The sequence below is a fragment of the Tachyglossus aculeatus genome, chromosome 3 (assembly GCF_015852505.1).
Source record: "Tachyglossus aculeatus isolate mTacAcu1 chromosome 3, mTacAcu1.pri, whole genome shotgun sequence".
Lineage (NCBI taxonomy): Eukaryota > Metazoa > Chordata > Mammalia > Monotremata > Tachyglossidae > Tachyglossus > Tachyglossus aculeatus.
Genome location: NC_052068.1, coordinates 70,841,910 through 70,913,998, shown reverse-complemented (window position 1 = coordinate 70,913,998; position 72,089 = coordinate 70,841,910). Strand labels below are relative to the sequence as shown.

Below are 72,089 nucleotides of genomic sequence, written 5' to 3'. Positions count from 1 at the left end.
GATACACAAGCAAGAAGCCCTTTCCCAAGTCGTCATCACCTGTATGATCCTTTCCAATTCCCACTCCTGATAGGCTAAGGTTGAGCTGTTGCTTTGAAGGTTGGAATTTCATGGTGCCCTTTTGGAAAGGTAGTTACCGAGATGATTTTGGCATCGAGGGCCAGATTTAATTGTGATTTCAATGCAATATATGGTGCTTCAAGCACTACAACAATTGGCAGGTGCTCCAGGGTGGTGGGAAAAAGCCTCAGAGTGCCACGTTCTCCCAACCTAGCCAACTCTACCTGAACAAAGCCTCAAAACTGTGGGTGTGCTAGATTGTATGGGGTAGTGAGTTAATGAGAAGGCAGTTCATGAAAGGGCTACCAAATGGACAAATCAACAGGTGACATCCTGGAAGGCCACATTTTAAGCATTTTCTTTCGCATTTGCAGACTTTCAGAAAAATGCTTGGTTTAAAAAAACTAAAAAAAATCAACATTCAATTCGCTTAAGAACAATTGTGGCATTTGTTAATTACTATATGCCAGGCACTGTGCTAGACACTGGGGTAGATACAGTATAAGCAGATGGGACACAGTCCCCATCTCACAACGGGTACACAGCGTAAGAAGGAAGAATAACAGACATTTCATCCCCATTTCACAGATGTGAAAACAAATGCATAGAAAAGTTAAGTGACTTGCCAAGTGTGACCCTTTGAAAGTGCAGCGTGGCTCAGTGGGAAGAGCATGGGCTTTGGAGTCAGAGGTCATGGGTTCAAACCCCGGCTCTGCCAATTGTCAGCTGTGTGACTCTGGGCAAGTCACAACTTCTCTGTGCCTCAGGTACATCTGTAAAATGGGGATTAAGACTGTGAGCCCCCTGAGGGATAAGCTGATCACCTTGTAACCTCTCCAGTGCTTAGAATAGTGCTTTGCACATAGTAAGCACTTAATAAATGCCATTATTATTATTATTAGTTATTAATCTGAATCAGAGATCTAGACTGGGTAGTCCCCTCCCCCACAACTACCCCATGGTAAAGTAATGACCTGGTTCCTTTCTGAGTGATGAGCATTTTCCAAGCACTAGGGCTCTAAAAACTTCTTTTCCCTTTTCATTCTTTTTTTTTAAATGGTATTTGTTAAGCTCTTACCATGTGCCCAGCACTGTTCTAAGTGCAGGGGTAGATAAAAGGTTATCATTTCAGACACGGTCCCTGCCTCTCACGGGGCTCACAGTGTAACAAGGAGGGAGTAGGGTTTAAACTCCATTTTATAGGAGGAATGAGAGGCATTCATTCATTATTCCTGCCACTTTTCTTCAGCTGTTCATTAGCCCTCTCTCAACTAAGTCATCATCACCTGTATCATTCCCTCCAATTCCCACTCCCTAAGGTTGGTCTTTTGCTTTGAAGGTTGGAATTTTATAAGGCCCCCCTTGGGACTATAGTTACTAAGATGATTTTGGAATTGAGGGCCAAATCTAAATTGTCTTTGAAGGGTGAGCCTAATCAATCGGTCATATTTATTGAGCCTTTTCTGTGTGCAGAGCACTATACAAAGTGCTTGATGTCAAACAGGTCAATTATTCTCCAGCACCATTGCTATGCTATCTTGTATACCCATCCAGTCTCCTTTTGATTTGGTCTCCCTGGAGAATATGACTGAATGGATGAAATGAATTTACAGGTCTGTCTGGAAGTCAGTAAGTCACTGAACAACACTCTATTAATGCTGATGGTGACAGAAGCAAGGCGAAAAAATAAAAGATAATTTTCGTCACTTGAGAACTACTGACAGTGAGGTGAAGCCTTCCCTATTGTTTTACGGGTACAAGCTGTCCTTTACTGATCTTAGGATAGTGGCTGAATCAGCGTTCTGACCAGTTTTCCTCATTCAAGGGCAGCGTGGCTCAGTGGAAAGAGCACGGGCTTTGGAGTCAGAGGTCATGGGTTCAAATCCTGACTGTGTGACTTTGGGCAAGTCATTTAACTTCTCTGTGCCTCAGTTCCCTCATCTGTAAAATGAGGATTAAAACTGTGAGTCCCCCGTGGGACAACCTGATCAACTTGTAACCTCCCCAGCACTTAGAACAGTGCTTTGCACATAGTAAGCGCTTAACAAATACCATTATTATTATTATTATTATTGAAAATTGCCTGACTGACAGCATGCCCAGACACCTTCCCTACTGTGTGTTGTCCGTGTCTCCCCCTCTAGACTGTAAGTTCGTTGTGGGTTGGGAATGTGTCTGTTTATTGTTGTACAGTGCTCTGCACACAGTAAGCACTCAATCAATATGAATGACTGAATGACCGAATGAATGAATGAATACCTTCCTCAGTCAATGAGCTCTCTCCACAGAACCCCCTTCTAGACTGTAAACTCGGTGTGGGCAGGGAACAGGTCTTCCAACTCTGTTGTATTGGACTCTCCCAAGTGCTTGGTACAGTGCTTTGCACACAGTAAGCCCTCAAAAAATACTATTGATCGATTAATTGATGGATGGGTGATGTAGTTTTCCACGGAAAACAATGGATGGGCCTTGATCCTGTCATTTCCAGAGCGTTTTGAAGTGTTTGTGGAGGCTGGTGGGGATGAGGGGGCAGACAGCAGGTCAACCACAGACTGGGAATATGAAAGTCTGCATTAGTTATTCTGTAGCTCCTGAAACCACCTTTGATCTCCATGTACTCTGTTGCTCCAGCATTGTGTTTGTCCTAAAAGACTGAATAGCCGAATAGCAGCTCCAGTGTCAGTCCCAGGCCCCGAGCTGCTCTGGTATCAAGAGCTTAGTACAGTGCTCTGCACATAGTAAGCACTCAATAAATGCGATTGATGATGGTATCAGGGAGCATGCCCTGAGGGTGGCCTTCCCTGCATCCTGCTGCCTCTTCCTCCGGCCACCTCTAGACTGTAAGCTCCTTGTGGGCAGGGAATGTGTCTGTTTATTGTTGTACAGTGCTCTGTACACAGTAAGAACTCAATAAATTTGATTGAATGAATGAATAACTTCCTCAGTCAACGAGCCCCCTTTGCAGAACGCCCGCTCTCAATCAATCAATCGTATTTATTGAGCACTTACTGTGTGCAGAGCACTGTACTAAGTGCTTAACTAAGCTCAACTGTTAACTCCTTGTGGGCAGGGAACAGGTCTTCCAATTCTGTTGTATTGGACACTCCCAAGCTCTTGGTATAGTGCTCTGAACACAGTAAGCACTTAAAAAATATCACAATGATTGATGGATGATGGAGTTTTCCATTGAAAACAATGGATGGACCTTGGTCCTGTCATTTCCAGAGTGTTTTGAAGTATGTGTTGTACTCTCCCAAGAGCTTAGTACAGTGCTCTGCACATAGTAAGCTCTCAGTAAATACAATTGAATTGAGTGAATAGGGCACACATCTACCAACTCTATTATGTTGTACTCTTTCCAGCTCTTAGTATGGTGCTCAGCACAGAGTAAGGACTCAAGGAAAATGACTGATTGATTGATTGGAGTGTCCTCCACTGCTGAGCTCTACACAAGAATCATCTTGGGAATCATTTTATCATCCACTCATGTCAGATGACCACACCATCTCTTGACCTGCTCCACACTCTCTTTTCCAAGAACTCACAGGTAAAGAACAGTATGTCATTAAGCAGACTCGATTTGCAGCAGACCTGACTTGGAAATGAATAATTTTTTTGTTACTCGTAAAAAGCCCATCACAAAACAGCAAGGGGCTCTGGTATTTGCAATCTGGTTTAAAGAACATAAGAATAACCTAACCTTATCGAGATTTAGGTTCAACCAGTTACTACTTCCCCATTGTTCTGCCCCACCCCACCTCAACCCCGGACAGAGACAGCTGTCCTAAAGACGAGGTGTTCTTACTGAGCCATAAAGGGCTCTTAGCTCAGAGCATATTGAGGGCTTCTCCCCTTCCTCCCCTCTTCCTCCTCCTTCTCCCCCGCCTCTCTCTCTTCCTCCCTCTTCTCCTCTCTTCCACTTTCCTCTCCAAAGATTCCCTGGATGGGACCAGTAGACTTTCAGGGCCTGGGGCACAAGCCTGCAAGTCAGAGAATGTGGGTTCTAATCCTGCCACCACCACACAGGTCTGCTGTTTGACCTTGGACAAGTCACTTAACTTCCGTGTGCCTCAGTTACCTCATCTGTGAAATTAAGATGATGAGCCCCATGTGGGACAGGGACTGTATCTGACGTGATTATCTTGTAGTGCTTAGAACAGTGTTTGGCACAGTGTTGTCTTGTGCTGTCGAGTTATGTCTGACCAGTAGCGATGCCATAGATACATCCCACTTCCATCTGCAATCGTTCTGGTTGTGTATCCACAGAGTTTTCAAGCGCTTAACAAATATCATTATCATTATTATTGTTTCTTCTACCTCCCTCAGTATGCTCTGAGCTATGAGCCCTTTCTGGCTGGGTGAGAATGCCTGGACTTTCGGACAGCTGTTTCTGCCCGGGGTTGGGGTGAGGAACAGAACAATAGGGGGGCAACTGGTTGAACCTAAACCTTGATAAGCTTAGGTTATTCTTATGTTCTTTAATCCAGATTGCAAACACCAGAACCCCTTGCTGTTTTATGGTGAGGGTTTTTGAGCAATAAAATAATTATTCATTTCCAAGTCAGGTCTGTTGCAAATTGAGTGTGCTTAATGACACAATAATAATAACAATAATAATAGTGGTATTTGTTAAGCACTAACTATGTGAAAAGCACTTTTCTAAGTGCTGGGGAGGTTACAAGGTAATCAGGTTGTCCCAAGGGGGGCTCACAGTTTTAATCCCCATTTTACAGATGAGGTACCTGAGGCACAGAGAAGTGAAGTGACTTGCCCAAAGTCACAGAGCTGACAGTTGGCAGAGCCGGGATTTGAACCCATGACCTCTGACTCCAAAGCCCGGGCTCTTTCCACTGAGCCACACTGCTTCTCTATTGTACCTTACCTGTGAGTTCTTGGAAAAGAGAGTATAGAGCAGGTCAAGGCTAGTGATGATGTCAAGTTTATTTTCATTAAGTCAAGTCCAAAATATTTTGCTCTGGGGCCCGTCGCCCAAGGTTCCAAAGTCAAAGGTTGCTTCATATTAATCAAACTGGCTGCAGAGCATTGACATCAGTTTGCAAATAGGTAAACACTGAGGGGAAATAGTATAGTACAGGCATTAAAGGGAATTGTATAAAGAGAACCCAGAGGATCTGGTTCTCCTCTTATCTCTCCGGTCGTTCATTCTCAGTCTCTTTTGCAGGCTCCTCCTCCCCCTCCCATCCTCTTACTGTGGGGGTTCCCCAAGGTTCAGTTCTTGGTCCCCTTCTGTTCTCTATCTACACTCACTCCCTTGGTGACCTCATTCGCTCCCACGGCTTCAACTATCATCTCTACGCTGATGGCACCCAGATCTACACCTCTGCCCCTGCTCTCTCTCCCTCCCCCCAGGCTCGCATCTCCTCCTGCCTTCAGGACATCTCCATCTGGATGTCTGCCCGCCACCTAAAACTCAACATGTCCAAGACTGAACTCCTTGTCTTCCCTCCCAAACCCTGCCCTCTCCCTGACTTTCCCATCTCTGTTTGACGGCACTACCATTCTTCCCGTCTCACAAGCCCGCAACCTTGGTGTCATCCTCGACTCCGCTCTCTCATTCACCCCTCACATCCAAGCCGTCACCAAAACCTGCCGGTCTCAGCTCCACAACATTGCCAAGATCCGCCCTTTCCTCTCCATCCCAACCGCTACCCTGCTCATTCAAGCTCTCATCCTATCCCATCTGGACTACTGCATCAGCCTTCTCTCTGATCTCCCATCCTCGTGTCTCTCCCCACTTCAATCCATACTTCATGCTGCTGCCCGGATTGTCTTTGTCCAGAAATGCTCTGGGCATGTTACTCCCCTTCTCAAAAATCTCCAGTTGCTACCAATCAATCTGTGCATCAGGCAGAAACTCCTCACCCTGGGCTTCAAGGCTGTCCATCCCCTCGCCCCCTCCTACCTCACCTCCCTTCTCTCCTTCTACTGCCCAGCCCGCACCCTCCGCTCCTCTGCTGCTAATCTCCTCACCGTACTTCGTTCTCGCCTGTCCCGCCATCGACCCCCGGCCCACGTCATCCCCCGGGCCTGGAATGCCCTCCCTCTGCCCATCCGCCAAGCTAGCTCTCTTCCTCCCTTTAAGGCCCTGCTGAGAGCTCACCTCCTCCAAGAGGCCTTCCCAGACTGAGCCCCTTCCTTCCTCTCCCCGTCCCCCTCTCCATCCCCCTCATCTTACCTCCTTCCCTTGCCCACAGCACCTGTATATATGTATATATGTTTGTACATATTTAATACTCTATTTATTTATGTATTTATTTTACTTGTACATATCTATTCTATTTATTTTATTTTGTTAGTAAGTTTGGTTTTGTTCTCTGTCTCCCCCTTTCTGACTGTGAGCCCACTGTTGGGTAGGGACTGTCTCTATATGTTGCCAACTTGTACTTCCCAAGCGCTTAGTACAGTGCTCTGCACACAGTAAGTGCTCAATAAATACGATTGATTGATTGATTGATTCTAATCACCATTCCACCACTTGCCTGCTGGGTGACCTTGGGTGAGCTACTTCACTTCTCTGTGCCTCATATCTCATCTATAAAATGGGGATTAAGACTGGGAGTCCCATATGGGACATGGACTGCATCCAAACTGATTAGCTTGTATATATCCCAGCTATATATACTGGGATATATATACTGGGATATATATATATATATATATATATATATATATATATATATATCCCACTTAGTACAGTGCCTGGCACATAGCGCTTAACAAATATCATAAAAAAATTTACCTGTGTGTATTTACTATTACAAAATGGGGGATGAAATATTCTTGGCCACCACTCACTTCCTTAAGAAATAACCTCCTGGCTGAGAAGCTGCAGTGTGTTTTTCAAGGCATCAGCATGTTAATTTTTCTCCTTTACTAGGCTCGGCAACAAAATAACAGTTGCCAGAATTCAAATTCCTTTAGTCAGGCTATGTTTGACTAAAGTATGATATTTTGTCTACTGAAGAAACACATCCTGTCCCATCTGATTTTCTTTAATCTACCAAGTGCTTAACACATGGTAACCATTTAGCAAATACCATAATTATTATCATTAATAATAATAATCACTCCAAACTTTGACCTCTGCATATGAGAGGAATACAAATCAGCATAACAGAAAACAAGCAAAAACCGTGGGGAAAATAGTCAACTGTGTGATTGTTTATTTGTATTGTATTATTTAGATTGTTCACTCTTTGAGGATAGTTGGCATAACTTTTTAGCTTGATCACCTTTATCGCATAGTGAGTTTGAGAAACAATGCTCTTCGATTGATCACAGTTCACTCTCGTGTACGTGTTAGCCTCTTGTCGCTAGAGAATAGAGACCAGTCCCTGGTGGGTGGATTCTAGACTGTAAGCTCCTTGAGAGCAGGGAACCTATCAACTCTATTAGACTGTCCTGTTCCGAGCACTTAGTACAGTGCTCTGCACCGAGAAAGTGCTCAAAAAACCACCACTGACTGATTGACTGACTGATGGATTGCAGGAACCCAGCCAGACATATTCGCTAGATGTTCACTGTTTAGTGTGGGGAAAATCTGTCATTCGGGTAAAGCAATTAAAATGATTTTTGTTCTCTACTAGCCCAAAAGGGAGGCCCGAAAGGAAACATTTCCCCCTTCCTCCAAACACTTCCCTAGTCCCGCTCCTGCTACCCCACAATTTTGGGGGACCAGGGTGGCCTGAACTGGATGGACATTGTGTTTTTGTTTATTGTTTCATGGTATTTGTTAAGTGCTTACTATGTAATAATAATAATGATAGCATTTATTAAGCACTTACTGTGTCTAAAGCACTGTTCAAAGTGCTAGGGAGGTTACAAGGTGATCAGATTGTCCCACGGGGGGCTCACAGTCTTCATCCCCATTTTACAGATGAGGTAACTGAGGCCCAGAGAAGTGAAGTGACTTGCCCAAAGTCACACAGCTGACAAGTGGTGGAGCCGGGATTTGAACCCATGACCTCTGATTCCAAAGCCCGTGCTCTTTCCACTGAGCCACGCTGCTTCTATGTGTCAAAACTGTTCTAAGCACTGGGGTAGATACCAGTTTGTCAGGTTGGAAACAATCCTTATCTCTCATTGGGCTCACAGTCTAAGTAGGAGGGCGCAAGATTTAATCCCCATTTTACAGTTGAGGAAACTGAGGCACAGAAGCAGTAAGCGACTTGCCCAAGGTCACACAGCAAGCAATTGGCAGAGCCAGAATTAGAACCCAGGTCCTCTGAGTCCCAGGTCTGTGCTATTTCCACTTCAGCGCTTAGAACAGTGCTTTGCACATAGTAAGCGCTTAATAAATGCCATCATCATCACTAGGCCATGCTATTGAAAGCTCACCTCCTCCAGGAGGCCTTCCGGGATTAAACCACCCATTCCTTCTGCTCCCCCTCCCCTCCCCATCGCCCCCACTCCCTCCCTCTGCTCTACCCCCCACCCACAGCACTTGTGTGTATATATGTACATATTTATAATTCTATTTATTTTATTAATGATGTATATATATCTACAATTCTATTTATTTATATTGATGCTATTGATGCCTGTTTACTTGTTTTGATGTCTGTCTCTCCCCTTTTAGACTGTGAGCCCGCTGTGGGCAGGGATTGTCTCTATTTGTTGCTGAATTGTACTTCCCAAGCACTTAGGACAGTGCCCTGCACACAGTAAGCGCTCAATAAATACGACGGGATGAATGACAGAGAAAGGGTCAAAGCGGAGAAGGGAGTCATGGTTTTTTTAAAAAAACAACAAACTGTGTAGGAAGGGTTTGGGTTTGGGGATTGAGGGCCTGTGGAGTCAGAGGCGGGGGCAGAGTGAGGGTGAGGGCAGATCTGGCGTTTTGAAGGTCCACGGCATCAGAAGTGAGTGACTGTGGGGTTACCAACGGGACACTAGTTTAAAAGAGTTCAGTGTTACTGGGAGCGGGTGTGGGAGAAGGGCAGATTAAGTAAAGAAACATTTTGAACGATTTATACTCGGTGCCAGTTGGCTGTGACAAAATGATTCCCATTTTGCTGGCCAAAAACATACCTCCACCTGGGATGAAATCCACACTCCCCAAACTAGTGGCCCACCCTCTGTCCCCTAGAGGTTCTGTAAACTCACTGTGGGCAGGGGATATGTCTGTTTATTCTTATATTGTATTCTCCCAAGTGCTTAGTATAGTGCTCTGCACACAGTAAGCGATCAATAAATGAATTCATTCATCCATTCGATAGTATTTATTGTGCGCTTACTGTGTGCAAAGCACTGTCTGAACAAACACACGCATGTGTTTAGAATGTGATGGACTGTGAGCCCACTGTTGGGTAGGGACTGTCTCTATATGTTGCCAACTTGTACTTCCCAAGCGCTTAGTACAGTGCTCTGCACACAGTAAGCGCTCAATAAATACGATTGATTGATTGATTGATTGATTGATGGATCGCCATCAGAATTTACTTAATCTCATAGCCCACTGTTGGGTAGGGACCGTCTCTATATGTTGCCAACTTGTACTTCCCAAGTGCTTAGTACAGTGCTCTGCACGCAGTAAGTGCTCAATAAATATGATTGATTGATTGATTGATTGATTGATGGATCACCATCAGAATTTACTTAATCTCATAGCCCACTGTTGGGTAGGGACTGTCTCTATATGTTGCCAACCTGTACTTCCCAAGCCCTTAGTACAGTGCTCTGCACACAGTAAGCGCTCAATAAATGCGATTGAATATACTAAGAATAATTAAATTAAAGATGTGCTTCCTGACTTCAAGGAGTTTAGAGTCAAATTACATTTATTAAACTGTTACTCTGTGCTAAGCACTGTGATAGATATTAGAGAAGCCAATTGGTCCCTGTCTCATAGGCGGCTCACAAACTAAAAGATAAGGAGTGAAGAGACGTATTTATAAAGGGCCTTTTCACAGGTGTTGCTACAGATGGGGAGAGCTCTGCGAACAGAGCACTTTTTGTAAACGTGACTGGCTGAAGACTAATGGGGGACAATTGCTCCATCCCATGTTGTTCTTGGTTAAGGGTACATCCTTGTCGTGTCAAACGTTACTCGTGGTACCTTGATCTTCACGGAGGAGAGCGACGCTTGGCACAATTGTTGCCTGCCGGACCGGGCTGCCTGCTGCAATGGTCTCCCACCTGGCCACTACTCTGTGGCATCATTTGAGACGGTTTCACTTATTCTGCCCACCAGGACCTTGCTGTGGATACAAACTAATGCAACACAAACACACGACTGGATTTTTCACCCACACGAATAGGAAGAAAGACACTTATTGATGCAACAATTTTTACCCTTTTCTTTTACTGTAAGATTTGGGAGAGTCACGCCAAATAAAGCAGGCACTAAGGAAAGGATCAGAGTAGGAGACCGTTTGCCCTACATGGGCTGGCTAAAAGAGTTGTTCATCTTAGTAATACTGTAATATGTTGCCAACTTGTACTTCCCAAGCACTTAGTACAGTGGTCTGCACACAGTAAGCGCTCAATAAATACGATTGATTGATGATGCAAGCTAAAGATCATTTTCACATGAATTTAGAAACTTCCTTGCATTTCCTTTACATTTAAAAAGATTAAAAAAGTAAAAATGAACCAGGGGTTTGGATAAATGCACTGTCCAGAGATCCATAATGAATGGCTCTGGTTTATAAGCTCATTGTGGAAAGGGAAACCTGTTAAATTGTTATAGTGTACTCTCCCAAGCATTTAGTACAATGCTCTGCACACAGTAAGTGCTCAATAAGTATGACTGACTGACTGGCCAGCGCTTAGAACAGTGCTTGGCACATAGTAAGCACTTAACAAATACCACTGAGTGTGGCTCAGTGGAAAGAGCACAGGCTTTGGAGTTAGAGGTCCGAGGCTCAAATCCCGGCTCCACCAATTGTCAGCTGTGTCACTTTGGACATGTCACAACTTCTCTGTGCCTCAGTTACCTCATCTGTAAAATGGGGATTAAGACTTGAGCCTCCCATGGGACAACCTGATCACCTTGTAACCTCCCCAGAGCTTAGAACAGTGCTTTGCACATAGTAAGTGCTTAATAAATGCTATCATTAAATACCATCATTATTGTCATTATTATTAGACGGTAGTAGGAGAAAAGGTTAGGAGTACAAATGGACTTACCTATGAGGAATAACGTCAGAGAGAATAATAATAATGGCATTTGTTCAGTGTTTAGTATGTGCAAAGCACTGTTCTAAGCGCTGGGCACTGTGAGAACAAGAAGCTCTCGGCCTGCCCAAAAATCCTGTTGCCAGTGTCAACAGACCTTTGGTCTGATCAAGTAATTGCATTGCGTATGTTCTTATGTGTTTAATGTCATTATCCCTGGATCTCTTCAGTTTTGGCATCCCACCAATCGATCAGTAGTATTTATTGCACACCTCCCGTGGGCAGAACAATTTACTTAGGACCATGAAACTCTCACCTCTATATTCTTTCCCAGTGCTTAGTCCAGTGCTCTGCACACAGGATGCACTTAATAAATATCACGACTACTACTGTAAATGGGAGAGTGGGAGAGTACAGAAGAATGAATAGAAGGCTTAGTGGAAAGAGCGCGGTCATGGGAATCAGAAGGACCTAGGGTCTAATCCCAGCTCCACCACATTGCTGCTGTGTAATCTTGCATCCTTGTTTACCCTTGCATGCTTTACCTCTGCCCTTTTCTCTGCCCGGCAAAACTATTTCTCCACCCTCATTGACACCCATGCCCATTGCCCTCTCCAGTTGTTTCAGACATTTAACTCCCTCCTCAAGCCCCCTGTCCCCACACTTCCCCATCCCTTGCCCCAGTGACCTGGCATTTTATTTCATCAACAAAATTGACACTATCAGACATGGTCTCCCCAAAATCTCTCTTGCCCCTCTCTGGTCCTACTCCTCTCCTGCCCCTCATTCAACCCTCCCATCTTTCTCAGTACTATCTCTAGAGGAAATCTCCTGCCTTCTTCCAAAATCCACCCCCTCCACCTGTGTATACGATGTCATTCCTTCGCACCTCATCAAAACACTTGCCCCCTCCCTTCTTCCCTCCCTAACAGCCATCTTCAACTGTTCACTCTCCAATGGCTTCTTCCCCATCGTTTTTAAGCATGCCCATATCTCCCCACCCTAAAAAAAAAAACCCTACCTTGACCCCACGGCTCCCTCCAGTTATCGCCCCTCTCCTTCCTACCATTCCTCTCCAAAATCCTTGAGCAAGCTGTCTACCCCCACTGCCTCAAGTTCCTCTTTTCCAATTCTCTCCTTGGACCCCTCTGACCTGGCTTCTGTCCTCTTCACTCCACTGAAACCACCCTCTCAAAGGTCACCAATGATCTCCTCTTCCTCAAATCCAACAGCCTCTACTTCATCCTAATCCTTCTCGACCGCTCAGCTGCCTTTGACACTGTCAACCACTCCCTTCTCCTGGAAACATCCAATCTCGGTTTAACTGACACTGCTCTCTCCTGGTTTTCCTCCTTTATCTCTGACTGCTCAATCTCAGTTTCTTTCACATGCTCCTCCTCTGCCTCCCATCCCCTAACTTTGGGTGTCCCTCAAGGTTCAGTTCTGGGTCCCCTTCTTTTCTCCCTCTACACCCATTGCCTTGGAAAACTCATTTGCTCACATGGCTTCAACTATCACCTCTATGCTGATGACACCAAATCTACATCTCCAGCCCTGATCTCTTTCCCTCTCTGCAGACTCACATTTCCTCCTGCCTTCAAGACATCTCTATTTGGATGTCCTCCTGTCACCTCAAATCTGGCTAAAACTGAAATTCTTATTTTCCCACTCAAACCCCGTCCTCCAACTCACTTTCCCATCACTGTTGATAGCACCACCTTCCTTTTGGTCTCACAAGCCCATAACCTTGGCTTTATCCTTGGCTCCTCTTTCTTGTTCCACCCACATATTCAAGCCCTCACTAGATCCTGTCGGTTCCACCTTCATCACATTGCCAAAATCTGCCTCTTCCTCTCCTTCCAAACTGCTATCACATTAATGCAAGCACTTATCCTATCCCACCTTGATTATTGTATCAGCCTCCTAGCTGACCTCTCTGCCTCCTGTCTCTCCCCACTTCAGTCAATACTCCATTCAGCTGCACAAATCATCTTCCTTCAAAAACGTTCTGACCATGTTTCCCCACTCAAGAAACTCCAGTGGTTGCCCATCCACCACTGCATCAAGCAAAACTCCTTACCACTGGCTTTAAAGCACTTAGTTACATTGCCCCCTCCTACCTCACCTCACTACTCTCCTACTACAGCCCAATGCACACACTTCATTTCTCTAATGCTAACTTTCTCACTGTACCTCGTCTATCTCACCGCCAATGTCTCACCCACATCCTACCTCTGGCTTGGAATGTCCTCCTTCCTTATATCAGACAGATAATTGCTCTTCCCCGCTTCAAAAGCTTATTGAAGCTTATGATTCAAAAGCAACCTTATTATTCAAAAGCACATCTCCAAGAAGCCTTCCCTGACCAAGCCCTCCTCTTCTCTTCTTCCACTCCCTTCTGCACCGCTCTTACTTGCTCCTTTGTTCATCTTCCCTCCCATCCCCACAGCACTTATATATATTTGTAATTTTTTATCCATTTACCTACTTATTTAATTATATTAATGTCTGTCTCCCCCCTCTAGATTGTGAGCTGGTTGTGGGCAGGGATGTGTGTGTTGTTATACTGTACTCTTCCAAGCACTTAGGAAAGTGCTTTGCACACAGTAAGTACTCAATAAATACGATTGAATGAATGATTGACCTTGTTTGCAATCACTTCACTTCTCTGGGCTTAAATTACTTCATCTGTAAAATGGGGATTAAGATTGTGAGTCCCACGTGGGACAGGAAAGGTGTCCAACTTGATTAGCTTGTATCAACCCCAGCACTTAGAACAGTGATTGGCAAGTTCACTTGTCTTCTGTGAGACCTTGGGCAAGTCGTTTCACTTCTCTGTGCCTCAGTTACCTCATCTGGAAAATGGGGATTAAAAGTGTGAGCCCCACGTGGGACAACCTGATTACCCTATATGTACCCCAGCACTTAGAACAGTGCTTGGCAGCATATAGTAAGTGCTTAACAAATACCATCATTACCATTATAATTATTATTATTTTTACATAGTAAGTGCTTAACCAATACTATTAAAAAGAAGGAGACAAGCTCCCAGGCTTCAGTGAGTTTACAATCTAGTGAGGAAAACATGATAAAATGAATTACAGATAAGAGGAATTAGTAGGGTACAAAGATATGCGCAAGTACAAGTGGTTAATTAACTCTAACTAACTCTTGGTTAGTACCACTTAACCAAGTGGTTCACTAGTGCAGAAGTTCTGAAGTAGGAATTAGGGGGATTTAGGGTGGAAAGATGGGAGATTAATCAGGGAAGGCTTCCTGGAGGAGATATGATTTCAGAAGCAGCATGACATAATGGATAGATCACAGGCCTGGGAGGCAGAAGGACCTGGGTTCTAATCCCGGCTTTGCCACTTCTCTGCTGTGTGGCCTTGGGCAAGTCACTTCACTTCTCTGGGCCTCAGTTACCTCATCTATAAAATGGGGTTAAGATGGTGAGAACCACGTGGGACAGGGACTGTGTCCAACATGAGAAACTTATACGTACCCCAGCGCTTAGAACGGCGCTTGGCACATATTAAGTGCTTAGCAAATACCATCGCCATCATCATCATCAACATCAGAAGGGCTTTGGAGTTGGGGAAAGCAACAGTCTGTTGGATGTGAAGGGAGAGAGAGTTCCACACAAAAGGGAGGGTCTGAACAAGAGGTCCAGGAGTGGGAGAGATGAGAGCAAAGTACAGTGAGTAGTTTGGTTTAAGGGTTTTGAAGTGTATAAACTAGGATGTAGTGGGAGGAAAGAGGGGTTAAGTAGGAATGAGAGAGCTGACTGAGAACCTTAAAGCCAGTGGTCAGGATTTGCAGCTCAATATGGAGAGGAGTGGGAGAATGTAAGCATAATAAAAGTGACCTGGTCAGCAGAATGAAATATGGACCGGAGGTAGGAAAGGTAATAAAGTGACTGATGCAATAGTCAAGTTAGGCTTTGGCAAGTATCTGGAGCAGCTTGGTGGCAGTTTGCACAAAGAGGAAAGGGTAGGATTCTGGAAACGTTGTTGAGGAAGAACAGATGGGATTTGGTGACCGTCTGAACATAGCTGTTGAAAGAGAGGGAAAAATCCATGATAATAACGGAAGTGAAGGACCTGAGAAATGAGATGGATGGTGGTGTTGCCAACTGTGATGGGAGTGTTAGGTAGAGGAGAGGATTTGGGAAAGAATATGAAGAGTTGAGCTTGAGTTACTGGTGGTATATCCTTATAAAGATATCCTGGAAGCTGGAGACCCAGCCCTCCTCCAAGAAAGATAAATGCCCATCCGGAATCCAAAAAAAACCCAAACAGATTAACATCATCATCCTCATCATCAGTTACGTGGATGTTTACGCTGTTAATTTTAGGTGGAATTTCTTGCTCTTGCAGACCCTGCATTTTACAGAAGACATATTTAGCAGTGCGGCCTAGCACTTAGAACAGGAAGAGCAAGGGCCTGGGGGACAGAAAACCTGGATTCTAGTCCCAGCTTCACCACTTGCTAGATGGGTTATCATGGGCAAGTCGTTTTCCTCATCTGTAGGCAGAGAACACATCTAACAACTCTCTAATATTGTACGCTCCCAAGTGATTACTACAGTGCTCTGCACACAATAAGAGCTCAATAAATATGATTGATTGATTGACTGGGGATTCAATACATGTTCTTTCCCTCCTTAGACTGTAGCCCCTTATGGGTTAAGGACTGTGTCCAACCTGATTATCTTGATTCTGCAGTGCTAGTTCAATGTTTGTCAGATAGTCCTGAAGGACTGAGTTTCCAGAAGAATTTTTATTGTGCAGGTTGTATTGAAAATTCAAATTTCAAATGTGAGCAAGTGGTCAGTACAACACTCTGCTCTGTATACATCCGCAGAGAACCATATAACTCTCGAGACTTCCCAATAAATGATGATACAAATCTAAGTTCCCATTAGAATGTGCCTGGTGAGCACGGAATATTTCAATTCTCTATTTTGCACTTCCCAAGTGCTTGGGGAAACATTGTGACTCAGTGGAAAGAACACGGGCTTGGGAGTCAGAGGTCATGGGTTCTAATCCCTGCACCGCCGCTTGTTAGCTATGTGATTTTGGGCAAGTCACTTAACTTCTCTGTGCCTCAGTTACCTCATCTGTAAAATGGGAATTATGATTGTGATCCCCACGTGGGACAACCTGATCACCTTGTATCCTCCCCAGTGCTTAGAACAGTGCTTTGCACATAGTAAGCGCTTAACAAATGCTATCATTATTATTATTATTTGCACGATGCATCACACCCAGTGGAGGTTCAATAAATACCATTATTATTAATGATACTATAGAAAATACCATTATTTAGATCTTGAGCTCATTGTTTTTCATAGTATTTGTTAAGCACTTACTATGTGCCAGGCACTGTAGTAAGCACTGGGGTAGATAAAAGGTTATCAGGTTGGACACAGTCCCTGTCACACATGGGCCTCACATTTTCACATGAGGCACAGAGAAGTTAAGTGACTTAATAATAACAATTACCATATTTGTTAAGCACTTACTATGTGCCAAGCACTGTTCTAAGCACTGGGGTAGATACAAGATAATCAGGTTGTCCCACATGATGCTCACAGTCTTAATGCCCATTTTACAGATGAGGGGACTGAGGCACAGAGAAATTAAGTGGCTTGCCCAAGGTCACACAGCAGACAGTGGCAGAGGCGGGATTAGAACCCATGACCTCTGACTCCCAAACCCATGCTCTTTCCACTAAGCCATGCGGCTTCTCTACTTGTGATTTGCCCAAAGTGACACAGCAGACCAAGTGGAGGAACCGGGATTGGAACTCAGCCCTCTGAGTCCCAGGCCCAAGCTCTTTCCACTACGCCATCCTGCTTCTCAGCCTTGAGGTTTTTCTCTTATTTAGAAGGCAGAAGATGATGTTGAGGTGAGGCTAGCACAATCACTGAACAGAAGTAGATCATTACTATTTAGGTTCTCAATCTCATCAAGACCCAAGGCTCTTTTCCAGTGTTTTGATGTTCCTGGCCACCTGGGCATAGGCATCTTGAATGGACAAGCATTTTGGGGTTTTTTAATGGAATCCATTAAGCACTTACTATGTACCAGGCACTGTACTAAGCACCAAAGTAGAGACAAGATCTCCTTTGTGGACTCCTCCTCTGCTTCCTATCCCCTAACTGTGGGAGTCCCTCAAGGTTTAGTTCTGGGCCCCCTTCTATTCCCCATCTATACCCACTCCATTGGAGATCTCATTCACTCCCATGGCCTCAACTACCACCTGTATTCAGACCAATCAATCAATCGTATTTATTGAGCGCTTACTGTGTGCAGAGCACTGAACTAAGCACTCTAAGGACTAAGGACCACCATCCTTCCTGTCTCACAAGCCCATACCCCTGGTGTTATTCTTGACTCCTCTCTGTCATTCAACCCACATATTCAATCTAACACTAAATCCTGTGGGTCCCACCTTCACAACATAGTTAAAATCCACCCTTTCCTCTCCATCCAAACTGCTACCATTTAAATACAATCACTCATCCTATCCTGCCTGGATTACTGCATCAGCCTCCTTGTTGACCACCCAGCCTCCTGTCTCGCCCCACTCCAGTTCGTACTTCACTCTGCTGCTCGGATCATTTTCCTATAAAAACATTCAGGACATGTCACCCTGCTCCTCCAAAACACCAGTGGTTTCCCATCCACCTCCACATCCAACAAAAACTCCTCACCATTGGCTTTAAAGCACTCCACCACCTTGCCCCCTCCTACCTCACCTCACTTCTCTCCTTCTACAACCCAGCCCACACACTCTTCCCTCCTCTAGTGCTAACCTTCTCAATGTGCCTCAATCTCACCTGCCTGTAACTTGGCATTATCATCAACTCATCTCTCTCATTCAACCCACAAATTCAGTCTGTCACCCTTCTCAATGTGCCTCAATCTCACCTGCCTGTAACTTGGCATTATCATCAACTCATCTCTCTCATTCAACCCACAAATTCAGCCTGTCACCAAAGCCTGCCAGTTCAGCCATCACAACATTGCTAAAATCCTCCTCTCCATCCAAACTGCTACCGTGTTAATGCAAGCACCTATCCTATCCTGTCTTGATTACTGCATCAGCCTCCTTGCTAACCTCCCTGACTTCTGTATCTCCCCACTACAGTCCATACATCACTCTGCTGCCCAGATTATTTTTCTCTAAAAGCATTCAGGCCATGATTCTCCACTCATCAAGAACCTCCAGGGGTTGCCCATCCACCTCCACATCAAACAGAAACTTCTTACAATAGGCTTTAGAGTACTCAATCACCTGGCCTCCTCCTACTTTGTTGTTGTTATTGTCTTATGCTGTTGGGTCTTATCTGATCCAATGGACACCTCTCTCCCAGAAGGTCTCACCTCCATCTGCAATCATTCTGGTAGTGTATCCATAGAGTTTTCTTGATAAAAATATGGAAGTGGTTTACCATTGTTTCCTTCCACGCAGTAAACTCAAGTCTCCGCCCTCGACTCTCCCATGCTGCTGCTGCCCGGCACAGGTGAGTTTTGACTTGTAAGCAGATTGCCTTCCACTTGCTAGCTGCTGCTCAAGCTAGGAATGGAATGGATATGCCTCTGCTTGGCTCTCCCTCCCGTCGTCGGGACTGGTACAGTTCCGGAAACTCCAGGGGTTGCCCTGAGATGGGCCTCCTACCATATCTCCCTGATATAAATAAATAATAATAATGATGGCATTTGTTAAGTGCTATGTGCAAAGCACCGTTCTAAGCACTGGGGAGGTTACCAGGTGATCAGGTTGTCCCACAGGGGGCTCCCAGTCTTCATCCCCATTTTACAGATGAGGTAACTGAGGCACAGAGAAGTGAAGTGACTAGCCCAATGTCACACAGCTGACAAGTGGCGGAGCCAGGATTTGAACCCATGACCCGTGACTCCAAAGCCCATGCTCTTTCCACTGAGCCACGCTGCTTCTCTATCCTCCTACAACCCAGCCTGCACATTTTGCTCCTCTAAGGCCAACCTGCTCACTGTACCTCGATCTTGTCTATTTTGCCACTGATTTCTTGTCCACATCCCCATGTTCAACAGAGAATAACTCTCCTGAACTTCAAAGCCTTATTGAGGCACATCTCCTCCAAGAGGCCTTCCCTGACTAGGCCCTTACTTCCTCTTCTCCCACTCCCTTCTATGTTGCCCTTGCACTTGGATTTTCACCCTTTATTCACTCCTCCCTCAGTCCCACAGCACTTTTGTACATAATGGTAATTTACTTATTTATATCAACATAAATAATATATCAGTATCGTCTCCCCCTTAGATGGTAAGCTTGCTGTGAGTGGGAAACGTGCCTACCAATTCTGTTATATTGTACTCTCCCAAGTGCTCAGCACAATGTTCTGCACACAGGGAGCACTCAATAAATACAAGTGACTGATTGACATTATGTAATCCATACCTACAGGGAAATAGTGATAAGGGACAGTTTTCTTCTATTTATTCATTCATTCAATCACATTTATTGAGCGCTTTCTGTGTGCAGAGCACTGTACTAAGCGCTTGGAAAGGACAATTCAGCAACAAAGAGAGACAATCCCTACCCAACAACAGGCTCACAGTCTAGAAGCAGGGAGACAGACAACAAAACAAAACAAAAGATAGCACGGTTACGGTTTGGATGCCAAACAACCTGATACATATTTCCGAAGCTATTTATACGCACTTTCTTCAGACCCTCAAGATAGTTGGATTTTAAACAATTCTAAAATATCGATTCACCTACAACTATCTAAGCCATTATTAGAGTACAGAGATAATTGGGGTTCTTTTCCTGAACTTGGATTTCACGTTTTGATAACTGGTTAATTCTTTATAACAACAATAACAATTGTGACATTTCTTAAGTGCTTTCTAGGTGCCAAATACAGCAGCTTGGCTTAGTGGACAGAGAACGGGATTGGGTGTCAGAAGGTCATGGGTTCTAATCCCAGCTCCACCATTTGTCTACTGTGTTACCTTGGGCAAGTCACTTCACTTCTCTGAGCCTCAGTTACCTCATCTGTAAAATGCAGATTAAGAGTGTGAGTCCTATGTGGGACAGGGACTGTGTCCAACATGACTACCTTATATCCACCCCAATGCTTAGAACAATGTTTGATACATAGGAAGCACTTATCAAGTAATCAAGTACCATAATTCTTATTCTTATTACTAAGCACTGGGGCAGACAAAAGATAATCAGGTCAAACACAACCCCTGTCCCACATGGGACTCACAGTCCAGGACATGGGGCTCATGGTCTCAATTTCATATTTTTCCATATTGTTTTTAGGACTTGCACTATTTAACAAATTTTAAAATATTAACCAATAGAGCAACCCAGGTCAGCAGTCCAGATTAAATATTATCTTATGTTACCATTCCTCATGGCTTGTTACAAATGTACCTAGAATAAATTTACGAAAGCATGAAGATGATGAAACCGTTTAGGAGCAATATGTGTTTTGTGTTGAAAATAGCAAAAGTTGTGTTGAGAAGTAGTCCAAATGAAAAGTCTCCAGTAGTTTATATGAGTTATAGCTTTTCTAAGCCACTAATTGCATTTATTCCTCCCCATTGTGTAAGTCGCTCTTTACTTGTAAGTTAGATATTTAAGAAGAGTGCTGTTTAGCATGCTTCCACATTAGTAATAATGATAATAGTAATAATATGTGCTAAGTGCCTACTCTAAGCCATGCAATGTGGTAAGTGCTTGGGCAGACCAGATCAGATATAGTTTCTTTCTAACCTAGGGCTTACAGTCTAAGAAAGAGGGAGAACAGGTTTTTTAACCCCATATTTCAGATTTCTCTGAGGGACAGAGAAATTATGTGACTTCAGGTGAGTCATGGAACAGGGGCTAGAATCCAGGACTCCTGACTTTCAGTCCTGTGCTTTTTCCATTAGGTCATGCTGCAATACTGGAAGAAATAATATGGCTCTTCACCAGCATAGCTTACTATGGTGAAATGAGAGTTATCAAGATGTAAATCACCTGGGGCCGATCCATTAGTTGAGCCAAAGAAAAGGGGTTCTAAATTATCATCGTCAATCGTATTTATTGAGTGCTTACTATGTGCAGAGCACTGTACTAAGCGCTTGGGAAGTACAAATTGGCAACATATAGAGACAGTCCCTACCCAACAGTGGGCTCACAGTCTAAAAGGGGGAGACAGAGAACAAAACCAAACATACTAACAAAATAAAATAAATAGAAAAGATGTGTACAAGTAAAATAAATAAATAAATAGAGTAATAAATATGTACAACCATATATACATATATACAGGTGCTGCGGGGAAGGGAAGGAGGTAAGATGGGGGGCTGGAGAGGGGGACGAGGGGGAGAGGAAGGAAGGGGCTCAGTCTGGGAAGGCCTCCTGGAGGAGGTGAGCTCTCAGTAAATTGTTTTATAAGTTCCTTTTGGTCAGGGATAGAGTACACCAACTCTGTTATATTGAACACTCTCAGGTGCTTAGAACAGTGCTCTGCACATGGTAAGTGCTCAATAAATATAATTGATTAATTGATACCAACTCTGTTGTGCCCTCCCAAGAGCTCAGTACAGTTCTCTTCACACATTAAACACTCAATAACTACCATCTACTGATCAGCAAGGCACCAAGAGGACCTGCTGGGGTGGGAGTGACTGCCTGCTTGTTGCGGGCAAGGAATGTGGCTGTTTATTGTTATACTGTACTCTCCCAAGTGCTTAGTACAGTGCTCTGCACATGGTAAGTGCTCAATAAATACGAATGAATGAATGAACTGCCTCACTTTGCAAGGAGTTTGTTTGCACGTAAAAGGGAAAACGCTTCGAACCCTCCACTGTCCCAGGTTCTGAAGACACATGATTTTTGTGAGTTTCTGTGCTTTGGCCCCTGCATATTTTTACGTACTCAAACAATTTAAAATGATATTGTAGGTGATTCTTAAAACACAGTATCAAGGCATTTTTCAAAAGAGATGAGTTTTTCAAAGTGAAGCCAGCTCAGATTGCCAAAGAACTGAGGTGCAGTCTCTCTGAATGTACTGAATCCAGTAGAATTGTCTTTCAGTCATATGTATTGAGCACTTACTGTGTGCAGAGCACTGTACTAAGCACTTGGGAGAGTACAATATAACAATAAACAGCCACATTCCTTGCCCACAACGAGCAGGCAGTCACTCCCACCCCAGCAGGTCCTCTTTGTGCCTTGCTGATCAGTAGAAGGTAGTTATGGAGTGTTTACTGTGTGAAGAGAACTGTACTGAGCTCTTGGGAGGGCACAACAGAGTTGGTATCAATTAATCAATTGTACAGTAAAACAGAGTTGGTAGATACATTCCCTGCCCACAGTGAGCTTACAGTCTAGAGACTTGAAGATGACAGTGCTGATGGTGAGATTTTATCCACCTGGAAAGCCTCATTGAGAGAGAAATCCCTTTTCACTTGGCCCTTTTGTCCGTGATAATGATGATATTTGTTAAGCGCTTACTGTGTGCCAGGCATTGTTCTAAGCACTGGGGTGGATACAAATAAATCAGGTCAGACACAATCCCTTCCCCTTGTGGGGCTCACAGTCTCAATCCCCATTTTACAGATGAGGTAACTGAGGCACAGAGAAGTAAAGTGACTTGCCCAAGGTCACATAGCAGATAAGTGGCAGAGCTAGGACTAGAACCATCATCATCATCATCATCATCAATCGTATTTATTGAGCGCTCACTGTGTGCAGAGCACTGTACTAAGCGCTTGGGAAGTACAAATTGGCAACATATAGAGACAGTCCCTACCCAACAGTGGGCTCACAGTCTAAAAGGGGGAACCAATGACCTTGAAGTCCATGACCACGTCCATGAAATAGAGAAGCAGCATGGCCTAGTGGGAATCAGTAGACCTGAGTTTTAATCCCCACTCCACGGCATGTCTGCTACATGACCTTGGGCAAGTCACTTAACTTCTCTGTGCCTCAGTTCCCTCATTTGTAAAATGGGGATTAGTACTGTGAGCCCCGTGTGGTACGCGGACTGTGTCTAACCTGATTGTACCTTAGTGCTTAATATAGTGCCTGGCACATAGTAAGCGCTTCGCAAATACCATAAAAAAAATTAAGCAGTACAACTTTTCAGATCCTCTTGCCACTTGGTGAGAGGACTGCTTAGATGTCATCATCATCATCATCAATCGTATTTATTGAGCGCTTACTGTGTGCAGAGCACTGTACTAAGCTTTTGGGAAGTACAAGTTGGTAACATATAGAGACAGTCCCTACCCAGCAGTGGGCTCACAGTCTAAAAGGGGGAGACAGAGAACAAAACCAAACATACTAACAAAATAAAATAAATATAAAATAATAAATAAAGATGTCATTGGCTAAGAGGGGAATGGTGGGTATGTTCTCTCTTCAGTGGGCAGGACATTTGACTTGCTTTTGCAGTAGTGATGATAGTTTGCGCTGAACCATTCACAAAGTCAAATCCAATTTTTTCTGTGTTTGTACTGGCCTGAAGTTCTAATCATTTGGACAAATGATTTTCTACTGTGCTGAATTTTTTAAAAAATTCAATCTGGTGGCAATTATTTTCAAAATTCTGTTTCCAACATTCACCATTACATCAATTAGTCAGTGGTATTTATTGAGTGCTTACTGTGTGCAGAGGACTGTACTAAGCACTTACACGAACAAGGCTTGCTTGCAATTCATTCTGTGCATTTTCTGCATTGTCTGTTATCAGGGAGAGATTAGTCTAAGGATTGAGAATATTACATTCCAGAGACAAGTAGTTCCTTTCTATATAGTTTGGTTTTTGCTGAATTTAAACTGCTGACCGTGCTTCATTTGATACTCTGCACGCAGTAAGCACTCAATCAATACTATTGACCTATGAATTGATAATGGGCATGGGTAAGAAAGGTCTTTAGTTATACAGATGTGTCAACTGTGTCTCATATTCTGCCTTCGGTTTCTCTTGGGCACTATACTCAGCAAAGTTTGACAATGACACCTATTCCCTCCACTCCCATTCCAACTTGATGTAGGAATCAATTCTCCGGTTCACAATTTTCCTGACACACAATTTTTCTGAGGTCCGAGTTGCAGAATGGCAATCCATGGAATGAAGTGACAAATTGGAGGGCCATGCTGTCACTTAGTGCATGATCTTGTTACTTGTATAATATATTAGTTGGATATCTTGGCTGAGGTATGAGGTTGTGGAAGCCAGAATGAAAAGAGCAATTTGTAACTCGAGTAATGTTACTGTACATAAATATCCTATATCACCTTTGAGGGCACTAGATAGTTGCATTCCATCACAGTCCAAATGTCACTGTCAAGTTTCTTATTCTTGAAAAATGTTTCTGAAAAGTCACTGCTTTATCGCTACTATTTAGGAAGTCTGTTTTTAGCAAAGGTCTAGCAGGGATTTCTTGAGCCTTAGAGAAGCTTGGCTAGGTTTCCATGAGTTGGCAAAGTTGCAAGGCCAAGAAAAGGGGAGCTTTTCTTCAAAATGAAAATTTTCTAATACCTCACAGCCGACACAACATTTGGGGTTGGGGTTACTTGCGTCTGGACGAATTCCTGATAATAAATAAACCCATGACAATATAGAAGAAATCCAATCCCGTCAAAGACAATGAAAAAATATTGATTATTTTGTGTCCTCTAAGTTAAATTGATAGTTCAGTATTTCTTTCGGGGAGTGGTGGGACGGGACCCTTACCTTCTTATTCTCAAGTGTATCTACAATAAGCACATTTGAGCATACCATTCTTAAAAGTGGGAGGATTTAGTAATTGGAGCACTGGTAACCAAGTAACTAAATCGATCCATAAATTGACAGGAACTTGAGTTTTGCAAGAGTCTGTGGTTTCCCAGCACACGTGGACTAAGATTTTAAGGTTTTAGAATGAGGGTTAATGATTGAAATATCCCAAAGTGAGTTTGCTCCCTTCCCAGGAAATGGACTCCTCCAATTTCCTCACATGATTGTCCAGGCACTTTCACTTTTCCATATATAGGAGCAACTCAGACTCACAGCTTCAATGAGGCAGAGGTACTGCACGGGAGAGACGCATGTGGGCTCAGGGCATTCACTTGCACACACTGCTATATCTCGTACCATTCCCAGGTTCCTGAGAAGAAAAAGTCCCCCTTTCTGTTGGGAGAGGAAATCTAAAGGAAAACCAGGGTGAAGTCAGGTCCCTCACACCGTTACTTCAAAACATGAATGGACCAGTGGATGGCTTGTGTGACCACACGCTGAGTGACGATGGAGATTTCATGTTCACCTCAGAATCTGTAGGGGAAGGGCATCCCGGTAAGTGATATGGCAAGTGATCGGCTCTGGGCGGATGGCACAATATTAACTGTGAACAGTTCAGTGCAGGAACGATTTCCATCGGAGAATGGGATAGTACTGCGGCAGAGAAATGGCATTTGCAATGGGGTTTCCCTTAATTGTTTTCTCGCTGCCGTGAATTATTGTCAGAATTGTCACATCTGTGAAAACTACTGCCAGGCAACAAGAAATTACTTGTTGAGTCCTCTTTCCTTGAAGCCCTGCGAAAAGCCTTTCCCTAAATACACTCGGCCACTAAACTATCAGTTACCATAATGGGACTATTCCTTACGCATGCAGCTGAAGCAAATTCAAAGACTGAGCAGCAGCTGAGGAAAGTAATAACCTCACTAGCTTTTCCTGAGATTTCTTTTTAGACCGCTATCTGGAATTGTTTGACCAAGCAATAGGCGATTGATTGCCTGAACATTCATCTATGGTCAGCAGATTTAAAATTCTCGTGTTGTTTTTTTATGTAAAACTATCATCTGTCATCTGTCAACCAATGTGCAGCTTGAATCGACAGAAAAAGTTCTCTCGGAAAAGGACAGGGGTCACTGCGCTTTCCCTGTAATTTTCTGTGCATTTTAAAAGGATGACCAACATAAGCAAAAAAGAAAAAAAACCACAGCTATATGTACTGGTCTTTTATTTGTGATACAGGCAGAGAACCTAAATGACTTCTGAAGTAAAAGAAATGATTGGCTGTCTAAAGTTCCTGAGAAGCTCATTCCCTTTATCTCCTAATCTCATAATCTCCCTGGACTTCAGTTTCCTCATCTGTACAATGGGCATAATAATCACCTCTTCTTACCTCTCAGGACAGTTAGAAAAAAATGAGCTAACTGATGTGAAAGTGCTTTGGAAAAATAAAAGTGCCAAAGGAATTCAAGTTATCATATTTTCCTATTTATCTTGTCAGTCTTGTCCTAACTCCTTTTGAAGTTATTAAATAGCATCTGTGAAGTAGTAGTAGTATTATCCTTTTTCTCTCATATATGTTCCAATTTAAATAACTCCTTTTAGGGTTGGATGATTTTATAAGAATTTGAGGCAAGATGACAATGGAACATGAAGTCCCCATGTGAGACAGGGACTGTGTCCAACGTGATTAACTTGTAACTACCCCAGTGCTTAGAACAATGCTTCATACATAGTAAACATATAACAAATACCTTAACAACCATCATGATAATGAAGCAAAGGGCAGGGAGTTGTATTATTCTGTCTTCCAAAAACATGGATTTTAATTGTGGATGAGCTGAGTTTTGGAAAATCCAAACCAGAGCATCCACACATAGTCTTTATTTTTGAGAGAAAAACCTAGATTGGTTCTTTCCCAGAGATATTCCTAAATATTGCCATCATCACCTTCACCTTTATTGTATCATATCATCAGTGGTAGTATTATTATCATTGTTAGCAACAACCACTACTACTATGTATAAAATCATTTACAGTCATCATGTAAACCAAGTTATGTTCACCACCATTTACTATTCATATATTAGTTTTCTAAAGTTTAAGTAAGAGCACTGATCCTGACACAGTGACACAGTGATTCCACTTTCCATTTGAACTTTCAAAGAAGTTCACCCAACTTTCCACTTGTGTGGAAAGTTCTTGGGGCAATAGACTGGAAATCCACTCCTCATGATGTATTTGTTCCCAGCGCTTAGCGCAGTACACTGCACACAGTAAGCATTTAATAAATACTAGTACTACCATTACCACAACATCATAAACTGTCATCTAACATTGCAAAAACAGGGAACCTTTATTTCAGAAACCTTATTAAAAGTTAAATTAACCCAAAGTCGGGTGGGATTTATTCTACTCTCTGCAAGCAGCATAGCATGGTTTAGTGGAGTAAGCACCAGCCTGGGAACCAGAAGTCCTGGGTTCAATTCATTCAATCGTATTTATTGAGCGCTTACTGTGTGCAGAGCACTGTACTAAGCACTTGGGAAGCAAAAGTTGGCAACATATAGAGACGGTCCCTACCCAAAAATGGGCTCACAGTCTAGAAGGGGGAGACAGACAACAAAACAGAACATATAGACAGGTGTCGATATCATCAGAATAAATAGAATTATAGCTATATACACATCATTAATAAAATAGAGTAATAAATCTGCACAAATATACACAAGTGCTGTGAGGAGGGGAAGGGGGCAGGGCGGGTGGGTGATGGGGAGGGGAGGAGGAGGAGAGGAAAAGGGGGGGCTCAGTCTGGGAAGGCCTCCTGGAGGAAGTGAGCTCTCAGTAGGGCTTTGAAGGGTCCTAATCCCAGCTCTGCCATTTTCCTGCTGTGTAACTTTGGGCAAGTCACTTAACTTTATTGTGCCTCATTTTCCTCAACTGTACATGGGGATTCAATACCCGTGATCGCTCTTACTGAGACTCTGAGCTCCGTGTGGGACCTGGTTATCTTGTATCTACCAAAGTGTTTAGTACAGTACAGTACAGTACAGTATTTATTTTACTTGTACATATCTATTCTATTTATTTTATTTTGTTAGTATGTTTGGTTTTGTTCTCTGTCTCCCCCTTTTAGACTGTGAGCCCACTGTTGGGTAGGGACTGTCTCTATATGTTGCCAATTTGTACTTCCCAAGCGCTTAGTACAGTGCTCTGCACATAGTAAGCGCTCAATAAATACGATTGATGATGATGATGATGATACAGTGCTTGGCCCATAATAAACACTTAACAAAATACCACAATCATCACCATCATATTATTATTATTATTACTCAGCTTGCGCTTCTTTCCCGGGCATCGAGGCAGGTGATGGAACCATAAACTTTCCCCTGAGTTTTAATGCCGTCCAATTCCATCAGGTCTCTCTTTTCCTCCTCCCCATGTTGGGAAGAAGGCAGCAAGGCAACCAGAATTAGGACGATGCTCTCCCAGAATCATTAAAATTGCTGTCACTTCTCGCATTCGCCTGAATCTATTTTTATTTGATTCCGGAGTCTTAACTTAGGACTTTGAAGGGTTCTCCAGTTTCTACAAGTGTATTTTAAAGCTCACTAGATCCCTGGTTGGTGAAGTCATTTCAGGACCCTAGGGAGGAGTTCTGTTTGAAGGTGGATGGGCCAGGTCCATTCATTTTTCTCCTCCCGAAAATCCGATGTAAAACACGCCATTCAAAGGGCTGAGAGATCTCCTGGTGCTCAGATACTAGCCCAGGATAAACACAGCATTTCCTGGGGGTTTCCCATTTTCCTCTCAACTGTCGCTCCGGTGATCCACCGGCATTTACTGAAGTGGTGAAGGGTGCGATGAAACATGGCAGATGACTTTCTAAATTAAAAATATATTCTCTAGGGGAGGACATTTGTATGTGCCGTTATAAAGTCCCTCATAAATTTTCTTTAGTGAGACTCCTGCTGAAGCAGTAGCTGATTGGTGGTAACATCAGGCAAATGTTGCATAATGTAGTATATCCACGCCTTAGGCAGGTAAACAGATACTAGGCATTGGTGGAAAAGCAGTTCACTGTATTTGTTCAGTAATCATTCAAAAGTCCTGGAGATATTCTGATGTGGAAACTTTATCCAGGTGGACTTTGGAATTAAATTGTTTGTTAGCAGTGTGGCCTAGCGGAAAGAGCAAGGGCCTTGGAGATAGAGAACCTGGGCTCTAATTCCAGCTCTACCCCTTCCTGCTGTGTGACCTTAGCCAAGTCCCTTAACTTCTCCGTGTTTCAGTTTCATCCTCTGTAAAATATCAAATCCCTGTTCTCCCTCCTACTTAGACTGAACCCCATGTGGGGTTGGGATTATGCCCAAAATGATTACCTGGTAAAATGATGACGATGATGGCATTTGTTAAGCGCTTACTTTGTGCAAGGCACTGTATGAAGTGCTGGGATGGATGCAAGCAAATCGAGTTGGACACAGTCCCTGTCCCAAGTGGGGCTCATAGTCTCAAAGTCCATTTTGCAGATGAGGTAACTGAGGCAGAGAGGAAGGGTTAATGACTTGCCCAGGGTCACAGAGCAGACAAGTGGTGGAACCGGCATTAGTACCCATGACCTTCCGACTCCCAAGCCCATGCTCTATCCACTATGCAATGCTGCTTTTTTCCACCAGCGCTTGGCACATAGTAAGAACTTAACAAATCTCATAATTATCGTCATTACTATTATTATTATTAATAACAATAATAATAATAATGATAATGATAGCATTTTTTAAGCACTTACTATGTGCAAAGCACTGTTCTAAGCGCTGGGGAGGTTACAGGGCAATCAGGTTGTCCCACAGGGGGCTCACAGTCTTAATCCCCATTTTACAGATGAGGGAACTGAGGCACAGAGAAGTTAAGTGATTTGCCCAAAGTCACACAGCTGACAAGTGGCAGAGCCAGGATTCGAACCCATGACCTCTGACTCCAAAGCCCGTGCTCTTTCCACTGAGCATGCTGCTTCTCATCCTCATTATTATCCTCAATATTAATAATGAATAATAATAGTGATGGTATTTGTTAAGCACTCACTATGTGCCAAGCACTGTTCTAAGCACTGGGGTAGATACAAGGTAATCAGGTTGTCCCACGTGGGACTCACAGTCTTAATCCCCATTTTACAGATGAGGTCACTGAGGCACAGAGGAGTTAAGTGACTTGCCCAAAGTCACACAGCTGACAAGTGGCGGAGGCGGGATTAGAACCCACAACCTCTGACTCCCACTGAGCCTCCCCCTTGACCAGCCAGCCCCTTCGCCCCACCTCCCAGGACCCTACACGAGCTCACAGGGGCAGAGCCCCTGGGAGCTGCCCAGAACAGGGTGGGGAGAACCTAGGAGGAATGGTCAGTGTCCTCAATCAATCAATCAATCGTATTTATGGAGCGCTTACTATGTGCAGAGCACTGTACTAAGCGCTTGGGAAATACAAATTGGCAACATAAAGAGACAGTCCCTACCCAACAGCGGGCTCACAGTCTAAAAGGGGGAGACAGAGAACAAAACCAAACATACTAACAAAATAAAATAAATAGAATAGATATGTACAAATATAGTTGGGGCCGGACGCTACTGCTCTCTTCGCTACAACAACCTTGCAGAAGAGCTAGAGCCGGAGTCAGGTATTTTGCCTCCCATCCTGATGCTCCACTTAGCAAAGTTTGATAAAGATTAAACGACAAAAACACCGAGGATAGAAGAGAGGTAGATTCGGTGGTGAAAATTTCCTTGTCGACATTGGCGAGGGGTGGGGGTGCGGAGAAAAATGGAGGACGAATTCTTTTACATGATTAAGTATGACATTCTTTGTGGTCAGATGCAAATTTCAGAAGGATACCCTGTATTACATGGGCATGCAATATTATTATCATCACTAACATTTATTAAGCTCTGATCATGTGCAGTGTGCTAACTGCTGCGTAGTTACATAAAAATAGCATCAAGACTACAAGGCACCCACATTCCTGGGAAGAACAGACGTGTAGACCATGAGTAGAATCCAGGCAACGGTAAAAATAGGCTACAGTTCAACAATTCACCAATATCTGGAGAACCAAACATAAATTAAACAGTCCATGGATGAATTTGAGCATGTTCCCCAGCAATAATGATGGTATTTGTTAAGTGCTTACAACGTGCCAAGCACTGTACAAATTACTGCGGTATTAGTTAAGCACTTACTATGTGCTAGGCACTGTACTAAGCACTGGGGTAGCTCAAGACAATCAGCTCAAGACAGTCTTAGAGAAGCAGTGGCAAGAGCATGGGCTTGGGCGTCAGAGGTTGCGGGTTCAAATCCCAGCTCCGCCAATTGTCAGCTGTGTGACTTTGGGCAAGTCACTTCACTTCTCTGGGCCTCAGTTACCTCATCTGTCAAATGGGGATTGAGACTGTGAGCACCTCGTAGGACAACCTGATCACCCTTGTATCCTCCCCAGCACTTAGAACAGTGCTTTGCACATAGTAAGCACTTAACAAATGCAATTATTATTATTATTATTATTATTAATCCCCATTTTACACATGAGAGAACTGAGGCACAGAGAGCTTAAGTCATTTGCCCAAGTTCACTCAGACAAGTGGCAGAGACAGCATTAGAACCCAGGTCCTTCTAACTCCCAGGCCTGTGCTTTATCCATTAGACTACACTGCTTCTCAAACTGGGATAGATACAAGATCAATCAGTGGTACTTACTGAACACTTACAGTGTGCAGAGCACTGTGCTAGCATTTGGGTGAGTACCGTACAAGAGGGTTGGTAAGCAGGTTCGCTGCCACAACAAGCTTACAGTCTGACAAGGAGGTTGGGCACAGTCCCTGTCCCACATGGGGCTCACAATTTTTGAAAACAGTCATTGGGTCGAAAATGCCTAGTTGCTTCTGATTGCCTAGATACAAGGTAATCAGGTTGTCCCACCTGGAGCTCGCAGTTTTAATCCCCATTGTACAGATGAGGTAACTCCAGAGAAGTGAAGTGACTTGCCCAAGGTCATACAGCAGACAAGCGGTAGAGCCGGGATTAGAACCCACATCCTCTGACTCCCAAGCCCGGGCTCTTTCACTAAGCCATGCTGCTTCTTTAAGACTGTAAGCCCCCTGGACTTCATCCAACCTGATTAGTTTGTATTTATCCCAGCGCTTAATCCAGCGCCTGGTACGTAGTAAGCACTAACAAATACAATAAAAAATGCCATAACCTGCCCAATGTTCCAAGGATTTTTACAAGGACTTTGCTGGGGGAAGGGTTGACTCCCAGAGTTTCCAGGTGGAAGGTGGCTGCCCCAGTCCGCGGAGAGGCCCCTATGATACAGTTTGGTTTTTCAACAATAATAATTGAGGCGTGACACTCTTTAGGGTTAAGTGTCTAACCCTAGGAAGTATCCTGCCTTGGAACGTAATATCTAGGGAGTTTCCCTGATGCTTTCTTTTCAATTGGAATTGAAATACAAGTGGAATTGTTGTCCTGTGAGAACCATTTTAGATGATTGGACCTTTGTGAAATGTAATTAATCTGTTGCCCAATCGAATTAAACCCATAAACAGTTGTAACTATCTCTCTATCTTGCTGTTGATCCCTTTGCCGTGTCCTTCCTCTAGCCTGGAACTCCCTCCACCTCTATATATGCCACACCACCACTCTCCCCACCTTCAAAGCCTTATTAAGGTCACATCTCCACCCCCCTACCCCGAATAAGCCGTCTTTTCCCTGGCTCCTTCTCCCTTCTACATCATCTATGCATTTAGATATGTACCCTTTGGGCAATCGGTATTCATCCCATCCTTAGCACAACTGCACTTAAGTACATATTCATAAATTATTTATATTATTGTCTGACTCCCTCACTAGATTGTAAGCTCACTTTGCGTAGGGATTGTATCTTACATATTTATTACTCTATTTATTTATCTTACTTGTACATTTCTATCCTATTTATTTTATTTTGTTGGTATGTTTGGTTCTGTTCTCTGTCTCCCCCTTTTAGACTGTGAGCCCACTGTTGGGTAGGGACTGTCTCTATGTGTTGCCAATTTGTACTTCCCAAGCGCTTAGTACAGTGCTCTGCACATAGTAAGCACTCAATAAATACGATTGATTGATTGATTGATTCCAATTCTGTTGCGATTACTTTCCCAAGTGCTTAGTACAACGCTCTGCACGTAGTAATTGCTCAGTAACTATCACTGATGGACTGATTGATTGATTGTTTTGGGTTTTGCTTTTAGGATTTTTCCAGGAATGCAACCTGAAATTGGGGAAAATTTATGCTGAGAACTGAGAGGAGTCTTACTGCTCGGAGGATTTTCATGAAATCTCCAGAGGACTTTTGAAAAAAAAAAAAACTGAGTTAATTTTCATGTGTTTTTCTTTCCCACAGGAAATCATTCAATCGTATTTATTGAGAGCTTACTGTGTGCAGAGCAGGAAATCGCATCATGGCTTAAACAATTTATCTTAGCAAAGATTTGGGTCATTTCTCAGTTCTCAAATTCAAATTCAACAACCTTAGGGACTCTAAGGCAGGCCTGATGTCATAGGACAAGGATGATACCATCTAAAGCATTATGAACAGTGTTTTCTGATGCATTTCTTCCAGATAAGATCTGTGATCAAGTCAGCGATGCTGTGCTAGATGCCCACCTCAAGCAAGACCCTAATGCAAAGGTTGCTTGTGGTAAGCCAAGTCTCATTTTCTTCTTTTTGGAACTATTAGGCTGTGCTATGAACTTACTATGTGACTAGCAGTAGAAATAATAGTAATTACTATGTGTTTACTATAGGCAAAGCACCGTACCAAGTGCTGGGAAAGAAGTTCACAGATGAGCCCCTTTGGGACTCACAGTTTAATAATGAGTGGGTAAAGGGGATTAATGACAGACACATAAGGAAAGATGGACAGAAATAAAACAAGACAAGAATGACAATGGAGAGGAATAATTATAACAGAGGTATTTGTTAAGCACTTACTATGTGCCAGGCACTGTACTGAGCTCTGGCATAGCTCAAGACCATCAGATTGGATACATGGGGCCCACATGGGGCTCACAGAGTTAATCCCCAGTTTACAGATGAGGAAATTGAGGTAGAGAGAAGTGAAGTGATTTGCCCAAGGTGCTACAGCAGATAAATGGTAGTGCTGGGATTAGAACCCAGGCCTGCGTTCTTTTCTCTAGGCAATGCTGCTTTCCGAGTGGGAAGTGGGAAGTTCATCCCTAGGGCAGGCAGGCAGCCAATCAGCCAGCCAGCCAAATGCCTCCTTAAACCACCTCCAAAGCCCTACTCAAAAGTTTACTAAAGTTGGCCGTGTGTAGTGTCTAATGGCTTAGTACTGACTGTGTCTGTTCAATGTGATCGCTTTTGTTCTGACGAAGAAATATTTAAGATCCTTCCAGTTTGTCACAAAGGATGTGAGACTAGTTTCCGAGTTCTTGTCTTCCGATAGAACCAATCATATTTATTGAGCGCTTACTGAGAATAAGGCTAAATAAGAATAATAATAATAATTGTGCGCTTACTATGTGCCAGCCCCTGTAGTTTATAGTGCCTGGCACTAAGTGCTGGAGTGGGAAAAAACAAATCAGATTAGACACAGTCCCCGTCCCATGTGGGGCTCACAGTCTCAATCCCCCTTTTACAGATGAGGTAACCGAGGCCCAGAGAAGTGAAGTGACTTGCCTAAGGTCACACAGCAGACATGTGGCAGAGCCGGGATTAGAACCCAGGGCCTTCTGAATCCCAGACCCTTGCTCTATTCACTTTATCACCGTTCCTACAGTAATGCTAACACTAACAAAATTTTATTTTGTTAGTATGGTTTTGTTCTCTGTCTCCCCCTTTTAGACTGTGAGCCCACTGTTGGGTAGGGACTGTCTCTATATGTTGCCAACTTGTACTTCCCAAGCGCTTAGTACAGTGCTCTGCACACAGTAAACGCTCAATAAATACGATTGATTGATTGATTAATGCAGTCAAAATCCGATGGAATTTTCATTGCTCTTAGACCTCTGTTTAGGTGCATGTATGCCCATTTCCTTACACTTGGAACATTTCATATCCAAGATCGATCTTGTCCATCTTGAAAAAAGATCAAACAAACAGATCTCTAGCAGATGGTAAGGAATTTGGGAATACATGGAAGCTTTTTGGTGTCTGGGGGATATACCTATCATTTCAATGACACGACAACATGCATGTTAGCTTGCCCAATCCCAACCTCAGAGTGTCAGAACAATGCCGTACAGGGTGCTTTTCTTCCATCAAATCACTCGATAGCTCCATCCAGTATCCTGCTAGATTTAGACCCCTCTGGAATTTTTTTTTAACTCTTTTCTCCTTCACTTTAGAACTCAGGTTCATGAATTTCTAATCCCAGCTCTGCCACTTGTCAGCTGTGTGACTTTGTGCAAGTCTTTTAACTTCTCTGTGCTTTGCACATAGTAAGCGCTTAATAAATGCTATCATTCATTCATTCATTCTCTGCGCCTCAGTTACCTCATCTGTAAAATGGGAATTAAGACTGTGAGCCCCACGGGGGACAACCTGATTACCTCGGATCCACCCCAGTGCTTAGAACAGTGCTTGGCACATAGTAAGCGCTTAGCACAAATACCACCATTATTACGGAGCAGAGTACTAGGAACTAGAATTTAGTGCGAATGTATGCTTATGTATCCTGGAGAGTTCAATTAAATACCCTTCCAAATTCGTATTTGAGCTTAGTAAGTTGGTGGGTGGACTGGGGCTCGTTTTTGCTGAATATGCCCAACCAATGCTCAATGACATTCTTCCATGTTATTGCTATGTTTTGTCAGCATTACTTGAACAACTCACAAGGTGCCTTGCTTTGACACCTTGTAAAGTATAAATCTATACTTTAGGAATAGGTAGAAGACTATGGCATTGAAGTGACTCACCTTTGTATCTGTCAGATTACGATTCCTTTGTCTCTTCTTGAAGGAGATTCTTTAGGTGTCTTCAAGTAAGGAGGAGCCTGGTTTTTAAATGTCGCAGATGGGTTCCTGCCCAGCTGAATGTTTTTTGGCTTCTTGAGGATAGACAGAGGAGAGGAATCTGCCAGTGCTGCAATTATGAAGCAGTGTGGCCTAGTGGAAAGAGGCAACAGACCTGGTTTCTAATCTAATTCTAATCAAGGCCCCACTTAACTGTTGTTGGGCCTTGGGCAAGTCATTTATCCCCATACCTCAGCTCCCTCATCTGTAAAATGGGGATTCAATACTTGCTCTCCCTCCTATTTAGACTGTGAGCTCCATGTGGAGCCTGGTTGTTCATTCATTCATTCAATCGCATTTATTGAGCGCTTACTGTGTGCAGAGCACTGTACTAAGCGCTTGGGAAGTACAAGTTGGCAACATCTAGAGACGGTCCCTACCCAACAGCGGGCTCACAGTCTAGAAGGGGGGGACAGACAACAAAACATATCAACAAAATAAAATAAACAGAATAAATATGTACAAATAAAATAGAGTAAAAAATACGTACAAACATATATACGTATATACAGGTGCTGTGGGACGGGGAAGGAGATTAACACGGACCCGGTCCCACATGGGGCTCACTGTCTCAATCCCCATTTTACAGATGAGGGAACTGAGGCCCAGAGAAGTCAAGTGACTTGCCCAGCGTCACACAGCTGACAAGTGGAAGAGCTGGAAGTAGAACCATAATTTTCTGACACCCAGGCCCGCCGTGCTCTATCCACTATGCCATGCTGTTTCTCGTGTCTTCATATTTTTCACCCAAAGCTTTGCCAAACTAGCATCATTTTCTAAGCGCCCTGGGCAAAAGGCAGATCTTTTGCTTTCATGATTAAAACGGAGCCCACCTAAAGGAGGTCTTTATTGAAAAGAATTCTTCATGTAAGTCCCCCAGAGTTTAGTTTTAGTACTTGGCACAGAGTAAGAACTTAACAAATACCACAATACTACTACTACTAGCTATTATTATTATTAATAATTATACGTTTTGGTGAGAAAGTTTCACTGGGTCCACCTTCGGAGAGGTGCTTTTCCATTTAATTCCTCAAGTTCTTCCTAGTATTAGTGATATTGTTGTTATTGTTATTGTATTTTTATATTGTACTCTCCCAAGCACTTTGTACAGCGCTCTGAACACAGTAAGTGTTCAATAACACTTAGAGAAGCAGCTCGGCTCAGTGGAAAGAGCACGGGCTTGGGAGTCAGAGGTCATGGGTTCTAATCCTGGCTCCACCACATGTCTGCTGTGTGACCTTGGGCAAGTCACTTAACCCCTCTGAGCCTCAGTTCCCTCATATGTAAAATGGGGATGAAGACTGTGAGCCCCACGTGGGACAACCTGATCACCTAGTATCCCTCCAGCGCTTAGAACAGTGCTTGGCACACAGTAAGTGCTTAACAAATGCCATCATTATTATTATAAATAATAATATAATATAATATAATAATAATATTATTATAAATAAAGATGACTGATTGAATTGATGAAGTTAGTTCTGCCATAGCATTTGAGAGACAGTGGTGGCAATCTGAAAATCTTCTAGACTGTGAGCCTGTTGTTGGGCAGGGACCGTCTCTATATGTTGCCAACTTGTACTTCCCAAGCACTTAATACAGTGCTCTGCACACAGTAAATGCTCAATAAATACGATTGAATGAATGAATCAAGGGATTGTGCTTCGAACACTTGGCTGACTGTAAATTTGGATCTTGATTTTTCCTCAATCCCTTTCTCTTGCAGAAACGGTATGCAAAACTGGAATGGTGCTACTGTGTGGGGAGATCACTTCAATCGCTATGGTGGATTATCAGCAGGTGGTTCGAGACACCATTAAGCACATAGGATATGACGACTCCTGCAAAGGTAGGAGGGAGTGTTGAGGCTGAAAATCATGCTTCATTTGGCTCTGGAGCACACCTGTACATTTCCAAGTCCAACAGATGATAGATCAATGCCGCCTCAGACAATGCTACATCCCAGCTGAAAACTAGGCATCAGTTGGCAAGGACAGACCAGGTTTTGGGGGAAGCCTTTTGAGCTAAAGCTTCTTAAGGATAAATAGTAATAATGATAACATTGGTATTTGTTAAGCACTTACTATGTGCCAAGCACTGTTATAAGCACTGGGGTAGATACAAGGTGATCAGGTTATCCCACGTGGGGCTCACAGTCTTCATCCCCCCTTTTACAGATGAGGCAACTGAGGCCCAGAGAAGTTAAGTGACTTGCCCAAGGTCACACAGCTGACAAGTGGAGGAGCTGGGATTAGAACCCATGGCCTCTGACTCCCAAGCCTGGGCTCTTTCCACTGAGCCATGCTGCTTCCCGATAAAAAGACAAGAGGTGATAGTGAGAACAGTACATGGTGCTGCAAACATCCAACATGAAAATATTTGCAATTAGGGACAACTTTTTTGTGAGGACGTGGTTGGGACTTTGCATCCTGCATTAGTCATTCTAGTCACACACTCCTTCATGGATGTATGCCTTATTGAAGGCACATCTCCTCCAAGAGGCCTTCCCTGACTGAACCCTCATTTCCTCTTCTCCTGCTCCCTTCTGTATCCCCCGACTCGATCTCTTTATTCACCTTCCCTTCCAGTTCCACAGCACGTATGTGCATCTCTGTAATTTCTTTATATTAATGTTGGTCTCCCCCTCTAGACCGTTAACTTGCTGTGGGCAGAGAACATTAGTTTATTGTTGTATTGTACTCTTCCAAGTGCTTAGTACAGTGCTCTGCACATAGCACATATTCAATAAATAAGATTGAGTGAATGGATGAATGAATGATTGAATTCTCTGTCAGTGATCAATCAATCAATCGTATTTATTGAGCGCTCACTGTGTGCAGAGCACTGTACTAAGCGCTTGGGAAGTACAAGTTGGCAACATATAGAGACAGTCCCTACCCAACAGTGGGCTCACAGTCTAAAAGAGGGAGACAGAGAACAAAACCAAACATACTAACAAAATAAAATAAATAGAATAGCTATGTACAAGTAAAATAAATAAATAGAGTAATAAATATGTACAGACATATATACATATATACAGGTGCTGTGGGGAAGGGAAGGAGGTAAGATGGGGGGGATGGAGAGGGGGTCGAGGGGGAGAAGCAGGTGATATTCTGCTGACTACAATCCTACTGTAGTCAGCCAGTCAGTCAGTTGCATTTGTTGAGCACTTACTGTGTGCAGAGCACTGTTCGAAGCGTTTGGGAGAGTACAATATAACAATAAACAGACACACTTCCTCCAAGCAGTTAGTTTAGTGCTCTGCTCACGACAGGGTCACAACAGGGTCACAACAGTGATGCCTTCTTTGAAGACAAAAGCACAACTGTAAATTTAGATAAAGATAAATAGAATAATAATGATAATAATTATGATACTTGTTAAGTGCTTACTATGTGCCAGGCAACGTAGTAAGTGCTGGGGTGGCTACAAGCAAATTGGGTTGGACACAGTCCCTGTCCCATGTGGGGGCTCACAGTCTCAATCTCGATTTTACAAATGAGGTAACTGAGGCACGGAGAAGTGAAGCGACTTGCCCACGGTCACACAACAGACAAGTGGTGGAGCTGGGATTAGAATCCCTAACATTCTGACTTCTATGTCTGTGCTTTATCATCTGTGCCATGCTGCTTCTCCGATATGGAGTGTAAATCAAAAGAAATGCTTCCCAGGTCATCCCAATAGAGTTCTTGGTAGGCGAAAAATTATGATAGATAGATGGCATTTTAGGGGGGCTGAGCTGTGCTGAACCACCGTCTGTTGTCACTGACCTTCGGGAGAATTAACCTTTTGCTTCAGCTTGGAGAGAAAACAGGTCTATCTTCTCATCCCTGAAGTGAGCAAAGGGATCAGTAGTAACAGTATTTATCCAGACTTTACTATGGGTAAAGGACTATTCATTCATTCATATTTATTGAGTGCTTACTGTGTGCAGAGCACTGTACTAAGCACTTGGGGAGTACAAGTCGACAACATATAGAGATGGTCCCTACCCAACAATGGGCTCACAGTCTAGAAAACTATGCTAGACAAGGATATCTAGGGAAAAAAAGTGCCTATGTCTAAGCACAGCTGACCGTGTTACAGTTGAATTCACAGTCTGGTGAATGGAATGGGATAGGGATAGGATGAGAATCTCTTCTTTGATTTCCCTTTTTGACACGATGGGTCACCACACTCGTTAGGCCCAGCGATAAAGCTTATCCACTGTGCAAATAAAGATCTATCTGTCCTTCTGATTTTTGTTTTTTTAAACGGTGTTTGTTTGCTCTATACTAAGTGTTGGGGTAGATACAAGCGAACCAGGTTGGACACAGTCCAGGGCAACATTAGGGAAGCACTGTGGCTCAGTGGAAAGAGCACGGGCTTGGGAGTCAGAGGTCATGGGTTCTAATCCTGGCTCCGCCCCTTGTCAGCTGTGTGACTTTGGGCAAGTCACTTAACTTCTCTGGGCCTCAGTTCCCTCATCTGTAAAATGGGGATTAAGACTGTGAGCCTCACATGGGACAACCTGATCACGTTGTAACCTCCCCAGCGCTTAGAACAGTGCTTGGCACATAGTAAGCACTTAACAAATACCAACATTATTATTATTATTATCATAAGGCTCACAGTCTAAATCCCCATTTTGCAGATGAAGTAACTGAGGCACAGAGAAGTGAAGTGACTTGCCCAAGGTCACACAGCAGACAAGTGGTAGAGCCAGGTTTAGAACCCATGACTTCTGACACCCAGGCTGGTGCTCTATCCACTATGTCATGCTGCTTCTCAATAGTGCTTAGAGCAGTTCATTGTGGGAAGAGAAATGTGTTTACTAAGTCTTAATAATAATAATGATGGCATTTATTAAGTGCTTACTATGTGCAAAGCACTGCTGTAAGCGCTGGGGAGGTTACAAGGTGGTCAGGTTGTCCCATGGGGGGCTCACAGTCCTAATCCCCATTTTACAGATTAAGGAATTGAGGCACAGAGAAGTTAAGTGACTTGCCCAAAGTCACACAGCTGACATTTGGTGGAGTCGGGATCTGAACCCATGACCTCTGCCTCCAAAGCCCATGCTCTTTCCACTGAGCCACGCTGCTTCGCATAAGTCTTTTGGATCGTACTCTCCCAAAAGAGTTTGGTACAGTGCTCTGCAAACAGTAAGGGCTCAATATTGATTGATAAGTAGAATGAAAAACACCTAACAGCACCTCAGGATTCAGACAATCATGAGGCTTTCGGGAAGCTGTGTTATAATATGTAAATCAAGTTAAAGAACATATGCAGCAAGTGTTGGCCTGTCAAAGAGCAAGAGATCCCTAGCCGTACAGAGTGCCACAAATATAAAAAACTTTTACTACTTTAATGGTCTTTTTAAAGTGCCAACAATGTGCCAGACATTGCATTAAGTGTGGGGCTATATACAAACTAATCAGGTTAGACACAGTCCCTATCCCACCTGGGGCTCACGGGCTTAATCCCCACTTTACAGATGAGGGAACTGAGGCACAGAGAAGTTCAGTGGCTTTCTCAAGTTCAAATAAAAGATACGTGGTAGAACTGAGATTAGACTCCCAGTCCCATGCCCTTTCCACTAGGCCACGTTGCTAATAGGCTGTTAAATTGTCCTGCACATGCTAACACAACCCCCCTGAAGCATGCATGAAATTGAATCTAGCCTTATCAGAGATGCGGAGTGAATCCCGAAGAGATGGCAAGAACATTTCAATATTCACCCCAACGCAGCCTCTACCATTGAAGATGAGGCCCTTGAAAACATAGAAACCCCGTCGCATGCAAAGATATGACACTTGTCCCAAGTCGGACAAGGCTTGAGAAGGAAAGAACTCAATTAGGGGTGAGGAGCCTTATTCCTTAAGTGTGCAGGTTAATTTATTTTTCGGCCTCTGTTCCCCATTAGGTAGGTCAGATGGGATTGAACTCCTTGTCTTCCCTCCCAAACCTTGTCCTCTCCCTGACTTTCCCATCTCTGTTGACGGCACTACCATCCTTCCCGTCTCACAAGCCCGCAACCTTGGTGTCATCCTCGACTCCTCTCTCTCATTCACCCCTCACATCCAATCCATCACCAAAACCTGCCGGTCTCAGCTCCGCAACATTGCCAAGACCCGCCCTTTCCTCTCCATCCATACTGCTACCCTGCTCATTCAAGCTCTCATCCTATCCCGTCTGGACTACTGCATCAGCCTCCTCTCTGATCTCCCATCCTCGTGTCTCTCTCCACTTCAATCCATACTTCACGCTGCTGCCCGGATTATCTTTGTCCAGAAACGCTCTGGGCATATTACTCCCCTCCTCAAAAATCTCCAGTGGCTACCAATCAATCTGCGCATCAGGCAGAAACTCCTCACCCTGGGCTTCAAGGCTGTCCATCCCCTCGCCCCCTCCTACCTCACCTCCCTTCTCTCCTTCTCCAGCCCAGCCCGCACCCTCCACTCCTCCGCCGCTAATCTCCTCACCGTACCTCGCTCTCGCCTGTCCCGCCATCGACCCCCGGCCCACGTCATCCCCCGGGCCTGGAATGCCCTCCCTCTGCCCATCCGCCAAGCTAGCTCTCTTCCTCCCTTCAAGGCTCTGCTGAGAGCACACCTCCTCCAGGAGGCCTTCCCAGACTGAGCCCCTTCCTTCCTCTCCCCCTCGTCCCCCTCTCCATCCCCCCGTCTTACCTCCTTCCCTTCCCCACAGCACCTGTATATATGTATATATGGTTGTACATATTTATTACTCTATTTATTTATTTATTTATTTATTTTACTTGTACATTTCTATCCTACTTATTTTATTTTGTTGGTATGTTTGGTTCTGTTCTCTGTCTCCCCCTTTTAGACTGTGAGCCCACTGTTGGGTAGGGATTGTCTCTATGTGATGCCAATTTGTACTTCCCAAGCGCTTAGTACAGTGCTCTGCACATAGTAAGCGCTCAATAAATACGATTGATTGATTGATTGATTGATAAATACCATTGATGGATTGATTAATAAATCTTTTTAATTGAATTACAACCTTCTAGTTGTTCTACAACCGTAGAGATTCTGTCGTCTCTTTGTACTTTCTTGTATCATCAATAGATTGTGCATGATGAGGCTGGAAGAAAACAGACTCTACGTAGGAGGAGTTGGATCCCTCCATGATTTCCCTCTTTACATCACTTTAGGACTTTTGAACTCACTCTATCCTTTGTACATTATACACGGTATTTCATAGTATACTCTTTGGGCCCTTCTTCCTCCTAATGGAAAATTATTTTATGGTGGTATCCCCTCAAAAACTCTGCCCACCGCAGATGTTCAATATATACTACCGATTGATTGATAATGTATCCAAGGTGAGAAAGGGATGGGTCCCATCCTATGATCTTGTGTCTATCCCAACATTTGGCACAGTGTTTGGTCTAATAAGAAGCAGCGTGGCTCAGTGGAAAAGAGCCTGGGCTTTGGAGTCAGAGGTCATGGGTTCAAACCCCGGCTCCGCCAATTGTCAGCTGTGTGACTTTGGGCAAGTCACTTCGCTTCTCTGTGCCCCAGTTACCTCATCTGTAAAATGGGGACTAAGACTGTGAGCCCCAAGTGGGACAACCTGATCACCTTGTAACCTCCCCAGCGCTTAGAACAGTGCTTTGCACATAGTAAGTGATTAATAAATGCCATCATCATTATTATTATTAACAAGTGCCTAATTAGTGCCATAATACAGGAATGCCAAGTCCCGGAGAAACAGAGTCCTGTACAGGCAACGCTTACAGCCTTTTTTAAACGGTGTTTGTTAAGTGCTTACTCAGTGCCAGGCGCTGTACAAAATGCTAAGGTAAATGCAAGCTGATAAGGTTAGACACGGTCCCTGTCTTACATGGGACCCATAGACTTAAGACTATCATTTTACAGATGAGGGCTCTGAGGCATGGAAGTGAAATGACTTACCCAAGGTCACACAGCTGACAAGTGGGGGAGCTGGAATTAGAACCCAGGTCTTTCTGACTCTTCGGCCAGTGGTCTAGCCGCCAGGTCGTGTTGCTTCCCTTGCTCCGGCCTATTCCTTTGGTGACTAGTTGGCCATCTGGATCTGGTGGGAGGTTGATTACCAACTTGCCCCCGCTTTTCTTCCTCCCCAGGCTTCGACTTCAAGACCTGCAACGTGTTAGTGGCACTGGAGCAGCAGTCCCCAGATATTGCCCAAGGGGTTTACCTGTACAGAAACGAGGAGGATGTTGGTGCTGGGGATCAGGTAAGGAATCATTATTTACTCTCCTACTTAGACTGGAAGCCTCGTGAGGGACAGGGACTGTGTCCAACTTAATAATAATAATTCTGGTATTTGTTAAGCACTTACTAATTGCCGGGCACTGTACTACGTGCTGTGGTGGATATTCCTTCATTCATTCAATCGTATTTATTGAGCGCTTACTGTGTGCAGAGCACTGAACTAAGTGTTTGGGAAGTACAAGTCGGCAACATATAGAGAGGGTCCCTACCCAACAATGGGTTCACAGTCTAGAAGGGGATATAAGGACAGCAGGTTGGACAAAGGCCCGTGTCCCACTTGGTACTCACAGTCTCAATCCCCATTTTACAGATGAGGTAACTGAGTTATGGAGAAGTGAAGAGATTTGCTCAAGGTCACACAGCAGGGTGGGAAATTGGGTGAATGTTGGACGACTAAGGTGTTTATGTGCAATTTATTGGCACTTTTAAGCATCCTAAAGGCAGGGCTGACAGCCAGAACTACATTCTTACCTCTCTGCAATCCTTAAGCACAAGGTCTGAAGCAGAGTTGAGGACAGTTTGGTTGCTAGCTCTGACTACTCCACTCATAAAAGGCTTGGTCTGTGAAGTTCCCTAAGCCTCAGCTGTCAACTATCATTTCAGGTTTTTTCTTACATGCCCAGTACCAATGAGACTGCTGCTGATTAGATTTCAAGTACTTTTGGGTGGTAGGAATCATAAGGCTATATAATTGCTAAGTCCCAGTGAGATAACAGATGTGAAATAAGAGAAAAATCTCATATTCACACTTCTTACACACTGAAATGACATATTATTCCTCACAAATGAACAAGAAAGTAGAAAGAAATGACAGCTGAATCAATCTATGCTCTGGGCATGTCACTCCCCTCCTCAAAAATCTCCAGTGGTTGCCTGTCAACCTACGAATCAAGCAAAACCGCCTCACTCTCGGCTTCAAGTCTCTCCATCACCTCACCCCCTCCTACCTCACCTGCCTTCTCTCCTTCTTCAGCCCAGCCCACACCCTCCGCTCCTCTGACTCTAACCTCCTCACTGTACCTCGTTCTCGCCTGTCCCGCCGTCCTTCCCTGGCCTGGAATGCCCTCCCTCCACACATCCGCCAAGCTAGCTCTCTTCCTCCCTTCAAAGCCCCACTGAGAGCTCACCTCCTCCAGAAGGCCTTCCCAGATTGAGCCCCCTTCTTCCTCCCCTCCTCCCCATCCCCCTGCCCTACCTCCTTCCCCTCCCCACAACACTTGTATATATTTGTACAGATTTATTACTCTATTTATTTTACTTGTACATATTTACTACTCTATATTTTATTAATGTTGTGCATATAGCTATAATTCTATTTATTCTGACTGCTCTGACACCTGTCTACATGTTTTGTTGTCTGTCTCCCCCTTCTAGACTGTGAGCCCGTTGTTGGGAAGGGACCATCTACATGTTGCTGACCTGTACTTCCCAAGCGCTTAGCATATTGCTCTGCACACAGTAAGCACTCAATAAATACGATTGAATGAATGAATGAATCTATCTGGGTCTGACACATGGAGTTTTACTTAAAATCAACCTGAGTAAACAGAACGCAATTGAGTTGCAGGCTCTGGCTTGGTCTCCTGGGCAAGTTAAGTATGGGAAGTGCCATTCAGTTGTAGGTTAGGCTAATAGCTATTTCATTCACTCATTGAATCTCATTTATTAAGCACATACTGTATGCAAAGCACTGTACTAAGCGTGTGGGAGAGTACAATGCAACAATAGACAGACACCTTCCCTGTCCACAACAAACTCTGGCTGTATGATTTGGTTCCATGCATTTGCCAAGGTTAAACACATTAAACAGAGTCAAGGGCTTGAGTATTTTTCCGATTTTGGCGTTCACCATATCACAGGCTACATTGTCCCCAGCACTCTTTTCCTTTTGATGTTTCAGACCCCTTATGTGTTTGAGGGGAAAATACTGTAAGAACAGATCTGTAAGAACAGATAACCGCTTAGTACAGTGCTCTGCACACAGTAAGCGCTCAATAAATATGATTGATTGATTGATCCACCCAGCCCAGTATTTGGCTTCCAAGAGTAGCAGCAAGATATTTGGAGGAAATTCCATGATGCCCATCCTCATGTTTTTGGTTTGAACCATCTAACATACCCAACTTTCCCACTGAGGGACATTTGTCCTGGTGTTTATCAAAATCCCTCCCAGACCTGCTGCTCATTTCCACCTTCTGGGGAACAGATTCATTAGTGGAAAGAGCACAGGCTTTGGAGTCCAAGGTCACAGGTTCCAATTCCGGCTCCGCCAATTCTCAGCTGTGTAACTTTGGGCAAGTCACTTAACTTCTCTGTGCCTTAGTTCCCTCATCTGTAAAATGGGGATTTAGACTGCGAGCTCCCTGTGAGACAACTTGATCACCTTGTAACCTCCCCAGCGCTTAGAGCAGTGCTTTGCACATAGTAAGTGCTTAATAAACGACATCATTATTATTCATTTATTCAATCATATTTATTGAGCGCTTACTGTGTGCAGAGCACTGTACTAAGTGCTTGGGAAGTAGAAATCGGCAACCCATAGAGACAGTCCCTACCAACAATGGGCTCACAGTCGCTTTACCAACATTTCATGAAGATGTGGTCTTTGTTGCTGACTTGTACTTCCCAAGCGCTTAGTACAGTGCTCTGCACACAGTAAGCACTCAATAAATACGATTGATTGATTGATTGGTTGTAGTATCTGACCTTGGTTCAGAAACAGACCCCCCATTTTATAATACTGTTTCTATGAGAAAAATCATCCCAACTCGGAGTGTTTTGACTCAAGATGTGCTTTTCAGGAAACAGTTGCGTTGCAAGTCCGAGGACTACCTGTCTCCCCACCTTCATGGCATTTCTGCACATAGCAAGCACTCAATAAATATCATTGATTCATTGATTCCCACCCAGAAGAGATTAGTTAGTGTCAGCTGCACACTTGGAGATTTCACTCTACCCAGTCAATCACATTGTTTTTTCAGTTAATCATAATTGTTGAGCACTTACTGTGTGCACAGCAATGTACTATGCGCTTGGGAGAGTACAATATAAAGGAGTTGGTAGACATGTTCTCTGCTCACATTGAGCTTATATTCTAGAGGATGAGCTTACAGTCTAGATGACGTATGAAGATGTCAAACAAAATCAATCTTAGCACTGACTCAAGGAGATCGCCCTCACTTACATTTCTCATTCATTCAGTCATTCATTCAATCGTATTTATTGATTGCTTACTGTGTGTGGAGCACTGTATTAAGCACTTGAGAGAGCACTATATAACAATAAACAGACACTTTTCTTGCCCACAGTGAGTTTATGGTCTATCTGGAAATGTGACCATTTAACCCCACCCTTTGTTCATTTTTCTTTTGGTCAATCTTCTTCCATAAACAAACTGTTTATTCATTCATTCAGTCAGTCATATTTATTGAGCACTTACTGTGTGCAGAGCACTGTACTAAGCGCTTGGAATCAATCAATCGTATTTATTGAGCGCTTACTGTGTGCAGAGCACTGTACTAAGCGCTTGGGAAGTACAAGTTGGCAACATATAGAGACAGTCCCTACCCAACAGTGGGCTCACAGTCTAAAAGAAAGTGCAGTACAAGTCGGCAACATATAGAGACAGTCCCTACCCAACAACGGGCTCACAATCTAGAAGGGGGAGGCAGACAACAAAACAAAACATGTGGTCAGTTGTCAAACCATCACTCCATCTCTATGATTACTAAGGTACTTTAAAAGCCTTTTGAAAATAGAAATCTCCTCTATTCCACTGCTTATTGCCTTATTCAAAGACCCCAGAAGTTTAGCGAGGCACAGTGCTCCCATACAAAAATCGTGTTGTCTTTCCCACAACAAGATGGGTTTCTCCAAGTGCCCCCAATCCTAAACTGAATGATCGGTTTCTGTGAATTTGCCGGGTTTTTCTAGAATGATCTCTGAAACTCTTTTTATAGATGGGAATTACCCTGGCAACTCTCTGGAACTCTTTTTATAGGCGGGAGTTACTCTGGCAACCTTCCTGGCTTCCAGGACCGGAGCAATTTGTCACGGTCGGTTCCATACTCTTACCAGAATGCTCAGCTGGATGCCATTCAGTCCTGGTGATTGGTTTACAGCTAGTATATTACTTTGGTCGAACCACATCCTGTGAGGTCACCGCAATACGATTCAGTTCCACAGATCTGTTTGCTTCGCAGAGCAACTCGAGTATGGAACATGTTGAATATGTTGCCAACTTGTACCTCCCAAGCGCTTAGTACAGTGCTCTGCACGCAGTAAGCGCTCAATAAATACGATTGATTGATTGATTGATTAAACATCTTTGAGCCCGCTGTTGGGCAGGGACCGTCTCTATATGTTGCCAACTTGTACTTCCCAAGCGCTTAGTACAGTGCTCTGCACACAGTAAGTGCTCAATAAATATGACTGAACGAATGAATGAATCTTCCTTTGTCCTAGAACCTCCCATTTTTTCTCTGAGTGTCCCTTACTATGTTGATCATCAAGGCGTTCCATGATTTCCTAAGCTGGGTTCCAGTTTTGGGTACAACTGAAGAACCTCTGTTATTTATTAATTTTTTTAATAGTATTTGTTAAGTGCTCACTATGTCCAGGCACTCTCCTAAGCGCTAGGGTAGATACAAGATAATCAGACTTTTTTTCGTGGTATTTGTTAAGCAGTTTCTATACGCGAGGCACTGCGGTAGATACAAGCTAATCAATCAATGGTGTTTATCAATCAATGGTATTTATTGAGCGCTTACTATGTGCAGAGGACTGTACTAAGTGCTCGGGAGAGTATAATACAACAGAATTAGCAGACATGTTCCCTGTCCATAACGAGTGTACAGTCTAGAGGACAAGCAAACAGTCAAGAGGTTGGGCACAGTATGTATTCACGTGGGGCTCACAGTCTTAATCCCCATTTTACAGATGAGGTAACCGAGGCAAATGGTAGAGCCAGGATTAGAACCCAGACCCTTCTGAGTCCCAGGCCCATGCTCTATTCACTAATCCACACTGCTTCCGTTGTGAGGCTCACCAAACTCCTTTTCGGCCACCTTATTTCCCGTTTACTATTTTTTCTGACTGCCACTCATGGAATATGAGCTTTTCTGTTCATCTCATTCACTTAGTACTGTGCTCTGCACCATAGTAAATGCTAAATAAATATAATTAATTGATTTATATATTAGATAATCAGATGGGCCATAGTCCTTGTCTTACACAGGACTCAATCTAAAAGCAGGGAGAGCAGGAATCTTATCCCTATTTTACCATGAGGAAACAGAGGCGCAGAGAAGTTAAGTGACTTTCCCAAGGCCACAGAGCAGGCCAGAGGCGGAGCTGGGCCTAGAACTCGGAGTTCCCGACTCCTGGTCCCATGTTCTCCCCGCTAAGCCGCACAGTCTCCCAGTTCTCCTACACTGAGGTTGTGTTGTGTACTTGCAGAACCCTGCGTTAAAAGGAAGATTGCAGTGCTCACCCCACTTCTGCGCTGCACAAATGTTCACTCTGCTGACTCCAGGCAGATGCCTTGTCAGAAGAACATTTCCTAATTCTGCTGTGGTGTTCTAGCTAAAATCTGCAGGGAAAAGTTGATTTTTGCGTTTTGCTTTTCTTTTTTACAGTATTCGTTAAACCTTTACTATGTGCCAGGCACTGTACTAAGCACTCGGGTAGATGCATGCTAAATAGGTTGGACACAATCCATGGGCTCACACAACCCACATTTGTACAGATGAGGTAACAGAGGCTCAGAGAAGTGACTTGCTTAAGATTACACAGCAGATTTGTGGTGGAGCCAGAATAAGAACCAAAGTCCTCTGACTCCTGAGTCCACACTCTATCCATTAGGCGACTTCGCTTCCCAGGTTCCTGCTTTCTGGGAAGGGACCTGTGTGTTCTCTTGGAGAACTCCACCTCACGATTTGGTTCAGGGGTGGGAACCTCAACCATGACAATTAGCCAAATCATCAGAGGAAAATGACAGTTGCCAGCTACAGAGCAGAGGAGTCCTCAAAACCTCGCTTATTGCGCTTAATGGGGTTGGTCCGTTCATTAAAATGGCGATTCTCCCCTCCGGCAGGGTTTGATGTTCGGCTACGCCACGGATGAGACGGAGGAATGCATGCCCCTCACGATCATTCTCGCTCACAAGCTCAATGCCCGGCTGGCCGAACTGAGACGCTCTGGGGTCCTTCCCTGGCTGAGGCCTGATTCCAAAACTCAGGTAATTCCCTTCCTTGGCCCCGGTTGAGAAAACACAAACCGCTCAAGTTCTCTTCAGCTGTAGCTTTTGAAATCTTTCATTCCAAATGGACCCCATACCACTCCCAGAAACCTGAGGGAATTTAGTTTTAGAGGAGCGCCGTAAGCCGCTTGTGGGCAGGGATCGCATCTAGTAACTCTATTGTATCATTTCTCCCCAAGCACTTAGTACAGTGCTCTGCACCCAGAAAGTGCTCAATAAATACCACTGATTGATTGATCCAGTTCCAGGCATTTTATCCTTCGTCGTGCCTTACCTGGAAACCACAGACTGCAAGACTCCCCAGAAATGTTTGCATTTTCTATTCCAAGAGCCCTACACCTGCCAGATGTGCGGGTTCAAGTTCAGGCTTTATTTTTTTGGATCTTGCTTCTCTTCCTCAATATCTACACACTTCAGGGGGCCCAACCACAGTGATAATCACAAAGCCTTGTCTTTCGGTTGGTCTTACATTTGAAAAATTTTTACTAAGCTACCCCATTCATCCTCTCATCATGGCATTTAAGTAATCTCCACATTTTATACATGGATGAATTGAAGCCAAGACCTGGTCTAAATGTAAGAAATGCAGTTTCTCATCCCTACACCATCGTTATTACCAGTAAAGGCAAAGTCATACAAATCTTAAAGGGTTATAAAGTGCAAGCTCTTCATGGGCAGGGATCACATCTACCAATTCATTCATTCACTCAATCACATTTATTGAGCACTTACTATATAGAGAACAATGTACTAAACCCTTGGGAGAATATAACAATAAACAGACACATACCCTACCCACAGTGAGCTTACAGTCTAGAGACTGTATTCTATTTTACCAATTCTATTCTTCTTTCCCAAGCACTTAGTACAATACTCTGCATATAGTTAGCATTCAATAAATACCACTGATGGATTGGTTGGAAAGTGTTTTGGGACACTTGTCAAATCCATTTCCCAGTGAGGTTCAAGCATTCTGCCTTTTCCTTTTTGTCGCCTGCTTTGTAGAGAGCATTCTGCTTCTTCAATCATCAAAACATCTGTTACTACCTGCAGGTTCTCTTCTATGAAACTGGCATGCAAACAGCACACTGTTTCTCTGATTAATCCCTGAAAAACAGTTTTCAATGTCAGTCATCCCAACGCAACTACTAATTTTTCAGGCTAGCCTATTTATTACAAATGAGTGAGGCTACAGATGGTCTGGCAGGGATGGTGGGGGTGGCCTCCAGGCTTCTGGAGGGGCTGGTGGATCAGTCAGTCGTATTCGATGAGCACTTATTGTATGCAGAACACTGTATTAATAATAATAATAATAATAATGGTATTTATTAAGTGCTTACTATGTGCAAAGCACTGTTCTAAGTGCTGGGAGGGTTACAAGGCGATCAGGTTGTCCCACATGGGGTTCACAATCTTAATCCTCATTTTACTGATGAGGTAACTGAGGCACAAGAAGTTAAGTGACTTGCCCAAAGTCACACAGCTGACAAGGGGCGGAGCTGGGATTTGAACCCATGACCTCTGATTTCAAAGTCCCTGCTCTTTCCACTGAGCCACTTGCCAGAGTGCAAAATTGGCTTAGGGAAAAGAGTAGAAGAAGGACCTGTCTTCTAATCGTGGCTCAGCCATTTGTCTGCTATGTGACCTTGGGGAAGTCACTTCACTTCGCTGTGCCTCAGTTCCCTCATCTGTAAAATGGGGATGAAGACTGTGAGCCCCATGTGGGAAAGGGACTGTGTCCAACCTGATTACCTTGTGTCTACCCTGGCACTTAGAACTGTGTTTGGCTCATAGTAAGCACTTAACTACCATTATTATTATTATTATTATTATTATTACTATTAGAGCTTTGGCCTGTGCCCATGCTGCTTGGGAAGGGGCACATTTGGAAATGCCGAGGTGCGGCTGCTGTTGAAAGGGAATAAGTCTGGAATTTCTTGACTTGTACAACAGCACGGCATAGCAAAGAGCATGGGTCTGAGCGTCCAGACCTGGGTTTAATCTCTGCTCTGTCAATTTCTTGCTGTGTGCTTTGTGCAATTCACTGAACTTCTCTGTGCCTCAGTTTCCTCACTGTAAAATGAGGATTAAATACCTGTTCTTTCTCCTACTTAGCCTGTACACTCTTTGTGGGACAGGGACTGTATCCAACCTGATGAAGTGCTCAACAAATTTAATGATGATATGATGATGATGATAATAATAATGATGGTGTTGGTTAAGCACTTATTATGTGACAAGCATTCTAAGCCCTGGGAAGATACAATCTAATCAGGTTGGACATAGTCCCTGTTCCCCACGGGACTCACAATTTTAATCCCCATTTTACAGGTGAGGTAACTGAAGCACAGAGAAGTTAAGTGACTTGCCCAAGCTCACACAGCAGACAAGTGGCAGAACTGGCAGTAGAACCCAGGTTCTTCTGACTCTCAAGCCCAGGCTCTGTCCACTAAGCCATGCCTTAGTGGACAGACTTGCCAACTTGTACTTCCCAAGCGCTTAGTACAGTGCTCTGCACACAGTAAGCGCTCAATAAATACGATTGATGATGATGATGCCTCTTCACTAGGCCGTGCTGCTAACAACAACAATGAGTGAAATCCTGGCTGGAGTTTGCATCAGAAGAGCTAGTTAGCAAATTTTTAGAGAGAGGGGGGAATGTAAAGACAATTGTTTTTTTTTTATTGTCCCTTGAAACTGACACGGAAATGTTTCCTGGCTTCTAACTTTTTCCTTGTACTTGGAATGACCTGTCTCCACTTGGTGGATGATGCTGTGGTGGGGAAATTGGAAGGTGATTCACAGAAAGGGAAATCTTAGAATATGGGCCGTGCCAGATTCAGGGGAAGCAGTAGTATGCCTAGATAGAAAAGCATTCTCTTTCTGGTTCTGCAGGGTAAAATGAAATATGGTAATAATAATATTCACTAAACACTGTACTAAGCACTGTGACCATTAGGTTGAGAAGCAGCGTGGCTCAGTGGAAAGATCCCAGGCTTGGGTGTCAGAGGTCATGGGTTCTAATCCCGCTCCGCTACTTGTCAGCTGTGTGACTTTGGGCAAGTCACTTAACTTCTCTGTGCCTCAGTTTCCTCATCTGTAAAATGGGGATTCAGACTATGAGCCCCACGTGGGACAACCTTGATTACCTTGTATCCCCCCCAGCGCTTAGAACAGTGTTTGGCACATAGCAAGCGCTTAACAAATACCAACATCATCATTATTATTATTATTAGGTCCTACTTGGGGTTCACAGTCTCAGTAGGAGGGAAAGTAGGTATTGAATCCTCATTTTGTAGATGAGGATTTTGTACATATTTATTTGTAACTAAAACTTTGTACATATTTATTACTCTATTTATTTTATTTGTACATATCTATTATGTTTATTTTATTTTGTTTATATGTTTGGTTTCGTTCTCTGTCTCCCCCTTCTAGACTGTGAGCCCACTGTTGGGTAGGGACTGTCTCTATATGTTGCCAACTTGTACTTCCCAAGCGCTTAGTACAGTGCTCTCTACACAGTAAGCGCTCAATAAATACAATTGATTGATTGATTGAGGCCCAGAGAAGTTGAATAACTTACAGATTCAGCAGACAAGCAGCACAACTGAGATTAGAACCCAGGTCTTCTGATTTCTGAAGTGTTCTTTCCACTAGACCACACTGCTTGTGGGAATATCCCTGGGTAGAGAGAGCACAGGCATTGATCTAAATGTTAGTGTCCTGGAGGGCTCTTGAATGGCTCAGTACATTCATCCTATCATACTTGTTTCCTTTCCCTGCCTAATTTCCACCATGGGCTTTTCCTGGACTATTGAACTTGGCCCCAGTGTAGGGTCTGTAGCCACATGACACTTGAAAGAGAAGCCATGTTCCCTGGGATTTATCCTTCAGAGGATTAGGGATTTAGCCATGGGAGCAACTGGAAGAACGGACAGTTCTCAAGACATCTTCTAATCCTAGTACCTGCCACACTGTTTCTCCTGGGATTTATCCTTCAAAGGATTAGGGATTTAGACACGGGAGCAACAGGAAGAATGGACAGTTCTCAAGACACCTTCTAATCCTAGTACCTGACACACTGTTTCTAAGGGATTTTTTCTTCTTTCAAAGACATTTTTATTCCAATCAGGATGATTCCCTCATCAGAACAGCCTCAGCTGTTTCACAGATAGGCAGGTGTTATAAATAATATAATAATAATTATTATTATGGCATTTGTTGTTAACATTGACTATGTGTCAAGCACTGTCCTAAGAGCTGGGGTAGTACAAGTTTTTCAGGTTGGACACAGTCCCTTTCCCACATGGGACTCACAAGGTAGGAGAGAGAACATTTTACAGGTGAGGATATTGAGGCTCAGAAAAGATAAGTGACTTGGCCAAGGTCAAACAGCAAGCAGTTGGCAGAGCCAGGATTAGACCCCAGGTCTTCGGATTCCCAGGCCCGTTTTCTTTCCACTAGGCCACATTTCTCCAGTCGATTGCTGTGGCTGATCGGCTTCTTCTTGTTTGGATTCCTCATCTGTAAAATGGGGATTATGACTGTGAGCCCCACGTGGGACAGGGACTGTGTCCAATCTGATTAACATGTATCTAACCCAGAGCTTAGAGCAGTACTTGACACATAGTACGTACTTAACAAATACCATTATTAGTAATTACGTCAGCGAGGAGGCTGATGCAGCTGCAGTCAAGGCAGGATAAGATAAGGGCTTGGATCAACATGGTAGCAGTTTGGATGGACAGACAGGGGAGGACTGTAGCTGTGTTGTGTAGTTGTGTTCCCCATTATAGATGAGGAAACTGAGTCTATCCATCAGTCATATTTATTGAGTGGTTACTGTGTGCAGAGCACTATATTAAGCTCTTGGAAGATGCAATCAATATAACAGAGTTGGGAGACATGTTCCCTGCCCACAACGAGTTTACAGCCCAGAGGGGGAGAAAGACGTGAATATAAATGAATAAATTATGGAAATGTAAATAACTGCTGTGTGGCTGAGGAAGAGGTGAATAAAGAGTACCAGTCCAAGGAAGGGCAAGAGCAGAAGGGAGTGGGAGGAAAGGAAATGAGAGCTTAGTCGGAGAAGGCCTCTTGGAAGAGGTGTGCTTTTAATAAGGTCTTGAAGGTGGGAAGACTGAACATCTGTTGGATATGAAGAGGGAGGCCATTCCAGGCCAGAGGCAAGATGAGGGCAAGAGGTCAATGGCAAGATAGGTAGAGTGAGTAGGTTGACATCAGAAGGGTGAAGTATGCAGACTGGGTTTTAGTAGGAAATCAGAGAGGTAAGGTAGGAGGGGGCAAGATGATTGAATGCTTTAAAGTCTATGATAAGGAGGTTTGTTTGATGCGGTGGCGGATGGGCAACCGCTGGAGGTTCTTGAGGAATGGGGAATATGGACTGAACATTTTCATAGAAAAATGATCCTGTCAGCAGAGTGAAGTATGGACTGGAGTAGGGAGAGATAGGAGGCAGGGAAGTCAGCCAGGAGACTGATGCAGTAATCAAGGCGGGATGAGGATAAATCAATCAATACTATTTATCGAGTGTTTACTTAGTGCAGAGCACTGTACTGACAGCTTGAATTAACATGGTAGCCATTTGGATGGAAGAATAGAAAAGTTAAATGACTTTCCCGTGATCACATACAACTGGCAAGAGGTGGAGGCGGGATTGGAACCCAGTTCCCCTGACTCCCAGGACCTGCTCTTTCCACTAGGCCTGCAGACAAGAGAATAACTGAGTTGCCTCTCTCCCCATCTAGGTGACTGTTCAGTATTCACAAGATAATGGAGCGGTCATTCCCGTGCGGGTCCACACGATTGTGGTCTCAGTGCAGCACAACGAAGACATTACTCTTGAGGAAATGCGCAAAGCCTTGAAGGAACATGTGATCCAAGCTGTTGTCCCTTCCAAATACTTGGACAATAACACCATTTATCACTTGCAGCCTAGTGGACGATTTGTCATCGGAGGGCCACAGGTAATTTCCTCACATCTATTTCCTTTGGCATCGTTACTTTAAATTTTTTTTTGAGTGGCATTTGTTACTTGCTTACTGTACACCAAGCACTGTATTAAGCGTTGGGGTGGATACAAGTTAATCAGGTTGGACACGGCCCCACGTGGAGCTCGCGGTCTTAATTAATTCCCATTTTACAGATGAGGTAAGTGAGGCACAGAGAAGTGAAGTAACTTGCCAAGGTCATGGAGAAGACAAGCAGCAGAACCCAATTTAGACTCCAGCTACCGATTTACAGGTCCGTGCTCTATCCACTAGGCCATGCTGCTTCTCATTTCCCACTGCACTACTCCACATATTTTTTTTCCATTATAATCATGCTCAGACTCTTCTGTCACATATTTTTTTTTTCATTATAATCATGCTCAGACTCTTCTGTCCACATCATGGGATTTTATGACTGGACACTGAAAACCAAGGCATAGGTGATTTCTCTGACAGTGATAATTATTATCATTATTATTATCATTGCTATCAATAATAACGATGATAATGGTGGCATTTGTTTAGCACTGTACTAAGCACTGGGGTAGATACAAGGTATTAGTGGTAGATATAGTCCCTGTCCCAACCAGGGTTCACATTCTAAGGTATGAAGGAGAAGTGTTGAATCCCCATTTTATTGATGAGGAAATTCATGGATGCCAGAGATACAGTGAGAGTGAAGATTTGGGTTCAGTAGGTAAAAAATAAGAGTAAGTTGGTTGTTACCCATGAAAGGTTTGATTGACATTTCATTTATAGGCAAATCCCTACCAATCAACCAATTAATAAGTGCTATGTATTGAGCACCTATTGTGTGCAGAACACTGTACTAAGTCCTTAGGAGACTACCACAGAAACAACCAAATAATTCTTCAATTTCCTTTTCATTTTATTTACCCCTCACTTTTTTTCTTAGAAGGAAACGATGTAGCTTAACAGACTGACCTCAAACTCATTTTACTTATGTAGAAAATCAATTTCCTATTGCCTTAAACTAATTTTCATAGAGTAATGCTTAAGTATAGTACACACTCTGTATTTCTATTGTTCTTAAGGATCAGAATTCCCCCCACGCCGCCCCTCAAATTTCCATCCTCCTTCAACACCTCCATACTCAAGATCTCACACTCCACCCATCCCAGGCCATTTCACCTCACCTGGATTCCCTGGGTTAGTCAATCAATTATATTTATTGAGCACTTAATTGTGTGCAGAGCACAAGCACCAAGCGCATGTGAGAGTTCAGTAAAACAGAGTTGGTAGACACGTTCCCAGCCCCAACAAGCTTACAACAAGTCTAGAGGGGGAGACAGACATTAGTATAAATATATAAATTATGGTTATGAGCGTAAGTGCTGTGGGGCTGAGGGAGGGATGAATAAAGGGTGGAAATCCAAGTGCACGGGAGATGCAGAAGGGAGTAGGAGATGAGGAAATGAAGCATCCCTCATCTCCTGATGCAAAAGCACATCTTCTCAACCCCACTCTCTTCACCAACCTCAACTCCCTCACCTACCTTGCCACCCCATGGTTTCACTGCTTTAGCACCTCTCTAGTCTGCAGGCCTAGTGGAAAGAGCAGGGCCTGGGAGTTAGAGGAACTGGGTTCTAATCCTGCCTCTACCTCTTGCATGTTGTATGTAATCATGGGAAAGTCATTTAACTTTTCTATTCTTCCAGTTCAGTGCCATAGTCTGCTTCCTCCCCTCCTCCCATATCCTGCAGCCAGGCAGCTGGCAGAAATCCCGGCTCCAGCCTGCCTTCTCCCACTATAAACTCAAGCCCTCATGCTATAACTCATCCCAGCTCGCTGCTCGACGACACTACTATTTTTCTCCCAGTGACTCACACACCCACAATCCCACCTGCTATTCCAAACCTTCAACTCCCCCTGAAGCTCCTAGTCTACTGCCCGGCACCACCCTTCCTGCTCCCTAATGACCTTGTCCAACTACTTTATTGGTAAAAGTCATAGCCATCAGGCCTGAACGCTTCCAGATTTCTCCATCAACCCCCTAAAACACTCCACTTGTTCCTCATCTTCCCACTGTCACTAAATCCTGTCAGTTCAATCTTCACAACATCACTAAAAGATTCCCTTTCCTCTATATCCAAACTGCTATCACGTTAATCCAGCACTGATCCTATCTCACCTTGATTACTGTAGCAGCCTCCTTGCTGACCTCCCTGCCTCCTGTCTCTTCCCACTCCAGTCCATACTTCACTCTGCTGTCCTCCGGATCATTTTTCTACAAAAACGTTAAGTTCCCGTTTGCCCACTCCTCAATAGCCTCCAGTGGCTGCCCATCCAGCTCCGCATCAAACAGAAATACCTTACCATCAGGTTTAAAACAGTCAATCACCTTGCCCGCTCCTACCTCACTTTGCTACTCTCCTATACACAATCCACTCTATGCATTTTGCTCCTCCAATGTCAACCTACTCACTGTACCTCAATCTTATCAATCAATCAATCAATCGTATTTATTGAGCGCTTACTGTGTGCAGAGCACTGTACTAAGCACTTGGGAAGTACAAGTTGACAACATATAGAGACAGTCCCTACCCAACAGTGGGCTCACAGTCTAAAAGTCTAATCTTATCTATCTCACCACCGACCTCTCGCTCATGTCCTGCCTCTGTCCTGAAATGACTTCCCTCTTCAACAGACACTGTCCCAACCCTAATGCCTTACTGAAGGCACATGTCTTTTGAGATGCCTTCCCTGACTAAGCCCTCATTTCCTCTTCTCCCAATCCCTTCTGCAGCACTTGATATTCACCCCACCCTCAGCCCCACAGCACTTATGCACATATTCATATTTTAATGTCTGTCTCCCACTTCAAACTGTAAGCTCCTTGTGGGCAGGGAACATGCCTATTGCCTCTGCTATACTGTACTCTTCCAAGTGCTTAGCACAGTCCTCTGCACACAGAAAGTGCACAATAAATATGATTTATTAATTGATTGATCATTCTAAAGCATTTATTGGCCCACATCTCTCCTCAAAACCCTTCACTGGCTTCCCTTGTCTCTTGGCATCAAACGGAAGCTCCTCAGTCAGCTTCCAGGTGTGGGCAGGGATTGTCTCTCTTTATTGCTGAATTGTACTTTCCAGACACTTAGTACAGTGCTCTGCACACAGTAAGCATTCAATAAATACGATTGAAATCTAGCCTTACCTTAGCTATCTTCTAGCAACGCCTACTATTCCCCAACTCACTGTCCTCATTACTCCCAGGCCAACCTTCTAACAAAATCTTACTCTCGACTCTACAGTTGTATCCTTACTCATGCTGTTCCCAGTTTAAAACTCCCTCCCGCTCCACTTCAGACCACACCTCTCCCCACTTTTAAATACCTCCTAAAATCCCAACTTCTGTAACAAGCTTTCTGAATTAATTTTCCAGAGCTCTAAACCATTATTGTCCCTTCAGCCAACTGTAGGATTTATGAACTTATTTACACCCTCAGCATAGCAGCGAGGCCTAGTAGATAGAGCACAGGCCTGGGGCTCAGGACTTGTGTTCTAATACCAATTCCACTGCTTGTCTGCTGTGAGACCTTGAGCAAGTCACTTTGCTTCTCTGTGCCTCAGTTCCTTCATCTGTAAAATGGGACTATGAGCCACATGTGGGACAGGGACTGTATCCTACCTGATTACCTTGTATCTACTCTAGCACTTAGTACAGTGCCTGGAACATAGTAAGTGTTTAACAAATACCATTATTATTATTATTGTTGTGATTATTATTTATGTGTGTGTGAGAGAGAGCTCAATTAATTTTGAATGTGGAAGTTGCAAATATTTTTATTTTTGTCTCCCCCATTAGAATGTAAGTTCCTTTTGGGCAGGTGATGAATCACTTAGTAATTCTGTACCTCTCATGAGCCCAGTAGAGTGGGTGTTCAATAAATAATGCTACCACCACTACCACTACTATTCCTGGGCCAGAGACCAAGGTCTATACCAGCTATTATTGTTGGCTCAGACCATGATCGCACAGTCCAAAATGGCTGAAAAAAAACCCCAAAGATGACCCTTGTTCTTTCTCTCTGCAGGGTGATGCTGGGGTCACTGGCCGGAAGATCATCGTGGACACATATGGAGGCTGGGGAGCCCATGGGGGAGGTGCTTTTTCAGGGAAGGACTACACCAAAGTGGACCGTTCTGCTGCTTATGCAGCCCGCTGGGTGGCTAAATCCTTGGTGAAAGGAGGGCTGTGTCGCCGAGTTCTGGTTCAAGTGAGTTGGCTGATATGCTTCTGACCTTTCTACCCCTTTCCCTTCTTGAGATGGCTTTATCAACCTCCTTGTTGACCCCCAGCCTCCTGTCTCCCCCACTCCAGTTCACACTTCATCCTGCTGCCCGGATCATTTTTCTACAGAAACATTCAGGCCATGTTTCCCCTCTCCTCAAGAACCTCCAGTGGTTGCCCATCCACCTCCACATAAAACAGAAACTCCTCACCATTGGCTTCAAAGTACTCAATCATCTTGCCCCCTCCTACCTCACCTTGCTACTCCTCTACTATAACCCAGCCTGCAGACTTCGCTAAACTTCTCACTGTACCCCGATCTCATCTATCTCACCGACACCTCTCAACCACTTCTTGTCTCTGGCCTGGAACGACCTCCCTTCTTAAATCCGATAATGACTCTCTCCCTCTTCAAAGCCTTACTGAAGGCACATCTCTTCCAAGAGGCCTTCCCTAACTGAGCTCTCCTTTCCTCTTCTCTCACTTTCTCTATGTCGCCTTGACTTGCTCCCTTTATTCATCATTCAATCGTATTTGCTGAGTGCTTACTGTGTGCAGAGTGCTGTACTAAGTGCTTGGGAGAGTACAATATAACACTAAACAGACACATCCCATCCTAGTCCCACAGCACTTATGAACATAACTGTGATTTATTTATTTGTATTAATGTCTGTCTCCCCCTCTGGACTGCAAGCTCACTGTGGGCAGGGGATATGCCTGTTATATTCTCTCCTAAGTGCTTAGTACAGTGCTCAGCACACAGTAAGTGCTCAATAAATGAGATTGACTGAACTGACTGAACTCGCTGAAAGCCAGGGAAGGTATTGCCCAGGCTAGAGCTAGGATTCTACTCTTCTGAAGCATGTCTGAATTCCCTTGAATTTTGCGTCATTGTTTTCTGAGAAGTTCCAGTTGCCTTTCCTATTGATCTCCTTTATTCCCCACATTTTGCTTATGAGGTAGGGCAAGGAATAGTGTCAGTAAACCAATCAATCAATGTCCCTCCGTCACTTCAAACTCAACACGCCCAAAACAGCACTCCTTATTTTCCCATCCAAACCCTGTCTATCTCCCGTCTTTCCCATCACTGTAGACAACACCACTACCCTCCAGAAGGGCTATGAAGATGGGGAGAGCTGCGATTGATTGATTCACACTACTGTCCCCATTCTCATGGAGGAAACTGAGTCTGGGAGCCCAGGTGGTAGGATAACCTTGCTTAGCTAGACATCCCTTTGGAAGGCAGAGTAGTTCCTCAAGATTTTTACCTGACCCACTTAATAATAATTATGGTGCTTGTTACGCACTTACTATGTACCAAGCACTGTTCTAAGCACTGGGGTAGATACAAGGTAGTCAGGTCATCCCACTTGGGGCTCACAGTCCTAATCCCCATTTTACAGATGAGGTAACTGAAGCACAGAGAAATTAAGTGGCTTGCCCAAGGTCACACAGCAGACAAGTGGCAGAGCCAGGATTAGAACCCATGTCCTCTGACTCCCAAGCCCAGGCTCTTTCCACTAAACTACGATGCTTCCCAAGACTGGTGCTGAGAAATACAGTGATGAATCTGAGAGCTTCCTACTAAACCAACATGATCTCTTAAGCTTAATTTCACAATCCGTTCACCTTGGCATCACCCTCGACTCATCTCTCTCATTCAACCCACATATTCAATCTGTCACCAAATCCTGTCGGTTCAACCTTCACAACTTTGCCCCCGTCTCTGACATAGACAACCCACAGCCCGGGCTTAGAGAAGCATGGCTCAATGGAAATCAATCAATCAATCAATTGTATTTATTGAGCACTTACTGAGTGCAGAGCACTGTACTAAGCGCTTGAGAAGTACAAGTTGGCAACATCTAGAGACGGTCCCTACCCAACAGTGGGCTCACAGTCTAGAAGGGGGAGACAGGGCTTTGGAGTCAGAGTTCATTCATTCATTCATTCAATCGTACTTGTTGAGCGCTTAATGTGTGCAGAGCACTGGACTAAGTGCTTGGGAAGTGCAGCTTGACATCATCTAGAGATGGTCCCTACCCATCAGCGGGCTCACAGTCTAGAAGAAGCAGCGTGGCTCAGTGGAAAGAGCCCGGGCTTTGGAGTCAGAGGTCATGGGTTCAAATCCCAGCTCTGCCAATTTGTCAGCAGTGTGACTTCGGGCAAGTGACTTCACTACTCTGGGCCTCAGTGACCTCATCTGTCAAATGGGGATTAAGACTGTGAGCCCCCCGTGGGACAACCTGATCTTCTTGTAACCTCCCCAGTGCTTAGAACAGTGCTTTGCACATAGTAAGAGCTTAATAAATGCTATTATTATTATTATTATTATTATTATCGCTAAAATCTGCCCTTCCCTTTCCATCCAAACTGCTGTTAATCCAGACATTTATCCGATCCCTCCTTGACATCATCATCATCAATTGTATTTATTGAGCGCTTACTATGTGCAGAGCACTGTACTAAGCGCTTGGGAAGTACAAATTGGCAACATATAGAGACAGTCCCTACCCACCATTGGGCTCACAGTATTGACAACTACAAGAGCCTCCTTTCTGACCTCCCTGCCTCCTGTCTCTCCCCACTCTGGTCCATACTTTACTCTGCTGCCCAGATCATTTTTCTACACAACCATTCAGCCCGTTTTTCCCCTTTCCTTAAGAATCTCCAGTGGTTGCCTATCCACCTCCATACCAAAAGGAAACTCCTTACCAAAAGCTTTAAAGCACTCAATCACCTTGCTCCCTCCTATCTAGTCTCCCTGATTTCCTACTACAATCCAGCCCTCCCACTTTGCTCCTCTAATGCCAACCTATTCATTAGACCTTGATCTTGTCTCTCACCTCTGGCCTGGAACGCCCTCACTCTTCATAACTGACAGATATTTACCCTCTCCACCTTCAAGCTTTATTAAAATCAAATCTCCTCCAAGAGGCCTTCTCCAACTAAGCCCTCATTTTCTCTTCTCCCACTCCCATGTGTCACCTTGCACTTGGATTTTCACCCTTATTCACTCCCTCTCAGCCCCACAGCACTTATGCACATATCCATGATAAATACGATTGAATGAATTAATGAATTCATTTATATTAATGTCTGCAACACCAATTAGACTGTAACCTCATTGTGGGTAGGGGACGTATCTACCAACTCTGTTATATCGTACTCTCCCAAACATTAGTACAATGCTCTACACACAGTAAGGGCTCAATAAATACGATTGATTAATTTCCTTCTGAAGGTTTCTTACGCCATCGGTGTGGCTCATCCCCTATCCATTTCCCTGTTCACCTACGGAACCTCCAAAAAGACAGAGAAAGAGCTGCTGGATGTGGTGCACAAGAACTTTGACCTTCGTCCTGGGGTTATTGTCAGGTAAAAAGTCCCAAATTTAGGTGTTCTGGCCTCCTTTCTGATCAGTACAATAACTAGAGTGAGCGTGATTTGAGGAAAGATTGCTCCACCCCAACTTTTTGGGTCCAGAACAATCATTCATTTCGGGAGATGCTTGTCTTTAGGCAGAATGCAGGGGTGGAATGGTTGATCTAAGAATCCCTGTTCTAAAAAGAGGAACTAATGATATCTTTAGGGGAGCTCTCAACTCCTCGTCATTTTCAAAGTTATTCTTATTCCCCACAACTTGCATTCTTACAGATAATTTGGCTCCAAACCTTCTCGACTTCTATTAATAGTGCTACCTTTATTATGATTGTTGATCATCATCTGTTAAATATCGTTGTGAGCAGCAGGATTTATTACAGTTTGTTATCCAGGCTGTGTTAAAGGAGTTTTTAGACTGTGAGCCCACTGTTGGGTAGGGACTGTCTCTATATGTTGCCAATTTGTACTTCCCAAGCGCTTAGTACAGTGCTCTGCACATAGTAAGTGCTCAATAAATACGATTGATTGATTGATTGATTGAGTTGTAACTAGACCAGAGCCTTCTGCCTCAAGGGCAGGCTTGCCGGAGGTGGAGGTTCATTTTGCTTTCTTGCAAGAAATGCAGCCTTACCAGTGTCCCCTCTGCCCCAGGTCTATCGCTCAGAGAAGCAGTGTGGCTTAATGGAAAGAGCACGGCCTTGGGAGTCAGAGGTCGTGGGTTCTAATCCTACCTCTGCCACTTGTCAGCCGTGTGACCTTGGGCAAATCACTTCACTTCTCTGTGCCTCAGTTCCCTCATCTGTAAAATGGGGATTAAGACTGTGAGCCCCAAGTGGGACAACCTGATCACCTTGTACCTACCCCAGCGCTTAGAACAGTGCTTGGCACATAGTAAGTGCTTAACAAAAACGATAATTATTATTATTACTTATGTACAAAGCCATAATTCATTTTTATTTATATTGGCTGTCTCCCTCTAGACTGTAAGCTCATTGTGGGCAGGGGACGTGTTTACCAACTCTGTTATACTGTACTCGCCCAAATGCTTAGTACAGTGCTCTGCACAGTGTAAGTGCTCAATAAATACAATTGATTGATTATCACAGTCAGTTAATGGTATTTATTGAGTGCTTTCTGTGTCCTGAGCACTGTGCACACCCTGGGGGTGTGGAGTGGGATGATTACTGTTCCCGAAAGACATGCTGAAAGAAGCAGCATGGCCTAGTGGCTAGAGAATGGGCCTAGGATTCAGAAGGATCTGGGTTCTAACCCCAGCTTGCTACTTGTCTGCTGGGTGACCTTTGGCAAGTCACTTTACTTCTCTGAGCCTCAGTTCCCTTATCTGTAAAATGGGAATGAAGACTATGAGCAACCTGATTTGCTTGTACTCACCTTAGTACATTGCCTGGCACACAGTAAACAACAAACACCACAATTATTATTATTATTATTCTTAAGTTGCCCCACCCCAATCAGAAAAATAATAGTAATGAAAATAATTATAATAATGGCATTTACTATGCACTTTCTAATGTGTCATTCACTCTCCTAAGCACTGGGATAAGTACTAGAGAGTCATATCAGACCCAATCCCTCTCCCACATGGTGTAGGGAGACCAGGTATCGTCTTCCCATTTTAAAGATGAGGTAATTGAGAGACGGAGAGTTAAGTGACTTGGCCAAGGTCACCTAACAGGACTGTGACAGAGCTGGGATTAGACTCCAGGATTCTCGCCTCCTAGTCCTGAGGCTTTGCTCAGGGCTTAAAACAGAGATCAGTGTTTTGTAAAGTACTCAGCGCTTAGAACAGGGCTTTTCACACAGTAAGCATTTAACAAATATCATCATTATTATTATTATTATTGGCTAGGCTACCCTAACTGTCCCCCACAGTATTGGGGCCACTCTGGAGTGAGGGGCGGTGGGCTCCATCATGACTGCATACAGGCAGTGTGCCTAGGCTACCTAAGGTTAAGTGGGAGGAGAGAGGAAATCTTCTTTCCCCGCCCCTCCCTCACACACCTATTTTAATGGATTTAAACACTTAGCAGGTTTAAGCCTTTTAATGCTATCCATCCCTCCCAGGAGAACAGGGTCACTGTTTTCAATGCTGGGTTGTAATAGTAGTCATAGAAGTAATAGTGGTATTTATTAAGTGCTTACTTTGTTCAGAGAACTGTACCAATTAATCAATTGTATTTATTGGGTGTTTAGTGTGTGCAGAACACTGTGCTAAACACTCGGGAGAGTACACTATAACAAAGTTGGTAAACCCGTTTCTTACCCACAAGGACCTTACAGTTTAGCGGGGGAAGCACTTGGGGAAAAAACGTACAGGTTAAAATTAGACACAGTCCTTGGCCCCTAAGGAGCCCACAGACTAAGAAAAAATGGGAAAAATGGGGCCGTTATCATTCTAGAATAATCCTAATAATGAATTGTCTTTTCTTTTGTGGAATGCCAGGGATTTGGATTTAAAGAAACCCATTTACCAGAAGACAGCATGCTACGGCCACTTTGGAAGGGATGAATTCCCGTGGGAAATTCCCAAGGAACTCGTCTTATAACACCGGAAGGAGCCAGGCTTCGGGAATCTCCCGAGCCTCCGGTTGGCTGCTTTTTATCAAGCTCTTGGGATTTCAGAATATGCACAGAGGGATGACCCAATTCTCTTCATAGGAACTGGTTCACTTTCCAATGCAACGCCCTGCTTCCCCATCAAAGCCGTGCCGAGCTGAGCCTGCTCACGAGCCTGCACAGTGAGATCAAGTTACCATCAGGAGGCAAAATACAGTTCAATTTCTGTTGCTGCTTAGATCATATGCCTTTTTGAGGCATATTTTGATTTTCATTCATCTTTGACTCTGGGACAAGGTGGTCTTATGTTCAAAGGATTCTTAACCATATCATGAGGTCCTCTTACTGCTCAGGAGAAGATTCTGGGGCTAGCTTCTTAACTGGTGCTCATTACATCCCGGGCATATCTGAGCTCCCAGTTGATAAATGATAGGGTAGCGTAACCCTGTAGCCTCGGCTCTCTGAAACTCTACTCCTTGGATTGGGTATGTGTGCTGGCATATGCCCAGGATACCCTAAGTAGCTTGATGTTTCAGAGGTAGCCAGGAAGTCTTATCTGATCCAGCAATGAGCGTGCAACTTTCTCTCTCTCTCTCTATCTTTCTGTGTCTGTCTCTGTCTCTCTAAGTTCTGAATAGTCCCAAACAACGGCTCCACTTCACCCTAAGCTCTGAGTTCAGTTTTCAGGCAGCCGAAAGCCCCCTCGGTCTCTGTCCTTTCCAGAGGATGGGGTGTATATCGCTAGAATGTAAAGCTTTCATACTTGGGTCTTTTGAAATAGGACTATAGAAGATATCCCACTAGAGATTTGTGAGGTATTAATGCGGTACCGGTGTAGGCGGTGTCTAAATAGGGACAAGGGTCTGAGGAGAAAAAAAAGGAATATTTGTTCCATCTCAGGAATACTCGCCAAAGAGCTGAAGCTATCATCTTCTAATCAAGCACACCACAGTGGTATTTCCAGGAGGAATCCTTGCTGCTAAGCAAGCAGCAGACTTAGTCATTTGAACCGCCCTATTGGGAAACTGTGGGGTCCAATGCCCTAATTGCTTTGGGGTTCCCCATGAGGAAGCCTCCTTCCGCATGAAGAGGAGTCAACCAACTCTGAAAAAAGAAAGCGGGTTACTCACAGGAATGACTAATACCAGTGTGTGCACGTTACATGTGCAAAACCATTGAGCCACAAAACTGCCAAAGCACCTTCCACCTTTTGCTTGCTAGGTTGTGCTGCTGGGTTGAAAACACGATGCTGTTGACTCAAGTGAGCATTTCTTCCCTAAACCACAAAGCACATCAACTGATGAGCCCACTGAAAAGGCTACTCTTGATTTGGAACATTCAACCAAGATACACTAAATGACACAGTATGCCTTAGTTTTCTTTACAAGCTTCAGTGCGGAATAAGACTAAATCCCAACCCTCCAAAAGAACATCCCAATTTGAGTCCAGCTCCCTAATACAATTCAAGCGCTTAGTACAGTGCTCTGCACACAGTAAGTGCTCAATAAATACAATTGAATGAAATTCAGATCCACTTAAGATAATTTCAGTGTAAAATCCTGAGGATGGTGCCCTCTCCACTGCCAATTCTCCCACCTTCTGTTGCATCCATCTCTCTCCAGCTGCACTGTTATTGGGTATTTCCCTTCTTTTGCCATTGTCTTTGATGGGACCTTCTTTTTAAACCCTTCTTCCTGTCAACACGGCCTTTTCTTTGTGGTTTGGTCGTTGCTATCCCAGTGAATGACTGGGACAGGACTCTTTCTTCTAGGCAAGAGTTGTCTCTGAAATATCAAACAAGTCTGCTGGGTGACCTTAAGCAAGTCACTTAACTTTTCTGTGCCTTAGTTACCTCATCTGTAAAATGGGTATTAAGATTGTGAGCCCTAGGTGGGACAGGGACTGCATCCAGCCTGATTAGATTGTATCAAGCCAACACTTAGTACAGTGCCTGGCACATAGTAAGCACTTAAATATCATAAAAAAGTAATCTCTGCCTGGAGGAATTGATTGATTGCTGCCCAAATGAGGTACAATTTCTATTTTCATGAATAAAGGGGTTTCTGATGGATGAAATCGGAGAAGCAAACAGTATGAGCCTCAGGAAAAAAGGGACATTTGTTCTCATTGGATAACTTTGCTCCCTGAAGCCCTAGAGAAGTCCTGCATGATCCCTGTCTTCAAGGAACCATTTCCTTTACTGTGGCATGTGATGCCACCCACCCTTTTCTTTGATTCCACAACCTAATACTGACTTGAAGTTGATAAACACTGACTTGAAAGGTGAATTTACCAACACCAGCACCTAAATCCTAAGAAAAAAGCACTTTAACCAAGAAGGCCTTGGAATCAAGAGGTTCCAGAAATTTTCCAGAAAAGTTTTGGGTCAGGAAGCTATTCATATTTGGCTGGAATCTTGTAAGTTAGCCAAAGGGCAAGTGATTGGATTGACTTGACTTGTCTCTAGGACTTATCAAGTGAAAATTTATTTTGGAACCTATTTTCAATTCAAATTTTTTTTTTTTTTTACTTTCTTCGCCAAAACAGGAGAGGTTTATAAAATGATATCTGTATAAACCTCACATCTTTTCTTCTCTAAATTGATTTGCTAGCCCTGTATATAATAAATACTCAAGCAACAATGGATTGGTTCTTAGTTTGTACAGCTTCTGGGTAATTTAGACTTCCTCTAAAATCATCTGGGAAAATATGTGGTTGGTGCACACATGTGATTTAAGAAATGCAAATGGAAACCAGCGCAACTCACATAGGTTCATAGGTTCTCCAAAGGTAAGTGGCCCCATCTTGGGATTTAAACTTTTCTGAGCTTTTTTAGATAGCTAAACCCAAGGGCCCTGAGGAGTTATGTCTTCATCCAGGCTCAGCATCCTCAGTGGCATCTCCTTTAGGGCCTGTCTTGTCTTATTCTGTCAAGGCATCTCCGGCCCCCAGAGACTCCATGGACACATCTCTACCAGAACGCCCCACTTCCATCTACAACCGTCTGGTAGTATATCCATAGCATTTTCTTGGTAAAAATAAGGAAGTGGTTTACCATCGCCTTCTTCTGTGCAGTAAACTTAAGTCTCCACCCTCGACTCTCTTCCATGCTGCTGCTGCCCAGCACAGGTGAGTTTTGACTTGTGTAGTACATTGCCTTCCACTCTCTGGCCACTGGCCAAGCTAGGAATGGAACAAGTATGCCGCTGCTTGACTCTCCCTCCTGTATCTGAGACTGGGAGAGTACTGGAAACTCTCCAGATGTGATCGTGAGAGGGGAACTTCAGGGCTAGAGATTAAAATATGAAGGCAGGCAGCCTTTCCTCCCAGCAAGTTATCGAACAGGCACAGCCGCTATGAGAACATGCATGTGTTGGGATGGGTAGGTAAAGGAGGGGAAGGGTAGGAGGGACAAAAAAAAGCTTGTATTCCTGAAATGTTCCTGGGGTATATCCTGTACCCATATACTTGCCTCAGATTCTGGACCCAAGCAGAGACCAGATCCTAGCAAAGATTTTCGTCATCATCAGTGGTTTTTATTGAGTGCTTACTGCATGCAGAACACTGTGGTAAGGGTTTGGGAGAGTACAATGCAAAGACCAGCATCTCTGATGCCTCCTTACCTTCAGATTCCTGGACTTCTGCCTGGCAGTGGTGTCTCTGGTTCCACACAACTCTCTTTCTCTGCCAGAGGAGCAGAAAACAAATTAGAAGTCACCTTGAAAATATCTCCCTGTCAAATAAGTCTATATATTGTCGATTAGTGGGAAGCATCTTTGGGAAAGACTCATTATTCATCTTCCATCCTCCATCCCTTCCCACCCCAAACCTCTCATTCCCCACGATGAATTGCTGAAGATGAACTCAAAAGGGAAGAGTGGATACACTGTCCTGGGAGCTTGGGGAGTTCAGGCACTTCCCTGTGCTCCGTTTTCCTCGGTTTCCTCATCTGCAAAATGGGAATTCAATACCCATTCTCCTTCCTACTTAGACTGTGAGTTTGATGAGGGGCAGGGACTGTGTCCAACTTTATTATTCATTCATTTAATCGTATTTATTGAGCGCTTACTGTGTGCAGAGCACTGTACTAAGCACTTGGGAAGTAAAAGTTGGCAACATATAGAGACGGTCCCTACCCAACAGTGGGCTCACAGTCTAGAAGGGGGAGACAGAGAACAAAACAAAACATATTAACAAAATAAAATAAATAGAATATGTACAAATAAAATAGAGTAATAAATACGTACAAACATATTTACATATATACAGGTGCTGTGGGGAGGGGAAGGAGGTAAGAGAGGATGGGGAGGAGGGGGAGAGGAAGGAGGGGGCTCAGTCTGGGAAGGCCTCCTGGAGGAGGTGAGCTCTCAGTAGGGAAAATGGGGGAGGATTCCCCCCCCAGGCCCAAGGCCTGAGGCCCACTCTGCTCACCTGCATCTTGTCCACTTCTGGTCCCTTCCGTCACCCCTGAGTGCTTACTGTGTGCAGAGCACTGTACTAAGTGCTTGGGAAGTCCAAGTTGGCAACATATAGAGATGGTCCCTACCCAACAGCGGGCTCACAGTCTAGAAGGGGGAGACAGAGAACAAAACATATTAACAAAATAAAATAAATAGAATAAATATGTACAAATAAAATAGAGTAATAAATACGTTCAAACATATATACATATATACAGGTGCTGTGGAGAGGGGAAGGAGGTAAGAGGGGATGGGGAGGAGGGGGAGAGGAAGGAGGGGGCTCAGTCTGGGAAGGCCTCCTGGAGGAGGTGAGCTCTCAGTAGGGAAAATGGGGGAGGATCCCCCCCCCCTCCCCCAGGCCCAAGGCCAGAGGCCCATTCTGCCCACTACCCCAGTGCTTAGTATAGTATTTGGCATACAGACTGTAAACTCGTTGTGGGCAGGAATGTGTCTATTTACTGTTATATTGTACTCTCCCAAATGCTTAGTACAGTGCTCTGCACATGGTAAGTGCTCAATAAATATCATCAATCGTATTTATTGAGTGCTTACTGTGTGCAGAGCACTGTACTAAGCACTTGGGAAGTACAAATTGGCAACATATAGAGACAGTCCCTACCCAACAGTGGGCTCACAGTCTAAAAGATTGACTGACCGACACCGTAAGTGCTTAACTTATAGCACCATCATTATTATTATTTCCATACACAGTGGGAAGTCCATACAGTTTGGACCACTCTCTCTGGACCATCTCTCCACCCCAGCTAAGAGGAATTGCACTGGTCACCACTCACCATCTTATCCCTTTTTGCCATGAGAGGAAACTGGAAGGCTCCATTA

The 72,089-nt window shown here is 43.9% G+C and overlaps 1 protein-coding gene across 1 annotated transcript; it reads left to right on the top strand.

The window, feature by feature from the left end:
• Positions 1 to 25,270: 25,270 nt before the first annotated feature.
• On the top strand, positions 25,271 to 66,950 carry MAT1A (methionine adenosyltransferase 1A). Its single transcript, XM_038744296.1, has 9 exons — positions 25,271 to 25,531; positions 33,621 to 33,698; positions 37,760 to 37,882; positions 44,147 to 44,259; positions 50,392 to 50,535; positions 56,328 to 56,546; positions 60,632 to 60,814; positions 64,073 to 64,206; positions 66,677 to 66,950. The coding sequence occupies exons 1-9, from the start codon at positions 25,438 to 25,440 to the stop codon at positions 66,777 to 66,779; spliced, it is 1,191 nt and encodes a 396-aa protein (XP_038600224.1). The 5' UTR covers positions 25,271 to 25,437; the 3' UTR covers positions 66,780 to 66,950.
• Positions 66,951 to 72,089: the final 5,139 nt, after the last annotated feature.

Coding starts and splice junctions, on each gene's coding strand:
- MAT1A (XM_038744296.1), top strand. CDS start 25,438: ATGAATGGACCAGTGGATGGCTTGTGTGACCACACGCTGAGTGACGAT. Junction 25,532..33,620: donor TGTAGGGGAAGGGCATCCCG/GTAAGTGATATG, acceptor CATTTCTTCCAG/ATAAGATCTGTGATCAAGTC. Junction 60,815..64,072: donor GTCGCCGAGTTCTGGTTCAA/GTGAGTTGGCTG, acceptor TTCCTTCTGAAG/GTTTCTTACGCCATCGGTGT.